The following is a 63,573-nucleotide window of genomic DNA, read 5'->3' on the forward strand; positions in this document are numbered from 1 at the left end:
CATTAGCTACGTACTATTGCCATTGGTTTAGATAAAGTTGATAGAATTTCGTCGGGTATCTAGTAATAAAAATGAATCGGTTGTAAACGTTGTACGTTTGAAAAGAGCCTCTTTAAACTCGTCATTTTATATCCAAAGATAATTGAATCCCTCAGACATTATATACGCAATCTAATTGAGAGCAAACACAAGTATCCGAGTAACTTGCGAAAGAAAATTCGAAGCGCAAATATTTATTTCAATTAGTTCCCGCCCTCGCTGCGATTGACACGAGAGACTTGACATCTGAGAAAAAGGGTTTTCTTAAAGGGAATTCCAGCGAGAGGACACTTAAGCACCTTACAGCCTTTGAACCTTCTAATTAACGTAAGCGGCGTAATTGAGTATTTATTTTGTGTCAACGGATTTTATTGTAATCACGGCTTTTGCTTTAACGTTAATATTTTAAAATTAAAAGCGGTAAGTTATCATCTTAAAAGAGTAGGTACCTACTTATTTAAAAGTTTTAACATCATACTTAGATCTTAAAAATCTGAAATTTATTTAAGTATTATCATAAAATAATATAATATTTCAAGTGCACTTGAACCAACCTTAATAAGTAATTACTTACAATGTGAAATCTTAAGTAGTGACTGTATTAATTATGCTAACATCAGAACCAAAAAAGTAGCGATTAAAATATTTTTAATAATAATAATAATTTCTCAGAAGAAACATTTCCATCGTTTTATCTAAAGTTGCTTCAACTAAACCTAACCTAGCTTCGCTCGCATATATTTAATCAATTAATATTTCTTTTTTTATTAACGTCGAAGAAAACGGCACTCACGTCGCAAACTGGCCATAAACATACCGAAATAATTTCAATGGAGAGAGCAATAATATAACTCTCATTTATTTATGCTCCGTACGTGATGAATTTATGTTATTGATAAAAAGGACGTAAAACCTCACTATCTGCGACCGCCCCAACCCGACCAATAAAAGATAGGTAATACATTTACTTTGTAGATTTTATGCTTGACCGCACATGGAATATTTAAAAATAGCTCTGTCCAGTCCTTCGGAATGGAATGGTCATCCATTGGAAAACGGTTCGTTGCCAACAAACTTATAAAACTGCCAGGTAATGCTGAGCGAATTCTCTGCATTTTCTGTTTTTATTGCGTAGGTACTGTTTTTATTATTTATCTATATGTTAAATATTTATTGAAGTTTATAAGTAGGGTAAACCCTCCAGTGAATGAACACCCCCCAGTGAATGAACAAAGTCACGTTTTTTGTCTAAAATAAGAAATATAGCAATTTCTTCCACTTGTCTTATTTTTTTTCTTATTAACAACTCTATTTCCTATGCAATGACAACCCGTAATAAATTTATTTTCGACCAGTTAGGATGTGACTGGCGTTTGAAGTTTACGTATTTCTGGATTTGAAGTTTTGTATGGAAATATTAGATCCCAGATAAGAACAGTGTACGTTTGGAGCAACATATGAAGTGCTTATTTAATCTTTACCAGTACAAAGTTTAGTTATTTGGTTAGATTAAGAGTTGAACTTTCTATTTATGTACACTTTGTCGGCGTATTATGCGATTAAGTCTTTATTTTTTATAGTTCCATTACTGGCTCATCAAATGTTCTGAAACCAGTAAATGAACAGTGTGTTCATTTACTGGTGTCGCGTAGATTTCATTTTTATCCCAAATGTATATGTAAACGCAATCGTATTGAGCTTGTTTTTTGTGATTCTGCATAGATAACGATTCTGATTCATTTAGCCAGTATTGGAACAAACCAAATTTCTATAGTCCATTTACTAGATTTATCATGCCTATGTATGAACAATACAAAATTTGGCTTGTTCATTTATTGGATTTCTACTAATTCTATGTATGAACAGTGTAACCACGAACAATGCAGTGACAAGTTTATTATTTTAAGCATTATTTGGTGAGCATGACCCCTTTTCATCAAAATATGCACGTTGGTTCTTGTTTTAATGGTTGATTTTATTTTTTCATTTTAATATGTAACGGGTTTCTATGTTATTGGTGAATAACCATCATTTTATTACATTCTGATCGATTCGAAGTCAATATAGAGGGATAAAAGATATAAACGCTATCGCTATACCTATTAAAATAGAGCAGGAAACTGTGTTTGTGATAAAAATGATTTTATTATGCTAATTAAAAAGAGTTAAATAATGTTCATTCACTGGGTTTTTCGGTGTTCATTCACTAGTTTTTATGTTCATTCATTAGGTTTTTAGGTAGTTTTTGGTAAATTCTGGTATAACTCAAAAAGTATGAAAGTAATTTAAAATCGCAGAAATTACTTTCTTATTTATTAAATGAGGATTGATTAAATTGCAGTTAATTATTCCAATTATTAATGAATGCTGAGCAATGATTTTTCAAACTTGGATAAATGCTTAAGTGTTCATTCACTGGTGGTCTTACCCTACATGTTTATAATACCTACATAAACAAGGTATGACGAATGTTGTCAATGTTGACATCTTTGAGTTCATAATAATTTTCAAATATTAATCTTTGTGTAAATGTAGTAAAAAAATGCTCTGCGTTTATAAGAAAATAACGCAGCTATCAGTTTAATAAAAGGTATAAACTCTACTCTGATACCAACTAAGAGAAATTACCAATTAGAGACAAAAATATTAACGCGGAATTAAATAAATTATTCAAAGTCTTAAAATCCTTTCATCGAAGTAGCGACACTCACAAAATTGCCCGTCTATTGACGGCCTCAAGCACGCGGGGGCTCGTGAACAACTAATTAGGGAAAATAAAAGATAATTCAAACGTTTTTCTCGTAATTAGAGGACGGGAGATCGACGGTGACGTCGTAGAGAGCCGCGATTAAGGATTCAAGAGGCAAAGGCTTGCAAAGTACGTGGCACAGCCACACCGTAGGCCAGAAACCTTATAATAACGGCCTGATTCTAACTTTAAGATACGTCAATTAATAGATCTAGAAACGATATGAATTAGATATGTCAGTGTCAAATGTGACGTTTCTTCAAACAAATACGTCCCTTTTGACACTGACACATCTAATCCATATCGGTTCTAGATCTATTAATTGACGTATCTTAACTATCTTAAAGTTCGAATCCGGCAGTAAGAATGAGAACATCTTAAGTTTAACCTCCACCTGTGGGATGGCTCAGCTAAATACCAACTCGCCGCTTTGGACTCAGTGGAGCGCAGAGCCAGGAGGATGATTGGCGACAAGAAGCTAACGGCTAAGCTTCAGTCTTTGGCCCATCGGCGGAAAGTCGCCAGCCTGTCGGTATTCTACAGGTTGCACTTCGGGGAGTGTGCCCAAGAGCTACACGAGCTTATTCCACCGTCCCCATTTTACCATCGGACTTCTAGACGCACGGCCGGTTTCCATCCTTACATGGTAGATATTCCACCAATTCGCACGAAGCGCTTTGCTTCTACTTTCCTTATGCGCACTGCCAAGGAATGGAATTCCTTGCCGGCGTCTATATTTCCGTGTTCTTATAACCCGGCAACCTTCAAATCAAGAGTGAACAGGCACCTTCTGGGCGAGCTCGCTCCATCGTAGGCCACGTCTACGCCTCGGCTAGTCTGTGGCCATGAGTAAGCCCATTCATAATTAAAAAAAAAAAAACCTCATCTCAATATTTTCAGTCTGCATGAGTTCATTGTAGGGAAATAGATTTGCTGTGGTAGAGTTCTATTAAAAGTTCTTTTTATTTAATCAAGCTCGACTTCAATCATAGATAGGTAATAACTTTGTGTTGTTTTCTTTCCTATCTAAAGAAGCTTTTAACTATACCGAATAGTACCTAATAATTTGTTAATGCATTGGTATCCTATTACAGAGAAAAAATACTTAACCCTGTAAAAGACCAGATTTTTAAAAATCATTTACAAGTTCATTATCACCTAAAAATTGTCCATAAGAGAAAATCATACAAATATAATTTTACAGGGAATTTATGCCTAATGGATTTCTGACCGCAGCTGCACTACTAGTACTGAACGCGTCGCTGTTATTGTCAATTTCCATAGTAAAATGAACAGTAATGCAGCTGTCGTTGGAAATGGACTGTCACCTTTATACTCGTATAGGGAAAAGATATATTATACACCCAGCAGGATTAGCAGGAAGAAGGTTTGGACCTGAACTTCAAAGCCTAATCTTGACAAAAATAGCCATAAAGAACTGCCTATTGTCTTCCTGTGTTAAGTATAATGTGGCAGTGACGAAATAAAAAAATATAATAAAGGTTTGGACCTGAACTTCAAAGCCTAATCTTGACAAAAACGCCATAGAGAAATGCCTACTGTCTCCCTGTGTTAAGTGTAATGTAACGTGGCAGTCGCGGGTGTTTACGTCGTCCCGTAATTAACAAAGGGCTCTCGTTCCCGCTTGCCCCTACTCGCCTCGAGGACTGCGAGAATTACCCGCACCCGTCTTACCCGACTACTCACTTCATTTTCCGGATTTCTTACTAGTGGCAATACCAGCTTTTATAAATAAATAACCTCTGTCGCGACTTCGTCCGCGTTGAAGTCTGTTAACGTACAATATTTATTATGCGTGTAATATCAGTTTCATGCATATATCTAGGAAAAAATAATCTCAAAAAAGAAAAATGTGTAGGTTACACCAGCTAATAATTAATTAGTAACTTTCTAATATTCAATATTACGAATTAAATAGCCCTCTGGAATGACTCATATATACCTCTACACACCAAGTTTATACATATATACGTATAAAAAAATAACCTACATACAATTTTTAATACGAGTATTTACATACAAACGTCTAATCCAAATTTTCACCCCATCACTTTTCTTTTTAATATCTAAATATCATGCCTTTGATTTTTTTCCAATTAGGGAATCTAAAAGTTCGGCTTTAACCAACAAGTTTTTTTTTTTAAGATTAATAAGGGTAAATCGGTCTAATTACGGCAAACTCATGATTTAAAACTAAAATTGTGTCTTTCATTTTCTCTAGATCCTATTAATAGATCCAAGATAGATTTAGCGAGTTTTTTTATTCACTATATCCAACTTCGGACCGATGTAATGAGAACTTTTATTAGCAGTAGATCCAGTCTTACAAACGACGTTTAATTTCTTCCAAGCTGCCGAGCCGTCAACACACAAGCAGAGCCGCAGTTATCCTTCCCGTCTATAAAAGGTAACAGGATTGCTAATTTATTCAAAAACAATTCCGTCCAGATTACTCTGTGCCATTCGTTTTACGGGTATGTCATATTAAAACGCGAGTTTAGGGGTCGAGGATTACGTAGTTACTGCGCCGGGGCCGGATTTGATGTTTAAAAATCTCAACTTGGTATTTTATTTTTTTAATTTGACATTACTCGCATTATCCTACGTGAATTTTATTAATGTACGAATTGTACTCGTACGAGCGTGTCCTATCTACTGTGCAATAAACAAAACAAAATGAAAATTATTTAAGCGGATAGTGGACAACCGCTTCTCCTACAAACGTAGCCCCGTCGTCCTCTGGATATTAACATTACAGAAAATACGTTAGTTACACAATTATTGGTCTGAGCGAAAAAAAAGACATATTTGAAAGCTCCTCTCTCTCTCTGTGGTCGCTCCTTGACTGAGCTGCACCGATGACTGAGGATCGTGGTCATCGGTGGATGAAAGTGGTGGTGGGTGGTTAGAAGCTCCTAATCTGTATAAAATGGAAACAAAATGTATTTTTTTAATATCCAGAGCGTTGGTAACTTAGCGGTAAGGGCGTGCGACTTTCAATCCGGAAGTTGCCGGTTCAATCAAACCCCGGCTCGTACCAATGTGTTTTACAGAATTCATGTACGAAATGTCATTCGATAATTACCAGTCGCTTTTCGGTGAAGGAAAACGTCGTGAGAAAAGCGAACTAATCCCAATAAAGCAGCTATCCTGTGTTGAAAGATCAGATGTCAGACGCTTTCGTAAAAACTAGTGCTTACTACAATTCTTGGGACTAGTTGCAAAAGCGGACCCCAGGCTCCCATGAAGCTAAAAGCCGGGACAACGCTAGGAAGATGATGGTAATGTCCAGAAAGGAAAATGGGGACGTTTGTAAGGAGAAGGGGTCCCGCGTGATGGTCCGGTTTCCTCTTAAGTTGAGATTTTGAAAGTTCGAAAGTAGCTCCTGGCTGCATGCCATGGCTCTTTGGCGAGCGCTGGAATTGGTCGCGGCTGCTAGGCCCGTAAAGGTTGCAACTATGAGCCGTGACCTATGAAATGTAAACGGATGGATCTGATGGGGTTAATAACGAAGCATTTGTACTGCTTCTATCATTTCCTAATTCTTTTTTTAATTATTATTTTAAATTATACTTTACTATTCTTATTCTTATTACTTAACTAAATTTTATCGTTTTAATTGCCATCCATATCAATGACTCGTCAAGACGTTTTTAATAAGGTGAGACCTGAAACTCGATCCAAATTTGTAACTACATTACCCGCCATATAAAAGTAAACCGTCATAGGAATTTGGTTTAAAAAAGGCCTCAAAATTTAAAATAAAACAAGAATGGGACACTATTTATTGGTTTGATTGACAAGGGAAACCTAACACCATAAATAGGAAAAAAAGAAATATTAGTAGTGAAGCTTAGTCAAAGCGTATCAAAAGCTAGTCGTATCGTACATAGGTTAACTCCTGTTCTTATATACCTAGTTATCATCATCGTCATCATTTCAGCCATAAGACGTCCACTGCTGAATATAGGCCTCCCCCTTGGACCTCCATCCGTACGAAGCGAACTGCATCCAGCGTTTTCCAGCGACCTTAATAAAGTCGTCTGTCCATCTTGTGGGTGGACGTCCTACGCTGCGCTTGCTAGTCCGTGGTCTCCCACTCGTGGTCGTGGTGATGCCACTCGAGCACTACCATCCTACCTATCTACCTAGTTATACATGTCGGATATTCAGACTTCCATTCACTTCCATTTTACCGCTGAAAGAATTAAACCTCCACATACATTTATTTCAATTTACGATTTAAATTTACTAGCACTTTACCCACTGACAGTATTCATCGCGCCCGTATAAACATAACACTAACATCAAAAAGGTTTCAAATTCAATATAAAAGCAAATCCTCGACGAATCAGAAGTGTTTTTATTTACTTTTTTATCGACTGGGATTGGTTGGCTGCAGTCTGATGGCGTCGTCAACCTATCGGTGCAATTTTGTTGCACATTGGGAGTCGATTGTATTAGATCAATGCATAAAGGGTCGTTTGTGATATCCTTTATGAGCTCGCTCGGACACTTTAAGCGGTAAGTTGTGCTGTCTTCGTAGTTTTGTATCAAGTTGTGTATATTTTCGCGTCACATCTAGGAAAACTTGTTAACTAAAACAGGACACTTTGTTTTGCACTTCAGGTTACTGAAACAAATATACATACTTGTTATTAATAGATCTCACGTCACGTAAAACTGTAGAAAACGCGTCTAAGGTTCATAGAAAGCTACATACTCGTATTTTCAGATAAAATAAGGAAAGCTTTTACCTATTTTTAATTACGTGGATACCAACAAAGTTCAATTCATCTAGTCTGTAGGAAAGGGTAAGTATAGAGTGTAACAAGTAAGTAATCGACGTATAATATTTAGGCAATATGCCGTATATTATATAGTTACCAATTACGTTTGAAACTTACTAACACAAAACATTACTTCTGAACCCGCCCACGTAACTTTCATAGTTAATTAATAAGTGGTTTCCAAGGAAGCACCTTTCCATTCTAATTAGTAACTGCCCGCGCTCGCCGCAGACATCGCTCCGAGATCATCCAATTATTCTTTACATAAGACCGACACAGATAAGATTGCCCTTCAGTGGGTTCATTTTAAATTGCGTAAATTCTATAATGGGATAAGTGGGAATAAATGTGAAATATATTGTTTTAATATTTATTCAATAAACATATGTGACGTCCCACGGCTAAAGGTACCTTATGGCGGTTGGCGCTTACGCTATTATTAACGCCGCTCCAATATTATTGCGGCGCTATGTGACGTAAGTGCCAGCCGCCATAAGGTACCTTTTACCGTGGAACGTCACATATTATAAAGTAAACCTAAATACTTATATCTAAACTAAATCTACTACATATGTGTAATAGTACCTACATTACACTTATTTGCCTGGATCACCCAAAAAATATTTTAGGATTTTTACTCTTTCTAATGAAAGTGCAATAATATTTAAAAAATCTGTGTTTCTGAAGATATATTTTGAATACAGAGGTAAGTTCAAACGTATTGCAAACAGTTACCTCTTAAGTACTTGCCACCTGAAAAGTCAAAGAAATATAAATCTAAAGGCCGAGCTCCGCGTAGGCCGAAGGTCCGAAGCGTCCTGGTGTATATTTGGACTATCTGTTATTAGTTGGCCTTACAAGACGAACGACAATCGGTCTGTACATCCTTGACCGCTACTCCAGACGAGGGTTCCACATTTATACGTAACATACCCCTTGTTTCCACCTAATAAATGAAAACTACATCTAATAATGTAGGTGTCTTTAAATGTTTGAAGTTTTATTATACAAATCAAACTAGTTTTGACTACGGAAAACGCATGTTTACACTGATGTTTGCTAGTTAAACGACAGGTGACAATTTGTCAAAATTAGTTTTTGCCAAAGCACTTTCAGAAAACTAGTTTTGACTGAAAAATTCCAGTTAAGGTAAACTACTTTTCACCGAGGAAAACTTGTTTTATCTAATAATAAGTTTTTGGCAAAAATTTCATTTTTGGTACAAGCTTTTATCGCTGACTGTACTTTTATTACGATAGACAACTAATACTCATCGAGACAATTCTAAAAACCCCTTAGACAATTAGGTTACATTGTTTCATCACAGAGTTCCTATGGCCACCTCCTGTCTCCATCATCAGATCAGCTCGATGGTACCATAATATTGCATTGTCATCCAATTTATACATGTACACAAAATTTTAGCTCAATCGGAAACCGGGAAGTGGATCAAATAATTTATCTTGCAAGATTTGATTACAGACAGACAGACAGACAGACAGATAACGGTCAGGTGAAACTAAATAAAAGCTTGTAATAATAATAAAAAACGCGTTTTCACTGAGGCGATTCGGAAAACCAGTTTTAACTAGGGGCAAGGCGTTTTTACTAAAAACGGGTATTTACGGTAACATATAGTTACCTACATTAAAATCTAGTATAGCGTGGAAAAATTACTGTCTTGGGTGAGACTTGAACTCACGACCCCTGGATCGATACTCCAGTGCTCTGCCATCTGAGCCACCAAGACCTCATCTAAGACCTATAATATGGTGGAAAGATTTGCTGGCTATGGATGAGGTCTTGGTGGCTCAGATGGCAGAGCACTGGAGTATCGATCCAGGGGTCGTGAGTTCAAGTCTCACCCAAGACAGTAATTTTTCCACTTTTAAATTTATTCTAAGCTTAATAGCATCGTTCGCAGACGTTTCTGCTTGTTAAAAATTTAAACTAGTATAGCGTATTATTAAGTAGGTACACGAATAGTTACTTTGATTAGTATACCTTAATATCAACCTCAGTCGCAAACGGTCTATTAGCGCCGTAGCGAGTTGCGAATTAAAGCATTTTCCCTAAATTACAAATAGAACGTAGTTCACCAGTCAGCGCTAATCCTAATTTGAATGAGGTAAATCCGTCGATTCGAGTACATTTGCATAATCACCCGGGGCTGATTAATTTTGTAGGCAGCGGTTATTCGCGAAACTAAACACTAATTTTGCATATTAGCCGCTTGATAATGTATGAAATTAAATTAACAAAGCGATTAAAAGGCTGCTTAGCTCGATATGTTTAATTTAAAAACATGTAAAAAAAATCTACTAGTAAGTAGAAGCGCTAGGCTTGGTTGACCCGACCTTAAAGTTAGAACTTAGGTACTTACGTAGTTAGTTAGAACTTACCTACAAGACTTACCACAGTTATTCTGAAACCCGAAGAATTATAAAAAAATACTTATTTTTAACCAAACTGAACTAAAAAATTGAGAGATATCGTTACATTACTTAATCAACTTATGCTAAACCTGCAGTGATATACAGTGTGGAAAGATAAGTCGGGCCCTGAAGGGAAACTACCTTAAATCCTTAGGCTGGCTTATTTTACTTAAAGGAGACATTCCTTTATTTTTCAAAAGAAACAGAACTGCATTCAAAGATTTTCTAAAACTCGCTTGCCTCGCCCGGGACTCGAACCGACTAAAAATTCCAAAAAATAAAATCTCTCAATTTTATTCTACTAGTCGATACAGTTAACGTTAATGATAACATTTTTCCAAGAAACATTAGGTCTTACACTCGTCTGTCGTACAAAATATCCATAAAATCTAATATTTAGTACTCTAGATTTTTTAGACAAGCCAAATTGAAGAAAAAAAGGAAAATTCTTTGAATGCAGTTATGCTTCTTTTTAAAAATAAAGGAATGTCTCCTTTAAGTAAAATGAGCCAGCTTAAGGATTTAAGGTAGTTTCCCTCCAGGGCCCGACTTATCTTTCCACACTGTATATAGGTATATAGCATACCTATAGTACAAACCCTCTTATCTTGAGATAAATGTCATTTCTATGAACAAAGCCGGGTCTTCGTGTTTGCAAAAAGGGGCATAAGCCAAGTTTAATTACTAGCTTCATAGTCCAGTTTCACACATAGTTTTGAACCAAGCTTCACACTTTCCCTTTGAGATTTCTCAACTTAATGATTTAAGTCTAATGCTGCAAGCGAGTTAAGAGGTTTTATTGGCATAATAAAATATTAACACCCGTCAGAATGTATATTTATTAGGATTCAAATATTAAATAAAAATAAAAACATCTAAAAACATATTTACTTACATATCTTTTTGAATTTTTAAACTAAATATCTGATGTTATTTTGTACCTATTAGCATAGAAAAAAAGTACATAGAGTGCTCACTCCATACATCAGTTTTGGTACCTACCAAAACGACTATTCTTTTCGTAGTCGACATCTAGCATCAAGTAGCGGAATTATAGGTACTGCTACTGGGACTTGTTCATATTCCTATCGCAATATAATTTTCTATAACTACCTTCCTACTGGTCGTATTACCATAATTAGCCGCTGTTGGGATGTTGGTCACACCTGTTATGTGACAGTTGACGTTTTAAATCAAAAAGTAAAAAAAATACATCTTTATCAGAAAGCGCGGTGTCATCCTTCGTCTCCCAACGGGCCCAAGCTAATAGGGACACAATAACATTGTCACCTGATACCGCGCTTCCCTAATGACTTAGCCCAAAGGCGAGGTGTCAAGACCTCGCACTTCCCCAGTGGTCATTGAGGAAATGTTCGCTCCAGGCGCGAGGGCGGTCAGTCCTGGCGTCAATTTGAGCGACAGCCGTACTAAACGCCCGCAGGTCCCCGAGGGCTTAAGACGAAAGTGGAGGACCCGCGTGAAATCGCCTTTTTATTATACAAACGTAGTCCTCATTTTCCTCTCTGGATATAACATTGTTAAAAATATTTTTACACAATTTTTTGTATATACTTATACTACCGCTATGCCCTTACGTTTGATTATTTTTTTCAATTTTTAATTATTATAAGAGTTAGGAGCATTAAAAAAATTTATGAAGTCTGTTTTCCGCTTCAAAAGAATAATCAAAAAATCAAAAAAATGCCAACATAGGGGAATAGCTATGGTTAATACATCAAATTATGTAAAAATATGTATTATCCATATTGTCAATATCCAGAGATGAAAATGGGGACTACGTTTGTATGGAGAAGCGGCCGTCCCCTTTCCTTTTAACCTTCGGTACAACTAAGCTTTTGCGAGTGACGTGTGTTTGCAAGTTTGTGGCTTGGGCCGCTATACAATGGGTAAGGGTTCAGATATCGCCTAGCTATTTATGATACTTTTCAAGCAATTGTCAAAAATACAAAACCGAGGGGAGCTCCAAGAGTTTACTTCCAATTCCATATAGCAGCGGATTGTGTCTGAAATACTAGTATCTGCTTAACTTATTATTCTTATAAATGGAAACTTGGCGTTACCTCCTGACGTCTGACACGGCTGATATTTCTGACAACCGCTTGTTTCGAAATAAGTACGTGAAGGCTGGCGTTGACCATTTCACTAGGTACTTGACAAGTTATTATGATGATAAGCTAACTCTGCACCGACTGGGAAAGTAGTGTGGAAGTGTTAGAACAAAATAACAAATACCTAACGACGATTGAAATACACTTTTAACCATTATTAGGGATGGGATGATATCAATGTTCCATTAAATGACACGGATTTAGAGCTTAATTCTCTATTGTATCAAGACAATACACTTAAACAAAAAAACTTTTTCATTATATTGCAAAACAGATGGGACAAAAGAAATATTGCAGGTAGAACTAATTTGGAAGGTCTTAAAACGTCTCAAGCGAAATTTTGTTATGAACTTGGAAATTATTAAGTAGATTGTTCGTTTAGTTTATTAAAGCGTACCAGTAAATTTCCTTGTGGTTGTACCTACCTATATCAGCCAGTTTGGCTTCAGGAAGATTATTCTAAACGTAATTATCATAAGTTGGCCCGCGCACTGCACTCGCTTCACTCGCTTCCCGCTCCGCGGCGCGCCCCCTGGGACTAAACATTTGCTTTCATGAATACCTTACCATAGCAGACGCTATGAACCTACGTTATAAAAGCAACAATGTAAATTTAATCTTAATTTTCATTGTAAATAACGCTTTTCCACGGAACAAGACCAACCTTTTTTATTTTAAGGTAAAGTACCTATAACCATTTTTATCGTCAGACATTTTGTACCTACAGAGCTACCTATAGAATGACAGCGAAGTAATAAATTTGGTGCCTTTGTATCTCTATTACTTCGCAAATTGAATAATTTCGTTTTTGATTACAGCTGGGGAAGGAGGCAAAAAGTTCATATTGTGTCAATATAAGTTCTAATCGCTTTTTAAACGCGTTAACGCGCGGCGATAGCGAATAAATTTAAATTTATTAACGAACAGATTTGACTCCGCCCACTTTGACAATTTTAGGGGCAACAAAATGGAGTTTGATTGAAATTCTATTTAGCGTTTTGGCCCAAATAAAAACACAAATTATCATCGTTCCCTCGATTATAAACTTACTTCTTCCTTTCTTTTTTTGGGTTTTGCATTTAGCTGCCTTACGAATATTTTTTATACTTATTTTATAGCATTGACAAAATATTGTAAAAGTATGTTTATAACTAACTACCTACATAAGTACTTATTAATTACGTTTTTGAAAGTTACTAGAAACCAACAGTTCACTTGTTCATATAAAAATATAATCGTACATTTAGCGAAACAAAGATATTGAATTATTTAACAGTCATTCCTATGTAAATTCGGAAGAACCCGGCAATTTATACTCTCAGATTTGGTATAACGACTTCGAGCAATGGACCAATAAGCGTAAATATGACACTTAGTTTTTGAATTCATATTTACTAAGAGAAAGATTTAGGTACTTAAGTATATATTTTACCTATATTGAATATTCTTTATCAGATCCACCAACAAAGTTTAATAAACTTATTAGTAATGGCGCTGAATTGTCGCATATTTATTTATTTACTTAATGTTGTGATTTTGTGAACCCGCTGATCTAAATTTAACCTAAGATTATAAACTATCAATTCTTACCTGTGGTTGCAGCGTTAAGAAAAAACAATTTCGAATTATAAATTGTAAGTAAAAATTTACTTCAGGATTGTTCCGCTCGATTATCGCCGCGTTCAGCTAAAGCATTACCCCCTCAAATAAGTATTTCATAACGGAAGGTATTTTCTTTGAAGCGTTTATAGAAATCCAATATTATTATTATTTAAACTGGATGCTGCAAAACGGCGGGTTTAATGCACGCATTCCTCTGTTATTAAACGACTTGCTGCTGCGGGCAGGGTCGGCAAGCACTTTCACATCACACTTAGTAATACCATAAGATAAGTATTTAATTGATTTTTTTACTAACCCTAACATTTTCTTTTAACACAACCTACGACTACGACGAGGTAGCCGGTTGCCCGATGATGATTTTACAATTTAGTGTCTTATTTAAAGATACTGCGTTATGTTTCCCATTTTTTCAACTCATTTTAGAATATGCTTCGTAACTGGTTTTGATTTTTTTAATACAATTTTCCTGTGCGCAGATCCCTTCAACCATATAAAGAACGGTTTTAAGATATTTTTACATAAGTAGTTAAATAAATTACTCTGTCTTCTTAAGTAAGGTCATAGAGAAATGATAAAGCTACTTACTTATTTCTCTATGGTAAAGTGTCCGAGTATTCGTCTCTGTCCCAGTGTAATTGTCCCACATGTAAGTTTCTGACAATAGAGGTGACAGCTGGATATCATCTTTTGTTTACCTAGCTCACCTATTTTATAGGGTGATTTCGTAGAGTCTACTTGTTTCGATATTGTTTTTATTTATTTTGCTCGATATTATTTAGTTAAGTATAGGTATTGTATCGGTTTTATTGGTACTTATTTGTAATTTTATTGTTAATAGTAGGAATTTAACTTAAACTAACATATAGGGTTTATAGGTTTCCTAGGTTAAGTAATACCTACTAAAATATGGATTCTTAAAGTCTGAATGTCAAATTCATTATTAATAAATAGTTGACTTTACAAAATCGGTAACCCTAGGCTACACAGACTGAGCGGAACAAAGGATCCACTGGAGCGTCGTCTGATAATTAATATTGTTTTATTATAAGCCGCGTATCTCCGGGGCCCGCTTGCCCGTGGCGCAACCATGCGTGCCTCATCCAATAACGCTGCTGCTGCTGTTTAGATAACTCCTTATTCGGGGAAATACCGTTGCACGTTGTTCAACCCTTAGGTCTCATCTACTAATATCAGTTAAAAATGACGGACACGTGACGTCACGTCTTACGAATCTTACCTGTCGCGAATTTAACATTTTTTCCCCATCTCTAAAAGTGCACAGCGCCGCTAAAGCAGTTTTCAAAAAATTTGGTTGTCTGTAAAGTCAGTTTACGGGCGATAATTTTGCATGATAACGTCATAAGAGAACATTACCATTACATTACGTAACGTTACCATGGAGATCTGTCCACAACGTTACCATAGAGATCTGTCCACAACGTGACACTTTTTCATGCATGCTACCGGTGTCCATCGATTTATAAAACGTTATCACGTCAAAAGTAAAATACATGGGACGATTGGGACGTTTATTCTAATTAGTTATTTAAAGTCGATGTGTTTGCAAAAAGCAACAAAAAAAGCAATTTACCAATGAAGGGATTGTATGTTTAGGAGATGAAATAATTAAGCAATTTTAAGTACACAATGGCCCCGCTCATATTCAGCAACGTTGAATTTGATATCTCAGCGGTTAAGAGTCGTGTGAAGGCTCATACATTATGCATGTGGGCGGGTTAGCCTCCGTTTTGGGTCGCCGACGGACCTTGATTGATTGCGGCACCCTGATGGACGCTTGCTACACTAATTGGTATTTTAGTATTAATTGCTTAGATTTTCTTACGGGACGTGACATTTTTAATATTTATTGTTTCAATATACTGCGATAGCTATAACTAATTGGAACTTTGTAACTCAACGTAGAAAATTTGCTTCCTCCTCTGTTGGGATGGGATTAATGAAAGTATAAGTAGGTAGCCTGCCTTAAAAATACTCTACCTCGTTGCGGAGTCGCAAATAGACTATAAACAAAACAGCTACTTATTAAGAAAACGGAAAACATACAATATTTTTTTAAATAAAAGGCAAATCTTAAAATAAATAAATAAAATGTAAAAAAAAAACAATTTATTGAATGACCAAAACAAAACCTCACTAATACGTAATTCAAATTCAAATTGACTCAACTACACCTTTTAACAAAAGCAAACATTCACAACTTTTAAAATATAGATAGTTAAACCTTTAAGAAATAAAGTTCAGACAACGTAACCCATGGACATACTATACATATTATTAATATTATTGTGGGCACTTTACATGTCGCCAATACACAAAATAAAAGAGTACCTAGGTACTAGGTCTCGATACAATGGTAAGTCTTATTTTAGATACCAATGACACGCGTTAAGGTTCATTTTAGGATTCAGTTGTTTGTGGGATTGTACATGTAGACGGTTGTGACGCTGACATTTAACCGGCCTTGCCCTTCTGTGGAACGTTCTCAAAGGCCTGACATCCAGAACAGGTGTACCTACAATGTAGCAAGCCGTCTTATACACAGACGACAATGCTTCAGATGTTTGGAAGCGCTTTCAGTTTCGGTGAAATAAAATGTGACGACACCCTTGTGAATATAGTTAATTTCGTAGAACACGCCTTAAAATTAATACTCTTTTAAAAAATATGACAATCACATTTTTTGATCCTAGGTCATGAACTCATGAACATTACGAATTGTTATACCTACATATTATTTATTTTTATTTATAATATATCTATTAGATACTTCATTAAAACGTATAAGCCTGCAACAACAACAATACGACTGTGATTGCATTGTAAAAAAAAAGCTTTAATTAAATTTTAATGAGTAATGTGACCACAGTAAATATTATTTTGTCGGCTCTGTGTCACTTAATTTATTTAGAACGTTCTGCTAAAAACATCTGAAAATGTAGTAGATTACAATAGATTTAGAATAGGTACACAAGATTTACAATACGACAGGTAAATAAATAACTACGCCCTAACAAAACACCGCTCCAAATCTTTGGATACAATCTTCACGAACCCTTACAAGAATTTATGCCTCGAGAATATTCTCAGAGGAATTTTATTTACCGAGGCGTCACCCAAGGTGTCATAGCACCTGAATTTGCATACGAGTGTGGAATCCGCTTTAATTTACCCGTAATGGTTTTGGAACGAGCCGCGAGTGTTGCCTCTGATTGCCAGACTCCCCGGAGACTGAATTACGGATAGTATTCGAGTACAACCGTTGCTTGCGTGGATCCAATCGTAATGGAACTCGAAAATGCCGTACCGTGTGCATGGGTTACGTCGATATGAAACGTAGCGCAACGTCATTGAATTGATCTAAAAAGATAAAGTGCTTTCTTCTTTGGGGCGTAACAATGAGCTTCATGATATTATGAAAAACCTTTCACGCCATCTGCCTTTGGACTGGCTGAACTGTAGGTGCTGCATTAAGCAGAGCATCGTGAAAAAGAAAAAGATTTAATTTAAGTAACGCGTTAGAAGTTCAATGCATAAAGATGCTTATAAATCACCATGGGCCGTTTCTCCTAATATAGTTAACCGGCATAAATAGTACCTACTGATAGGGACATACGTTTAATTTACGTAAAACGTAAGCCTTCTTTCAACTCTTTCTGTTAATTAAAGTCTTTCAAGAAATGACTCCTCTTCAAGCCTTCATTCTTTAAATTATAGTCGTGCCTTCTAAAAAAAGCTTTATAATTTTTCTGTCGCCGAAACAAATGACAGCTAGTTAGAATCAAGTGCGAGGGTCCACATTGCTCACCTGTCATATTCGAATGTATCCAGCAAGGGTAGCCATCCATCTTGCACGCGCCCTCTAATGGGGAGTGCTTAATATTCAATTTTTTACCTAATTTCGCCTACTGCGACGCGTCTGCATGGATTAATGATCCTATTCCGCGTAGTGTTGCGAAACACTCGATGTTTAAAAATACATAGGTAAGGCCCACTTGCACCATATTATTCCACTAATACTTAAGCGGTTAAACTGTTAACCTAGTGTCAAATTGTATGGCTAACCATGGCAACTCCTGGTTTAACCGGTTAACCCCGGGTTAGTGGGCCAAAGAAAAATAATACATTTGCATAAATACTATGTTTTTTTTTGGTTTGACTATTTTTTTTCCAATTTATGAAAATATTTTATCTAAGTCCTGCTTCATTAAAATAATAACGAGATCATTTTTTTTATTTTGGTCCGTAGTAGGTATATTGGAATGGAGTCATGTGAAAAAAAGCAGCAGCCCTGAGACATGAAAACGGCTTAGCAATTGCTCAGCGCGATTGCGAAATGTGGCGTGTCGTGAAAATTAGGTTTAAAAAACATTGTACTCAATAAGCATTAAATCCAATACTATCGTATTGATATAATTATAATAGGTAGGTACAATACTGTAGTATTGCAGAACCCAAAAGATTCTTGACCTATTGAAGAGTCTTGATCTATCGCAATACTGTAAGAAGTTATCTACCTCGAGTCCGATTATCGATATCCTCCCGTACGACACTAATTGTTCCTTGCGATAAAAAATTGCGCTACAGGGTCGCGCCATATCATTGTGTCGTTAGTGTCGCCGTGCCATCAGTCATGCGTGTGCTAAATCTATTTTGGATATGTCCGATATGTAACTTAATTTCGATGGCGCCCGAAATAAAGGGTCTACATTGTTCGCCGGTGCTAGCAAATTTAATAGTAGCCGTTGATGTCAAAGGGGAGGGTTGCGCACAAAATTCTTTGTGTCCTCTAAACGGAAATACCCGTACTATTAATCTAAATAAATATGCTAGTAAACTTACGTATACTGTACAATAAAATTAAGGATTATACGGTAAGTTTAAACACCAAAAAATTCGTTTTTACAATCTATTCAATTCAAAACTTTCAATCAGATCAATAATTGAACTGCAGCATGCAATTGTGCTGTTGTGTGGCTGTGTATGAGCTAAGCTCTGCTTCTGTTGAGTAATGTAATTACAACAAGACCAAGAAGTAGGTCCACTTTCTCTACAAGTTGTCACCGCTACTCAGTATTTGTTATAAATATATGTATGAATAAATTCTTAGACTTGAGAAACAGGTAGAATAGGTAGGTGTTATGATGGACTTTTGTTGGACATTAAGACAGCAGCCAGTGTCTCCTTGATTTATTGACTTGTAAATTGTCTGAGTAGCGGCATCTGAGACATCTAAGTGCCACGGGGTTGTAAACGGAATCCTCTACGAGTGCTTCGAGACAAAGTAAAATGCAAATCTTCATGTATTACCAATTAGCGCCGCCAGCTGTTCGTAATAAGTTTGTTGGAAAAGACGAACCATAGACGTATCGCTGGAACATAATATTATTATATTCTACAGCATTATTTCTTATGAAGTGGTAAGCATTTTGTTATTGCTAACCCACAGATATTTATCTGAACTAATCGGGATAGGGTATAATATATTTAAACAAGGAAGTCCCTTTGAATTAAAACTTATAAATAATTTATTAGTGGCGCATATTAAGTAATATGCCTATTAATTAATGTACCTAGAGTACTATGGGTACTAAGTACGTTACTTAATTATTATAGGTAACAAGTACACAGTGAACCATAAGGTTTGAAATAATACATTGTACAAACGCCCTTAGCCGCGGGACGACAATGCCTACTCTCGGAGACGTCGTCTACTTTATAAATAATACATTTTAATCCTTCTACGGACCCTGGCTGCTTGTAAGATGCACTTTAAAACCGTGGAAGTATATTTGTCTAGTGAGTTTTTTCTTTACCTTTGAACTTAGTGTTTAGTCACTTGTTTTTATACCGTGTAAGATTTTAATCATGCGACATTTATTTTTATGGCTAGTGCATGGTGTTCTGTATTTATGTCACCGTTAGTCTTGTAAATTGAACGGTACTGGGCTGAGTATCGTTCCTTTTATTAAGATTTTAATTTCAAACAAGGCGTTCAACCAAAAATACACGATTTTAGAAAATTTACCACTATCTTTTCGGTGAACGAAAATATCGTGAGGAAACCTTCATAACATCGACGAGGTTTAAAGCCTTCACGTGAATGACAGGCCTGTGCCCAGCGGTGGGACGCATATATATATATTAGGCTAAATTGTTATTATTATTATATTAGAAAACTACTACGTAAATTGTATCCAATTCCAATATCATTTTTCTCTAAAAAAAACTTTTAAGCTAGAGCTAATTTTATTATACCTATAGTAGGTGCGTTGACACTTTTAATTAGCCCAAAACGTCTGCAGTCTTACGTTTTCATGAATTATGGAATGGCAATTTTTGCTCAATCCACTGTCTCGAGGCGTCGCGTAATGACGATAAATTAAATTCAAGTGTCTCCTCTTTAATTTTAATGGCTATCACGAGATAACTTTCACAAGGCCATATAAAGGCAATCTGTTTTTAGTTGAATGTATACTTTATTGTGTAGAGTAAAAGACACTATTTCAAACACATCGTTGTGCCGAAAGCAACTGACGTAAGTTTCATCAGTTATTCAGATAATCATGCTTAAACTAAGCGATGACCGTATTCGCAACCCTACCAGGGACCCTTTGGCTTAAACATCCCGACCTGTTGCAGCGTCATTTTGCGATTCAATAGAAAAATCCGGCTTGAGACGCTGGCGTTGAATAGTTATTGACCTTATCACGAGCGAGTTAAACTGTACACTGTTTAGATCTTTTAGAGCTTCGCGAAACAAGCAGTTTGTGGCATATTTTGGAAATCCGTTCGACCTATATTATAATTTTGTAAATTCATTTCTAAACTACGCGGCGTGCGGTTATTTTAACATTATTTTATGCATTAATTTTAAGTGTAAATTTTATATATTTTATGTATCTTTCAGGTGATATAAAATATGCTTGCTTACAAAATCCAACCACATCAATTTTCATTCGAGCAAAATATTTATGTTTGCCACTCAAATAAATTTGGTGAAAAATACCTGAAATAAATGCCTTATAGCATTCTAGGAGACCAGGAATGCGTAGCGAAGATCCCGAATACCGCGACAAAAACCAACCTTGGGTAGAGGTGCCACTTGGTATTGCATCGGCATAAAGTACCTAACGCCACAAAATAAACATCTGTTTACAGCATTGACCTAACCAAAATGTATAGGTATAGGTAGTAGCTAGTACATTTTTTCTTTACAGCAACTCAAGCCTAGCTAGTGATGCTCTCTCTCTCTCTCTCTCTCTCTCTCTCTCTCTCTCTCTCTCTCTCTCTCTCTCTTAATCTATAAAAACGTCTCAACTAAACGCGTTTTATCATTAATATCTAAGAAAAGCATATAAAAACCCAAAAATGCGCGTTAACCCCCATATTTATAGTAAATTTCATCGAAATTGTTAGAGCCGTTTCCGAGATCCCCGAAATACATATATGTATAAATAAATAAATATACTTACAAGAATTGCTCTTTTAAAGTTGTTCATTATCAATGCGTTTTATCGATTTTATTATTATTATGGAATGAATTATCTAATGATTTAATCTAATTTTAGAATATTACAGAATAAATTATAATTTTTTGAAACTACCAGTTAAGATGGTTTAATCACCACGGCTAATACTTTATGTAGTAACTTGATAGGTAAACCTAGTGTCCAATCTTGTTCATGTTGTATCTGCGGCGCGCAGCACCGCGAGCCATAAACACGGCGGCAACCTTCCGAAGCCCGCTCCGCTTATGCCAGCTATTTCTCCATTTACCCCCACTTAAATATAAATCTCAAATAAAATATATTGTTTGGGTGGACATGCGATGGCCAAAACACTTAACCTGATTGACCCCCGGCTGGTATTTTTATTGCATCTCAAGTCGCCGGTGTTTCGGCCTCAGGAGGACACTTCTGCGTGCATTCGTTCCCTTCAACGTTTTCCTATAAAATAGCTTTCGCTATTTATTTGAGAGGAGTTTTATTTGGATACGTAAGTGAGTACCTAGATGTTTGAAAGTGTAATGAACTTGAGATTTGCGGCGTTTGTGACTGGTTTCAATTTCAGCGTATTTAATTTCTGTGGGTAGCTTTTAATCATGCCCAAATCGTTACTTTTACTTGAACTTGTTTCTTCCATACCTATCAAAGCAGGCTTTCTATGATAGAAAATAATATAGCTAAAGCGTGTTTTCGTGGATTTGTTATATCGACTTAATGATGCCCTTACAAAAAACACGAAACGCCTTATATTCTTTTAATTTTAATTGTACATCCTGCATCCTGCATCCTGCACAACAATATAATTGGGTCAAACAGAAAACTGTGTTACGTCTATTGCCTAATCCTTATTTGTAAATTTTTAGGGTTTAAAATATTAATTTAAAACCCTAAAAATATTAATATTAATTTAATGTAGGTAATAGTTAATAAGGGGGAAGCCTATGTTCATCAGTGGACGTCTTATGGCTGAGATGATGATGATGATGATTAGTTAATAGAGTCATTCGAAAATTTGTTTTGTTTGACTGTGATCTTAAGCTGCAAAATGACACTTTAACACTAAGATATATGCAATAGGTGCAAGCTACTTACATACCTACAGGATATTTCACTGCAGATAAAATAGAACCATCGGACGGAAACATTCGGAATGTTATCCACACGTGGTCCCTATCTTTGCACATTTCCATTCCCGTTCAATATTCATGTCTTCGGCAATGTAATTGTAACTTTAGTGAGTGCAGAGATTGAAACAATAAATTGTATGAAACAGTAACATGTGGCGACACGCAACCTAAAGCAATTGGCACTAGGGTTGACAGTTACGTAGGTATATCAAATGCGTAAGTAGGCAGTAAATGAATACCTACATATTTCGACAACCATGTCATTTTATGCAGTGCCAGTGGTTGCAGCTTAAACCCGTTTTAACATATTATGACATAGGTACGTGACTATGGTTACATTTTTTTAAATGTGGGACTGGGCTGGACATGTCTGCCGGATGCATGATGACAGATGGGCCAAAATAGCCACTAGCTGGCATTCCCAGGGTAGTCGAGGCAGAGGCAGACCGAGAAAGAGATGGCGGGACGACTTGGATGCATTCCAGCGGGATTGGCGGGATCTTACTCAGTACAGGGAGTATTGGAAAGGAAGAGGGGAGGCCTTTGCCCAGTACCTAGTGGGACACATACGTAGGTTATATTTTTAAATAGGTACGAAAAAATCAAAAGGTACTTCATTGGATTGAAAATGTTAAGCTTGTTTATTTCCAGTCATCGGAATAGTTAAATAGTACTTACCTAAACTACATGAGAAAAGCATTGATAATTGAGTTTATCAATATAGGAACTCTCTACCTTTCAATTAATTTTTCATATCTCATGCTCTGAAAGTGGGTCGTTGTTGTTCTAAAAGGTGCGCAGAAAGTGATACGTTTATGCTCTAGTGCAGAAAAGTGGTGTACTCCTCTGCGTCCCCGTCCCACGAACAACTGGGTGGAAACAAAATGGAAAAATAGTGTCTTTATTTCACCGCCTGGAACAATTGGTAATTGTTTAATTTTACTAATCCCACGTTGATCCTTTTTTTATAAAAAATTATGTAAGTGAATTGTTAAAAACAAATTATTCTTGATTTCTTTCGTTGAATTCTATTTACTCGATTTCATAAGGCGGAAACCAAAAGGAATACGCCAGAAATATTTTTTTAAACCTTACACTTGCGTAAATGAGCAAAGGCAGAATCTCATACAGCCACAGTTAAACGTATGTACGATATAAATTGATTTATAAAGTTATTTAGCACTATATTCATGAAAATAAAATAAAATACAAGATAATAATTACTTATATTATTAATTAAATTGTTATTTAATATTTAAAATACTTTTATTATGTTATTACGAGGTGCGGCGCACCAAGATCGCGGTGCGGTCCGGCAGTCTGTTGCGGCTTTTAGAACGAAAAAGTATAAAATTAAAAAAGTAAGAGGCAATCCCGCTGATTTTCATACTATAATGAACAAATCATTTTAAAATTACTGCAGTTTGTTAAAAAATGTGTGTTTCGTAAATATTGCAATCTAAATAATTTTCGCTAGGGGTTATTAATCTTCACACATGTAAAGTCTCCGATTGCAAGTAAGTCCTAAGGAAAATAAATCATGGCCGTAGATCTATTAGGTACTTCCATTACTGATTTTGCGAAATTGCCTTGTCTTGTTTGGTTTCCTCGCATTCGATATGAAAAGTAGAGTGTTTAACTCGGGTGAAAGGCACCATTTCTGTCTCGGACTATTGGCGCTCTCACTGCGTTCGAGCGCCAAACTACCTCGACAGAAATGGGTGCCTTTCAACCCTTGGTTAACAATCTACTATTGCCCCCTACCGATGTGGTTCTTAGAATATGAATAAAAATACCCATCAGTGTTAAACAAAATTAATCATTTGAATAAGTAAATATAAACAAAATTACCACTATTGAATAAGACTTCATAAACTAATGTTGCTCTATATGAAAGTTGGCAGCCCTACCCTACCAGGCCGCGCCCTACCCGACACCATTAGAGCGAAATTAAGACAGCTTGCGCTACCAATATGCAAATTCTGTGTACCTACACATGTACCCAGTGTTCCGAGCCTAAACAAATATTGTTCATAACAAAGTACCCGCGTCAAAAGCAACATTTCTGTAAATAAACGGCATTAATGAAAATATTACTTTCTGACTTGTGTCCAGAATTTCGCTCTCAGAATATGTCTGTTGAATTTTATTTCGGCTTTTACTTTTAGTTGGTAACTTTGTTTATTTTTATGAAAATGAAAACCTAATAATATTTAGCAGGAAGATATATATAGGTAGTTATCTACTAAAATTGATCTTTATTATATAATCTTGGCATTTTTTGCGGTTAGTCAAAATAAAAATATCATGGCTACTAGCAAATGGATAGCTAGGGTAAAAACGTTAGCGAAAGCCGCGTCTTGTAAGTACCTATTTAGTTGCGGACAGTTTACAAGAACGCGTTAAAAAATTTCTTAGTGTTGACAACTAATTCTCAACAATAATAAATGTACAAATGTTGGAATTTATTGAAAAGAAAACAAAGAAAAGAAATATCCATAGGATTCACAATTAAATATACTTACCTAGAGTTGTGTAAAACAAGTTTTAAAGTAAAATAACAAAAAAAAAACCTTATATCATTCTATGTACTGATATCACTATTACGTCTATTTACTGGCGCCGTGGCTGATAAATTAGGAAATAAAATAGAACCGATAATAAATAAATAAATAAACAAATATATGTTATTTATGTCCCCAAGTAAATCTGGCTGCGGCAACTATTGCTCCCTTTGTTACTTTGAACTTAGTATTCCTTTGATTCGCTTCGTTTTACAGAATAAACGCGAGTTTCCATTTCCGCAACGCACTTGTTTCTCGTTTGTCAGAGGAATCCTTAAGTTCCTTTCTATTCGCGATAAAATATCGCAAGGCAGTTGCGCATTCCTGCCTCGACTCGCCGGGCTGGAAAACATCCTTTACGTTCAAAGATACCAATAGTAAACCGCGCTTTAAAACTTTTCTTGGAGATATCTATTTAGACACGCACGCAGGCACGAGTAAGGGCGCTTTTCCTCCCGGTACGCTACAAAAAAATATTTCTTTCATGAAATAAGTTTTCTATTTCGTTATTTTACCTTATAAGTCGCAACAATCCTATGTTGCTGTGTAGCTACCTTGTGTAAAGAAATAAGAATTTTCTCAAGCTCATTTAACGAGATAAAATTCAACGGTATTTTAAATTGAAATTCATTTTCTCGCCACTAATAACTACAACGTAAACGTGCAATCGCTACGTATCGTCGAGCACCTCTTCACAAAGTTTAAATAAAAATCAAGTCTGAATCCCCGCGGGGCGTGCCTGAGCAATTTTCCAATACAGCCATCAGAGCTGGTACATCCGAGAACTAGTCATCTTACAAGCTGAATTGATACTTCAGACATCCCTTGAAGTGCTATTCTCTTGAAAGCTTTTATATTATATTATCTAAGACCTTTCAACACGTGGCGACCGTCTGCTGAAGCGATCTATCGATTTCGATTCTCGCCTCATGGGTAAAGAGCAAAGTGCTTGCTACAGCAAAGCAGGTGATATCGAGACGGCTTAAATAAATTTGCGAGGCACTCACAGACCGTATTTATGCTCAGAATCTATATCACACTTTCAGGCGCTACTCAGTAAAATGTAAAAGCTTGTTTATTGACTATATAATTACAGTAATTTTTGACGAAGTCTGTATTTAAAGCTATATAGGCGCGTTTTGTACCTGCTTCACATAAACAGATTTCAACCTATAGAAGGCAAATTGCTAAACATTACTTATTATGTAAACTTAATAGTATCTGAGTTACTGGGAACTGGGAGTGCATGCTTAAGGAAAGGTTTAGGCATCACATTCGCGAAAATTGCTCAGGGCTCAGACGAGAGGTTCCGCTCAACGATCTCGCGCTTCGTATAAATCCACATTATGCAGTAACAACGTTTTGGTTCCCTGCCAGCAGACGAACATGTGCATATACATTCTATTCCCGCAGCCTGCGGTTTAAATGCCAGGCGTTAAGATACCTTGGTTACCCGTAGTACTAAAATCAATCAACGTCGATATACATAGTAGTGGACCCTATAATGGACGTGGAACCGGTAATGGGACAAAAAACCACAAATTCTCTAAAATAAGTATCTAAAAGTAGTTTATAAACACTGGCTGTATATTATCATAAATAAGAGTCCTAGAGCTGTTTCAGTTTGCATTTTTATTAAATTTGGTGGTTTTTTAAGAAACTGGTGTCAACCCAAAAATTGTCGTGTCACTGAAAAAAAATACCACTACGAATTCTTAACAACTTCGCTAAAAGAGGTGAGTTAATTTATTAAATTTTAATTAATTAATACTTCATGAAAACTAGAATGTGTTTTGTTAATTGCATTTACCACGAGATAAGGTATAAAACATACTATATTGTGACTCCACAGATGTAAAAAATAGTGGTATTTGGCCCAATCCCATTATAGGAGCTGTAAAACTGCATACCTCCTATGATGGGACAATTTACATAATGATGCTTGTCATGCCATAATTCCATGTTTAAACAATACAGAAGTAAAATGTAGTTACGAAATATGTCAACCAGGAGGTGTGCTCGGACTTCGGATAAATTAATAGCGTTTTTCCAAACTTTCATTTAACTTGCCCTGTTAGTTAGTGTGGGTCAAATCTTGGTAGCTGAATTAGAGCCACTTTCCGATTTCCGATTGAGTTGAAATTTTGTATTCGTAATTAAATATGCAAATCTGATGATAATGCAATATTATGATAACATGGACCTGATCTGATGACCTATTTCAATATTTTATACTGATAGAGCACTGTCCATTATAGGGGGGCCCATTACTGGAGCTTTGGTGTCCATGACTGGAGAAAAAAAGCATAGTTTTAATTTGTTAAGTATGTGGAAACTCATTGCAGTATCTTTGATACAACATGCCTGAAACATGAAAGATGGATAAGGACTGTATCGTTTATTATAAATACAGATAAAACCTGGTCTAACTGTTGACGTGTGTATTATTTTGTATTACTATGTTCTTAAGGTATAATCTGGGGGTATTTTTAAGACATATCTGATATAAGAATGTTTTACATTTATTTTATTTTAGGGACTTTATGATGATTTTAATACCTTCTAGCAAATGTAATTCGGACAAGCCTATCGAGCTTAATTTGAGACTATTTCACCGATTCCTTAGTACGATTTAAAGAAACAAAAGGTTAATATGCTGCCAAAATATGCCATCTAAGTGTCCTTTTCATGATTGCTCAATTGAACATCCACAGAATAAATGTGGTGTATTTTATCTTTACATGAAAACGACTTTTTATGCAACATTTTGGATTCCCGTCAATTTCTGTCGCCAGGGAAATGACGGAAACAGCTAAAAGAATCTACCGAAATCCAAAGCCTAACGGACATTCATGGCGTTGAACCATGGCTAGAACAGGTCGATAGAAACGCTCCATGATGGTTATATTGTATACCAAAGTCGGGGTTGTCGTAAGTAACATGCCATATTTTCAAAAAGGCCACCAAGCACAGATCCAAAACTTTTTTTCCAACTAAAAGAAATGATTAGACTATGCCCAGATGTTTCGCTTTACGAATCATATGTAATTGCTGTTTACATAGTACGATTTTTTTTGTGTAATACTTATCTTGTTCGCAAACCGTAAATTTTCTTGTAGTATTTGTCCGAAATCGTTGTAGTTACTCGGGAGGATTGGGTAAATATTGTCCAAACCATATGCTTTACGTGATCTCCCAGGACGAAATGTTACTTATTATTAAAGCACTAATTAAACTATATGTGTAATTTTTTAATAAAAACATAATACCAGAAAAAACGGCTAAGTAAAGTTGTATTTATAATAAACGATACAGTCCTTAGGACATTCATCTTTTAACACGCTAAGCGGTAGACCGTATTTATATGTATTAGGGAAATATCACAAATACTCCAAATACATAATATTTGTCGTAGATACCTAGCTTGTGAAAAAATACTAGATTTTCAATATTTTTATTCATTTTGACCCTCATTTTTGGGTGAACATATTAAATATAAAAGTTAGTACGCATAAATACTAACTGCTTTTACATAGGTAACCTACTTTAAGGTCAGATAACGAGCTACCGAACATACATTGTGACTAAAAAAATTTCCATCTTGCGCTGTTTTATTAATAGTAATTAGCTAAGTATTATTTTTGTACTATTAGCTTTTAACTACCCCACTATGCGCTATAGCCTCGCTAAACGTGATTGCTTGTAACAAATTCTATTGAAGAAATATGGAACTTCAGCCACTGTTCGTGAGAGTTGTTGTTTTATCAGAGAAAGTTTCACAAAGTTTTTTATACTCAGATGGTTCTTTTCTGTTTATTCTTGGCAAGTATGTAGGTAGGTATGTGAATTCGATTAAACATTCGATATCACTGAAATAGTAATACGATTATAATTACTGCCAGCGTGCCAGCTATCTAACATTCATTCAATTAGGGTTTTTTTTAAACAGAACTCCTCAACTTATAAACAATAAAATCTCGTAGTAATGAACTGCACTAATCAGATTAAGGCTCGATTTACATTAAAGAGCCTTCAGGCGGTTCTAATATAATTAACGATTCTTTTCGCCTGTCTCAGAGTTTCGTGGGAGGGGAAGCGATTGAAATTCAAATCCCAAGTCTTGAGCATATCTAATGTAATTTTGTCGCCCTAGTAGGTAATTGAGAAGACATCCGTATCTACTGTTACATTTAAACAGAAAAGTTACAAAGTTTAAATAAAACATCGTTCTCTGGGTCGAATGGCATTAAATGCATTAAACAACGTACCTATTCAGTTTCACCGTCAAATTAATGGTCAAATATAAGATAGCACTTTGATACCTTGAAATGCCTACCTAATGTACCTACTTAACCCTTTACCAGGCTGACATTTCAAAAATGACAATAAAATGTCAGTCTTACTCGTCTACTCGTAAAATAGAACACATGTTTGAAGTGCCGTATGTGGGAAATATATATCCCTTAGCCTGGTAAAGGGTTAAAGTATTAGGTACTATGCGAACCTTTGTCATAAATGAATTAGGTCATAGGACGTAGGTATCTTAAGTACAGGCCTTAAAGTCGAATATAACTGCAACATTGTTACAAGAAATTGCGAATTTCACAGAATAATAAAAAATTTCTTTTCATTATAATCTCACCCTTAAGTTTAAACCTAACTTAAAATACGTATTTATGCAGCCATCCCTATTAATAAGTAATTACATTAATGGTAAAGTAAACTGCACAAACACTTGAGATAACCCGTCACGTAAGCCCCTGCGGCTTCGTTTCCAATTTTAAATAGCAAATTATAATGAGTGCGTATGGATATGTTGTTACAATTTAAGTTGTTCACCCCCGGGACTGCATGAGACGTTGGTAAGACATTAATTCACCCTGTATTTGCGGGCTAACGTCTGCTCTCATTTGCATATTATACGGTGCCGTCTTCGCACAGTATATAAATCGAAACAAACAGTTAACTATGCTTGAAACTTAACAGCTTACAAATCATTCATGTTTAAAAATAGAATTTTTTTTATATGTATGTAGGCGATGATAACGAGAAACTTAGACAACGAAATGTGAGTTTTAGAACGTCGATTTAACACTTAACAGTACCTAAATGTATTTTGACCCTAAAAATTGTGAAATATTTTTTCTATTCTTACTTTTTCATACTTACGTAACTTCTCGTATTTTGCAATAGTAGGCGACGACTTTTGACGATGCATGTTTATCTCACGTAAGTACTTGGACGAAGTTTCGCTACAAAACGTGCTACACCTACGGCGTAGCATTTGCGTTGCCAAGCAATAAAAGTAAATGACTGTAGGCCCGATTCGAGAAATGAATTAGAGATACGATATGGTAAAGATATAACTTACTGTTTATTTCATATCTAGTGAATCTCTAATTCATTTCCCGAATCGCGGCGCCAGCCGCCATAAGGTACCTTTTGCCGCGGAACATCACATATCTTTACTATTTCATATCTAGTGAAATTCATTTCCCGAATTGAGCCGAATGCTTATAAGAGAAGGCACAGCGGTACGAATTACGATAACGATCTGTCAGTGTCAAAAGTGTTCTTTTTTTGGTGGAATACCATCCTAAATATTGTTCGAATCGGGCCGTATGAATCGAATCGGGCGGGTAATGTCCGATAACAAAATGGAACATCAAAGTGACAGTCTAAACTGACGAATTTATGTTTGACATGGTTCCATTGGTATCACAAAGTTTCACTGTACAGTCGTCATCAGATATATCGGAGCGGCCAAGGTGTTCACAATATCTGAACACGCACTCTAACGCCTTGACAATAGGGGCGTGTTCAGATATTTGTGAGCACCTTAGCAGCTCCGATATATCTGATGGCGACAGTACCTACTTATACTCATACCACAAGGTAAACCCTAGTTAGACCATTAGTAACATAATTACCTGTTTATGAGGTTGCAATTGTAAAACTCTACATTTTATTTGATGTTCATACTGTTCCCATACTGTCTAACGCGCACAACTTACGTACTCTAATGGCATTCCTATTAGGTTGTTTGTTAGTATGCGTTGACGTTGTGACGTGCGGGATACGTATTAAATCTCAGACTAATGTTTACTGACAAAGCCATTTTGGCTAAAGTAGATTTCGTAGTGTAATGTTATTAGTGGGTACGTTACCGAGGTCGCGCTCCTCGGGTAGGTACCTACACCTATAATAGGTAGGTGTCTAGGTGTAACTATAAGTAAGGCATAGGCTACACTTAAATACTGGTACTTTATACGTATGAACGTGGTAGATAATTATGTCTGAAGGATTCCTGCATATATTATCTTAATCGAATTCGAATATTTAAAATAATCGGAAAATTCTACGTCGTGTCTTATATTATACGTCGCAGCCATTTGGTTAATTTAGCCAGTCGATTAGACGCCTAGGCCGTTAATTAAACACCAGCATCAAGGAGTGTGGTACCTATTAGCTTTATTGCTTTGTAGTTCCCGCTGCAAAAGCGCGTAATGAGGAAAAATATTTATAGGCAGGTAAGTGGAAGGTATTGAATAATAACAAAAAGTAGTAAATCAATTAATATTTATTAGCTACGCAAAAATATCTTAGCGGTTGAATTGTTCACAATAATTGGATAAACTAATAACGTGGCTTGAAGCCAAACACATGGGCATGAATGAATAGATGTCATCATTTAAAACACTGGGGAAAACCTGAATAAACTAAGTAGATATTTAGATGATTAGAGTTTTTCTAACATTCACAAATATTAAGTCTTACCCAAGTTGAGTATTTTTTTTACTTTTTTCCTATGCTAATCATAGGTGTGTTTTACATCAAATTTACTAACGTATTAACAATATAGCTCAAAGATAGATAAATTATTCACATTTTTTCTTGAATCGGCACAAATGGGCTTCATTCACCATATTGTATACATATATACATAAGGCATCCATTAATTACTCACCAACAATATGCATGGTAAGCGGGTTTTTAATAAAAAAAAAGAAACTTGCATACAGTTTTAAGGCTGATTAAGACGGCGCGCGAACTCGCATGCGATTTTAGTTACATCGCGGACTGGTGGTTACGTCCAATTCAACCGACCGATCAAAACCCGGAATGTAATGAAACTCGCATGCGAGGTCTCGCATCGTCTCAATGGGCCCTAATGTACAATATATTAGAACTATACTTAGAAGTTCCTCAAACATAAATAAAAAAAAAGTTTCGCCATTCTAACTTTATAAATTGTTCTCATTGTACACCACTCGCATCTCTCAGTACATCTCGATTATTACATATAATATGCCATAACATAACCATAATATGCCATAACATAACCATAAGTCATAATGAGCTCTATTTCTAAAGTTGGATTGCTGCTTTGTATATGAATAATGAAAATGAAAAAGATACAATCTTTGACATATATTATTTGTAAGTTATAGGTAGGCCAATCAAATTAGATTTTTTCGAAGAATTCCCAGCAAGCTGGAAATAGTTTTAATACCTTAATTTGGTTTAGTTACTTACTTAAGTTTGCGTAATCCAAGAAGGTGCGCATAAATTTTGGGAGCCTTAGGAGATATTTTTTCCCTAATATAGTTATGACAAGTTTTTCGTTAACGTTACTGCTTTTGAACTTCTAAAAACAACAAAAAGACATTAGTTAAATGCCAGTGACAACTACTAACATAGATAACAATATTTATAATACTGGTATTACTGGTATCATTTTATGATAATTTTCAAAAAACATATCCGCCGTCCCATTCGTGCGTATAATTAATTTTTTGATGCACTTTAGTTGCCTTAACAAAACTCTGTAAGAATGCTGTATAGCTCTCGTTTTACGAGTTGTTATATGACTTTCTATTATTGCTTAAAAATCTATCTAGGTATAATCGTCATTAACATACTTATGGCACAATTAAATAAAATTACGTATTACTCATCATAATTCTGAAATCTGCATACCTGGCAAATCTTTAGGAAAAGCTATGATAATAAAAGTATTGATTTTTCAGGCAGGTTTATATTGCCTCTCAGGCCTCTTCGGATTTCGAGATAACCACAAGATCTAGAGACGATATAGAGATCATCTAGATCTACATTAGATATCGACTAGATGTGACTTGGATATATAAGTCATAACTTGTCTAAATCGTTAAAGAGGACGTTCAGAAACGCGGAGACGTCAAATTTGACATATCTATCTTACAAATATCTTTAAATTATCCATATCGTAACTTGTTGAAGTCTAGTAGAAATCTAATTCATTTTCCGAATCGAGCCGTCTCGTGATCAAACATTACAGACGTCACTTTGCAAATTGTAGCCAAAAACATTGCAGTGCCCAGGGCCTAACAGAACCTTGACATGTAGTTGTTGTTTTGTATTTGTTAATATAGTTTATGTAATAAGTAGGTACGTAGTTAATTTGAATATTTCTTCATTTTGTAAACCAACACCAGCTAGTAATAATTAACATCACCTATTATTATTACACTGTTTAACAATGATTACTAATTTCGAACTTTTTAACGTATACGTTTAGCAACTAGACACCTACGTTAATTTAATTGTTTTGTAGCAATAACAAGCATTTAATTTACAAGGCACTCTGTTACTTATATTTAATAAATCACTAATGAGCACCGTTGATTTGTGTTTGATAGAAAATATCACGTAGTATCAATTTAGAGAATAGGAATCAAAGGCAAAAGCCCACAGTAACGCAAAACTTATTTCACGCAAATTTTTAAAATTCGGTTCGCTTCACGATCAGTACGGATATGATGGTCGTTCTTGTCTACGTGACAGCGTGATAAAACGGTGTCAGTCACTTTCCGTCCCACGGTGTTAAAAAGTGACAGTTATTTTATCACGTGGATAAAGCCATCCATAGTACGCCTGCAGGACGCGATGTGTGCTACGGTAGGGTTTTGCCTTCAATCTTCTATACAGGATATCATGCACTGGGTATCGTTATGGTTTTATAGACTTGTCATTTTACTTTTTTCTAGAGAAAACTCCATCTGTAAATAGCCATAGCCAATATAGCTATTTTATGTAGAGAAAATGTCACAATGCTGTCCTTAGCAGCCGATTTAGACGCTATGTATTAACAACAGTTTCCGCAACAGTGTATGAACATATAATTATTTGAATCCCAGTTTTTACCTGATAAAATTGTTTTCAGATTCAGATCTGATTATAACATTGAAAATATATATTCAAAAAACTTAACTTATAATAATCTTATAATATTTTGAACTTTTTATGCGGCCGATGGCCTCATACAAATGATAGTTTCACATTATTATTTTTATATATTTAAATATTCCTTAAATTAAATAAAGGTGTAAATATATATTATTTACAATAGATCTATTATAATATTATACCTATCTCGGCGATATCTAGTTACATAAAAATATATTTACATAGCATTAATTTGCGGGTGATACACTCAAGGCTTCATTAAAGCATGCTTATTATTTTCAAACTGATGAACAAGCAGATTAAAAGACGCAACAATACAACGCAACTCGCACAAAATGACTGTCAGCCAAAGGACGAATCATCGCCCTCGTATCCCAGTCGAATACATTAACATGTATACATTTCTTCACCTTAATCCATTGCAATACGGTGAAAAAATGCATACATATTTATGAACTCGACTGTACGGTACTAATTCGGCACTTATTTTTTTTATTCCCGTGTGAATTAAGTCATAGTACTCAAACATGTCGGTACTATTACAAGGTACAAGATATGAACGGCAAATGATGCGTCCATGGCAAATGAAATAATTAGTAGGCTTAAACTAGATAAAGTTATTTGTCAGTACTCAGTAGTATTTGAATTTACAAGCTATTCGGATTGCATCGCTGACTTTCTAAATTATACTAAAAAAAAAGTAGTAATACTACACTCAAATCGACACTGATATGATTCTCATGTGCACCAAGCTACAGCTGGGTGTACCACAAACCCATGATGTACCTCTCTCAAGTAATATAATTTAGAAGTCAGTGTAAAAAATAATCTGCTACAAAATTACCATCAAGTTGCTTGCACGCGTGAAATGTAATGTATACATACATACTTTGAAAATACGCAAGTTCAGTAGCATGTGGTATGGCACACTGAACGTGCACAAACTATTTACATGTGCTGATCTGCTTACTGCATTTAGTAACTGGAGACGTCATCGCTGTCATTTTGTACACAAAACAGTCTGCCGTTTTTTGCGGAGGGGACGTCAAATGTATTGCTATTTCTACATGATTTCTACGTAAAACGTACAAATAGCCATGTCAATCCATAGAAGAGTTTGCACAATTGTGCAAGGTTTTCGGCAGAGGATTAAGCTCTTAAAGGCGACTCCAGTTATTAAATGCTCTAAGGCTGATCTGCCATCAGAAAGTTTCCGAAATTACGAAATTCCACATTAAATATTTTCGGAAACTTCTCATGTTTTTCCTTAAGAAATGTTTCCGTTATTACAAAATGGACTTTTATATATATCCTTAACGCATTCACTGCCAACGTCGTAGCGCTACACTTGTAGCTATTCGCTTTGTAGAAGAATGCGACTACGAACTGAGCGTTTCCAGCACTCAATGAGTTATAAAAATCCAACTTCTTGGAAACATTCGGCAACTAGCACATGTAAACACCGAAGCAACTGATTATCGACGCTGCATGGAAGCCCGCTACTGGAGCATTCCACGGGTTGTCCCGTACAAACGCATTTTATTTCCTGCGATGCGACTTTTTTTTCGGCATTTAAAGCGGGCGATTATTTCTCTGTGCATATTTTTGACCATTTCTCATAGAAAAGGAAACTGCAAATGTTCAAAAAATTCGCGTTTGTACGGGACAAACTGTAGACAATTTCATGGAAGCCCGCTACTGCAGAGTGCACCACCCTCGTAATTGTCAAAGGTTGACGACGCCGCTGTCGGGGTAGTACTCGGCGACCGTCTCGTCGCCGTTGGCCTGCTGCCGGATCACCACCGTCGGGTTGTTCGAGCAGTTCGAGTTGCTGGACATGTTGGACATGGTGCGCCGCGTTGACTTACATCTGGATGGTATTTATCAGTTAGGGCCACTTGCACTATTCCACTAACCCGGAGTTAACCGGTTAAATCTGGAGTTGCCATTGTTACCTATACAATTAGATACTAGGTTAATGGTTTAACCCCGGGTTAGAGGGATGGTGCAAGTGGGCCTTAATTTCTAATAAGCAACCTTGAGGTCACGTTGTTATATAAAGTAAGAGACCGTGTTCTTTGAATTGAACATGTTTTATAATGTTTTTGAAACTCGAAGGGTAGGGTACCTGTCATTACAATACAATTTTACGGGATTTTGTGTTTTTAGGTTATGAATTATATGGAGATGACAGGTGTCATCCTACCCTTCGAAGTTGAAAAACATTATAAATATTATACGGTTTCAAGAAATCTATTTTGATCTCTGAATTACTTACATTAAGTATACCTACTTGCCATAGCGTCATAATGTCAATCAAGGTGACAAATGTGTTCGTAAAATACTTCTTCTTTTTGACAATATTAACCCATTACCATAAAAAAAAGAGAAGCACTCTTTATACCATCGCTATTGTTAAAGTACTTAATAATAAAATCTTCTAAAATAAACAATTATGTTTCCACATATATCGTTTTATAGCCTGCAGTTAGATTAGAAGAGCTTGGTAATGTTGGCATGCGTAATAAAGTGTACATATTGAACATACTTAGGAAGTTAACTGTAGCAAGGCGGTGACTAGCGGCCGCTTCAGCCGGCCCCGTCGTGCGGACCCAACCGCCGCTTACGGTTAGTATTGTTAGTACATCTGCGTTAATCAAGCACCGGTTTTATATACATATATATAATTATATAAGTAAAAGTAATAGTACATTATTGTCGAGGCTCGGAAGTAGCTACTTGCCGGCTGAGGATTCGTTTTAAACGGACGACCTTGGGAGTCCGTTTAATTGAATCCGAAGCCAGCAAGTAGCCTTCCAGCCGAGTCATATATAGTGCTTTTCTCAAAAATGGTGCAAGAAATATAAATATCATAGAAATATTTTACAAAAGCAACGTTCTTCCGTATATATTTTCACAGAGAAAAGCCGTTGCCGCCTTTTTATTTTTTTAATAAAAAAATAGAAGTGTATTTTTCTGCCAAAAATACGCCAACCTATTTGAGACACCTAAATAGTCGCGGTACTAATCATCTGTTTGGCTGTTTATTGGGCCTGTGCCTTCATTTGATATGGCCATTTCAACTTTTAAAAAGTTTGGAACTCGACAAATAATGGAATTTGTATGCAACATTGCAGTCCCAAAATCGAGACTGCAATGTTTTTAACTTTTTAATTTTTGACTAACCATAAACTACGCGCTTCGCGACCGATTTTTTAGACGGCAAAGTCGACTTTGCCGTCCATTTTTGAGAAAAAGTATTTACACATACACTAAACTTAGACAAATATTTGCAAATTATAGAATGCTGACGCAATAAAGAAAATGTAAAACGATGTAAACTTTAACGTTACATCAGACCTGCTAGCTTGAGTTGCGTTCTTCTAGCGCGACTTCAAGTATGAAGTCGCTCGCGAGGACCCAACTCATGCTGGCCGGTCTGAAATCGCTTTAAATTTTGTTGGCTTGGCATTGATCTAACTTCGGTTAATACACCACATAAACGACACTGGTACAAAATTACCTCTGACATTCAACTACGACGATGGAGTTGTTGTCAATGTCGGTCTCGGTGCTGCTAGTTCGCCGCAGCCTCTCCGAGCCGTTCCTGTGCTGGCGGTGATCTACTATAGCTCGCCATAGTCGCAGCTCCACGCCACCTCTGTCAAGAAAAGTATAACTTTAGTCTGTCAAGCCATTTCCGTCGGTAGAAAACAGCGTTAGCGACGGAAGAATAGGGTTGGCAAAGGCTTGCATAGATAGTGCCAGCATATACCTTTCTCTAGTTTTGTTATATGAGATTTAAAACAAGAATTTGACACAATTTTAGGGATTTACAGGTAAAATCTATGCTGGCGCCATCTGTAAAATATTTCGACCAGCCAACCCCACTCAGTGACCACATAACCTATGGCGCAGTACCTACAGCGCCATCTGTTTGCAGTGTCAAACTAGAAACTTTTTTTCTTAGACTCTTTCTTTTATAACATATAAGATTAGATTATAACAAATTAACTCTTTGCTACAGATAAAGCTATGCGTTCTTGACAAAAGTCATAGAAAACCAACAAAGGAACGTGAAACATAGATACCATACAGTAAATATGAATAATATTAAATCGGAACTCACTTGAGATTCAACCTCGCCAAATCCTCTCTCTGAACATGTTGCAACAAGTCTTCCAACGTAAACTCCTGATCAATCAAAACCTGCGCAGCGCTCACGGGCACCCCTCGATCCGTCAGCCAATCGCGAAGCGGCGACGGCGTGACGTCACTTTCCGAAATGACAGACATTGGTTGAGATAAGTCAGGGCTGTTTGAAGGTAACGGTGTAGGGCATTTGGTTTCGTCTAAATTTTCTTCACGACTGCTATTTCTGGAATCAAGTTATGTTGTTGTAAAAGATACATAATTACATATCGAAATGTGTATTTTACTGAACTGACATGAAAATTCGTTGTTTACCTGTTCCTGCTATTGACGAAGTCTCGAAGTATTTGTGTTTGTAGTTTTTGCTCTTCCAACATTTCCCTGAGTAAAGATTGGTATTGTTGGTAACTCTCCAGTAGTTCTTGGTGCAATCTAAACAGTAGAAAAGGTGAGTTATCGTACGAGTATAACCTATATATATTGTATAGGTAACTGATATATTTCGTCATATTCTTCTAGCGTTGTTCGGGCTTTTTGCCACGACTCATGGGAGCCTGGGATCCGCTTTGCAACCAATTCAAAGAATTGGCGTAGGCATTAGGTTTGTACAGACGCGACTGTCTTGCCTTCCCACCCAGAGGGGAAACTAGACCTTATAGAGAATAGTCCGGTTTCTTCATGATGTTTGCACTCCTCGCTCCAGCGTCCTCTCAGTTTATACACATAAATGTTGAGAGTGCAGGTTAAATATGTACACATTCAACATGAATAGTTCTACAATTAGAAACATGTCAATGGTATCTGCGACCTAATCGTTTAACATTTTGAGAATTGATACTAATCCCTTTTTCTCAAGTTATTAGAATTAGAGATTAATGCTAGAAGCTATTGATGCTACCACAGAATAAATAATAGTACTACCGTACAGAAAGGACACTTCCTATAAAACCAAAGTTTGACAGCGATTCAGGGACGAATCATGCTATCCCTTTCGGCTAATTTGGATTGTCAAAGTTCACGTCATTATCTTATCTGTGGTCGTGCACGCAAAAGGACGTCAAGTGGTGCCAACCCTAATAATTGCTCGGAGCAATGCTGAGCCGAACGGAGCCGAGTTTGCCCGAAGTCAGGAGTGTCTCCCCGCTGATGCTACCAGGAAATAAGGAATGTAAAGTAGTTACTTTTGGTTCTCTTGTCGCAGCTGCAGCATGCTGTGGTCCCTCGTGGAGGTGGCGGTGGACATGGCGGAGGGCGTGGCGGCGTCGGCCGCGCCGCTGGGCGAGCGCCCGCCGCCGCGCCGGTGGTCCTGCCCGGCGAGGTTCGCTCCCAACTCTGAAAACTATACAGTGCTGGCAACTGTCTCCTAAAACTCTCTGTCTCCCTTCTCTGTTTTGAAAATAATTTAGGTATGATCGAATTTTTGCTGAGACTTGAATATTTATTTTTATGCGGAACAACTCAGTTTGGTGAGAACTATAAAAGTTAGTTCATGTTAGTTGGTCAACATCATGAAAGCCGATTTCAAGAGAGGGAATTTAATAAAAGCAATGTTACTAACATGATTAAAGTCGCCCTGTATTTTTCGCGTTTTTATTTTAAGTTTTTTATTGCTTGTTTAAACTTTGGTTCCCCAGGTGCAGTACCGTCTTTACCATAAGGGCACACGGAGCCCGTGCCCAGGGCCCCCATCCTCGGGGGCCCCGAAGGACAGACGGTAACAGAATATTAGATTAGCCACAATAAATAGATCATAGTAGAAAAATGTTACTGCAATTTGCTTTCTTTACTTTCCAAAAGGGCCCCAGCATAGTTTAAGACGGCCCTGCCCAGGTTGCAGCTATTTTTCTTAAGTTATCGTGGAATATTTACTCACCAGGCGTCAACACAGTAATAGCAGCCTGCACAGCATTCCTCACTAGGTTGTCGAGCGCGAACATCCAATGAGGCTTGATGCTATGACTCCTCAACACCCCGTTCACTGCCTCTTGGAACATGTACGTAGCTGCATTCAGCTCGTTAATGGCGTTCGAGTCAAAATCCAAATCTTCTTTGAGGCTCGTTATGGCTTGCTCGATGACGCTTCTGTTCTGGTCCATTATGTAGTTTTTTAACGCGCAGCGAAGGGTTTCCAAATGATTCTGTCATTACAACAAATGCGTATGTTAGAAAATTCAATCTAACCTTATCTATTCTCAATCTGTAACCATTATAAATCTTACCCTATATGATAAAATTAGGTAAAAGGAAACAAGTTCATTAGTTCTCAAGCATTTTTTTAACTTATTTATATATTTTTGTAAATTGTACAGATCTTTATGATACCAAATTATTAAGAACCAGTCAGTGCTACAAAGCTTCAACTTCATGTTTCCCGACGTTAGCACCATACGTTCCTGTTTTAGTACTTATACAGTCTCAATAGCGAGCAACCAGCAGAGCTTTTTGCAACAATTGCAACCAAAATCGAGGGTCCAAGGGATTTGAACAGTGTGCACTGAGGCCACGAGCTGGTCACCGCCGCTCCACACACTTAATTATGCTCAAGATGTATATTGTGTGCGAATTAAAATACCCAGATATCTTACCATTGTAAGCACTGTGTTGCCAAAATCTTGCTGAATACTGTGCATCCATTTGGAGCAGATTTGTTCACTGTCCTGCTCTAGCACCCGCGACAGTGTGAGACGGCGCTGCGAATCCTTCTTCAGTAGATAGAAACCGTCGTGTTCCACGTCTATGGAGGAGCGCTGAACGGTGGTCATGTCCACCTGTCAGAAATACATGTGTTCTGTATTAAACGTTTTGTGTTTTAAATTGGTATTCCACCTGTCCAATGTCACTGCGTCTCACTCTTTCACTAAGCAAAATGTGGAATACAAAACACATTGAATAAAGAAACATATCCAATTATGTATTTCGGTGAAAATTTTAACAAACGTTTGCGTTTGTGTATCAAAGCGAAAGGAGGCTATTTTGAAGACAATTAATTTTTGTAACTTATTTTGTACATATGTAAAATAATTAGAAAAAACGTTATCAACGTATTTTTGGGCCACCCTGTAGCATTAAAAGAGAGAATGTTTACCTCGGGTGAGAGCAAGCCGCCTGAAGAACTCCGCCGGTTGAGCAGACTGTCGCTCGTGTCCATCTCATCCGTGGACGGTGTATTCGGCATCGTACTGAAAAATAAACGGCCAACTAAAATCAGATTCATTCGCACATAGCATTAACTTATAATGGCACAATTGTGGCGATTCACAAACAATATATGTGACGTTATCTTTGAAAAGGGACCTTATTGTCTATGGCGCTTACGCCATTATTAACGATGCTCCGATATAAATACGATGCCCCGCGACGCTGTTCGACGTAAGCGCCATCGACAATAAGATCCCTTTCCATAGATAATGCCCCATATTTACGTCACTACGCTTTCATTATTCGAACATTTTTTAATTATATTTATTACAAACTAATAATCCAAGAATAATAGTTCAAAATCAATTATAAATGTAATTTCGTTTAAGTATTAGTCGGAAGATATGTAAAAAAGCGTTACTCTAAGACAGATTTTCAGCGTAAGGAAGGAATATATAGAATAGAAAAATTATAGTTAAGCATATTACATATATATAATCTAAAGTGATATAATTTATGTGCAGTGAAAGGAAGGTAAAGAAAGAGTGACCTTGGCGATGTGTCAATAATTAGTGCAAGGAAATGCAACCGTGAGGTGTGAGTAAATAAAATATTGATTAAAATTTCATAGAAGCTTTCTGCCATGTACAGGAAAGTTCGTCGTCATTTTAACTTCGAAAATACGTTACATTCGAATGGTGTGTCTGTGTCTCAAAGTCATAACCGCATGCAGTTTTTCAAACATGTTTTAAATTAATTTGATTTGAGTTGGACTGAAGTTCTATGAAAAAAAATATCAAAATTAAACCGGAAACTTCGAACAGTGGTCTGAGTGTGTGATTTATGTAATTCATACAGAAATAACAATTTTTTACATTTTTATTCGCGAGATCACTTGAGAATGTTGAGAAATTATTGACCGCTAGAAACGTCCTAATATATATTAATTTTATTTTTATTTACGCGTAATCATAATCGTGAAATATGTGTTCTTTTTGACCGTTACTCGACTACTAAAGCAAAGATCAATTCATTAATACATATTTAAATGTTTTGTGGTTTTTACTGTTCATAATATAAATAAAGTTAAGGTCTGTGTTACTTCAAACCACGCGTTCAAACCACTGTTTCAAGTAAACAACGTATGGTTACCTGCTATTGGACAAGTCCGGCGGGTATATCAGTATCGGTGAGAGCATCGACGATGCCGTCCTAGTGATGGTCGGGTTAGACCGGATCGTTTTCACCCTTGACGCCAAACAAACACAGGCTTAGGTGCAAAGCAATCGACAAATGTTAAATACGAGTGGTCTACTTATACGTGAACATGGTTAAATTCAGAAGTTTTGTTTCCATTGTGTTTGGAGGGTTTTTATATGTTTAAATACAAATTAACGTCAATTACAAATGTAACTGTTAAATCATAATCATTATTCCACTTTTTGATTATTATTAGGAACAGGTGTTAATAAAACCCATTTAACATTATGTTAAAAATCTTCTCTACATGTTTAGTTCTTATCTAAACGGAAATAATTATTTGAAGCCATTCTGCACTTATGTATAGTACTTACAGTGAATCGAGTAGAACAAGATAAGTGGACAAAAACCCCAATATAAACCGACATTTAGAAAATGTCACTTGTGACCCGAACTTAAATTTTCATATATTCTAGCCACATTTGGCAGTTCGACCCATACTGTGTCGTATTATCCTATATATACAGGGTGATTCATGAGACGTGAGCAGGACTAATCCTGCACACTCAGTAACTGATAATTAATCGATCACCGTCGTATTTAGGTCAAACAACGACACTTTTTCCTATTTTTAACTTTTTGGTGAGGGCAAATTTAACTGTCTACAATCATGGTTACCCTACAAGACCTAATTAATAAACATAAAACCTCTTTAACCGTAATGACAGCATTTTGATTACGAAGAAAATAAACTGTCAAACTTGAGTGAGATACGAGTTTTCAAAAGTAACCAGACCGTGATGACAGTGATGACATTCAATTTGACACAGAATATCGGTAGTTTAGTATTCTAATTTTAGGGTGACCATGCATGTCGTAAATAAATTTATTAATTTTTTTTTCAACACGAGTAGAAAATTAACGTTAATCTCACTAATACTGATACGAAACAGTTGCTTATAATTTACAAAATGCGCAGTCTTAGTCCTGCTCACGTCTCCTGAATCAACCTGTATATGTATTAATCTATTAATCTTTATTAATTTCTCGTATGCATAAAAGAGTGTCTGTGAATTAGGTATTGTATTTTAACTTATGGTTCGAAAAATACAAACGTGAATTCATGTCCCAGCGTATTATTTATAATATCAAAAGAAACATACTATATGCTGAGATGCGTTAAAAAAATGTGTGGATACTTCATGTTTCAAAAAATTGTTTTTGCACAAATGATATATAAAGTACAAAAGACACATGCTGCGCCTTGTAGTTGCGACTTTAGCATACGGTTTCTAAAATACATTTTGAGACTATTCCTTGATATGCCATGTTAAAAACAAAAAAAAACAATGTTTAATTTTCATATCCTACTCGATTCACTATCTTAAAATTTAGCTGTAAATTCACTAGGGGACCAATATCCTACGATTCATGTCTGTACAATCGACGTTAGTAGAAATCGCGCACCTTCGTTTGACATTGGTAGCAATATCGCGCAACTCGCTACTTACCGACATGTTTCATGGGACGTTAGTGCTACTGTTCTAAGGCCATAATCACTATGTCAATAATTAGCAACACTAAACTTCTCAATTTCCCATCAAATCGTTTGCACCTGTATTTATATAACGGGTGATCAATATTGGTGGAAAGGATACACGACGATGCCAATAAACGATAAAACTGAACATTGGCGACCCACGATAAGCCCTTTCACCAAACAGCATGATTGTGAAGGAAACGTCACACATGCAGAACGCAACATACGAAAATAAAATAAATTTTGAAAAATAGTTACTTATTAAGTCATGCAGAAATCCCTGCATTAATTTAAATTAATTAATTAATTTTATAAATCCATGCATCTATGAATTTGGTGTAACTAATGTACTAGGCTCGCATGAATATTAGCTTACTCGATCTCTGGTGAACTGGGCAGGTTGCCGGGCAGACAGGGTTCGGATATCTTTTTCTGTGGTGGCCGGATTTTGTCGGCAGGAACGGAGACGCTTCTGCTATAGTCTACATTACTGCCTAGGCGACTAGATGTTTTCTTTTTCCTGTAAACAAAAACAGTTGTTGCAGTAGTATCTTCACTGTGATATTTAGATACACGTAGTACCTGGCCCGTTGATGGAAGATATACTTACTCGCATAAGAATGGATCTTCCAGTAGTTCAGCTGCCGTGGCGCGATCGTCGGGGTCCGGTATGAAACACCGCTTTATGAAGCTCTTGGCTCTAGGAGACAACTCGCTGGGGATTTCTGGGTGCACTTTGTAATATCCCACCTGAAACAGAAAAGATTATTAGTTTAAATTAGGTAAAATTGTATAACAAAATATTATTGTAGATATACATTATGCTGACTGTTGATTGAATAAAGGTGACGTTCCACGGGTAAAGGTACCTTATGGCGGTTGGCGCTTACGCTATTATTAACGCCGCTCCAAAATTATTGGGGCGCTATGCGACGTAAGCGCCAGCCGCCATAAGGTACCTTTTGCCGTGGAACGTCACAAAGAATGTGAGCAAACAGATAAGTGAAAATGAAAATAAATTTCCATAAGATCACTAATAGAAATGCTGATTTCTGAGTAAATGTTTACAAGGTAAGGTACCTTAAAAACCGCTGCTTGTGGTGATCCCAGTTCAATGAAAGGTGGATTTCCTGTAGCCATCTCTACAACCGTACATCCAAGGGACCAGATGTCCGCCTATAAATCAAACAACATTAATAAACTTGTGGTTTTTTTTTACATTTGTGGCATTTCTAGTACCCTAACCCACGTTGGTCTCTAAGAAGCTTTTGAAACTACTGATAGCAAAAAACGACAAAATTTACAATTTTATCGCTGACTGTATTTTGTTTTAATACCTACAGTGAAAATGCCAAAAATGTGTGAATCTCAATTGTCTTAAGTTTAAAAGTTAGGGAAGGTCTCATAAGACCGTTTTAGCATGGCAGCACGGGATCGTAGCTGCCCTCAGTGCCCTATTTAAAAAAGTATCCTGTATATAAGTGTGAGTACTCACCGGCGCTCCATACCCCCTCTGCCCCTTGTCTATGACCTCTGGCGCCATGTACTGCAGGGTGCCCGCGAAGGTCTCGGTGGACGGGCACAGGCCAGCCAGACGCTTGGACGTCCCGAAGTCCGATATCTTTACGACCCCGCTGTACGTGTTTACGAGGACATTGTCGCCTTTTATGTCGCGGTGAACTATTTTTTGATCGTGGAGGTATTTTAGACCTGAAAAATTTGTATTTCAGTAGTCGGTAATACGTATTTGGGTAAGGTTTTCTAGTTTTACAATGGGTCGATATTAAACTTTCGTGAGACATATTTTAAACTGTTTAGACGAGAACGGTTTCACTCACTTGTCAGCGCGCGCGCAACGAGCGACGAGGAGTGCGGCGCGATCAGTGCACGAGTTGCAGTCGCCGCGAGCACTCGAGCCTGAGGAAGGACCCCCGAAGAGCCCGAAATATGTCACCAATAGCGACTAAAAATTCAAGTGAAACCGTAGTCGTCTAAACAACATACAATGGGTTTTGACTAGCAGATCAGCTAAGTGGTTTGGTTACTGCTAGGTTGAATGCAGTGTGATGGCATGTAAATAGATAGGCTTAGATCTAGTAGAGCCATCTATATCAGGACCATCTGGTTATATTTCATATTTATTCATTTCGTAAATGCACGGATACATTACACGTCAAAACATTTTAAAGATAATATTAGCACTTATTATTAGTTAGCAGTGTTAGCAGTGGGTAGTACTAGTGGACTGGTTTTACTTGCTTAATTATAATGTTTCAGGTATAAATGGTTTAATTTACTTACCTTCTAAAATCTGCTTAGTGTAGTAGGCGATTGTGGCTTCGTTTTCCTTTAGAGGTCCCCATTTGGAACGGAGTAGGGCGGATAATGAGCCTCCTGGGACTTGCTCCATAAATATCTTAAAATAGTTGTCTTCTGATATCGATCCTAGGTACTGAAACAAAAAAAACATAAAATTAACGGAGATTAACAGGGATGTTGCGAATATTCGCATCCGCAACCGCGGAACTTCCGCATTATTTTCAAAATCGGCATCTGCATAGAATCTATGGAACGTCTTAGCGACGGCGTAAGTGGTTCTTCTCGGGGATCTCCTTGATGGCGATGCGCACCTGCGTGTTGAGGCCGTGCACCCCCTCGCCCCCTTGTTACCTGCACTATGTTCCGGTGGCGCAGCTGCGAGTGCAGCAGGATCTCCTCGTGCAGCGGCTGCACGTCGCCGAGGTTCTTCTCGGGGATCTCCTTGATGGCGATGCGCACCTGCGTGTTGAGGCCGTGCACCCCCTCGCCCCCTTGTTACCTGCACTATGTTCCGGTGGCGCAGCTGCGAGTGCAGCAGGATCTCCTCGTGCAGCGGCTGCACGTCGCCGAGGTTCTTCTCGGGGATCTCCTTGATGGCGATGCGCACCTGCGTGTTGAGGCCGTGCACCCCCTCGCCCCCTTGTTACCTGCACTATGTTCCGGTGGCGCAGCTGCGAGTGCAGCAGGACCTCCTCGTGCAGCGGCTGCACGTCGCCGAGGTTCTTCTCGGGGATCTCCTTGATGGCGATGCGCACCTGCATGTTGAGGCCGTGCACCCCCTCGCCCCCTTGTTACCTGCACTATGTTCCGGTGGCGCAGCTGCGAGTGCAGCAGGATCTCCTCGTGCAGCGGCTGCACGTCGCCGAGGTTCTTCTCGGGGATCTCCTTGATGGCGATGCGCACTTGCGTGTTGAGGTCGCGCGCCGCGTACACTACTCCGTACGTGCCTTTGCCGAGCACTACGCGCTTGTTGCAGTCGTCTAGTTCGTATTCAAACTGGAAGTAGGGTTTTAAGTCGTTAGAATATTAGCTGTATATAAACCTATTTAGAACATATAATTGGCAATAATAACTTAGTTCAAAGCCTAATTTGATCCGTGATCCGACACATTGATCCGTGCACACATCAGAAATAGTCGTCGTATTTGTTTGCTACCACTGCCATCAATAAGGGTTTCGCTTATGCCATTTTGGCTACGGAACCTTAAAAATGGCTAGCGGCTACCTTTAAAAAAGTTTGTTCTACTGATTTGATAAAGACATTATATATGTTATAGTGCTCGACCATATACATACAGTGCACCGACCGGAGGTAAGAAGATATGTGAAGCGAAGTAAGGATATTCTTCAATGGTTGACATAGAAATAACAAATCGAAACTAATAGATCATGACAAAAAATGGCTCTTCTAATAAAAAAACGGCGCCAAATGATAGACAAACTATGTCCGGGCACTTACTTTCAACTGATCTTGCATCACAGTGGTGTCCAAATCCGTGACCTTCTCGTGATCAGCCGTCAGGTCCCCCAACAGATCGTGCAGCCGTTGTCTGCAGGCTTCTGAAGGTAGGAATATTTGGAAGTCGTCAGAGTTCTCGCTCACGTACAGAAAGAGGCAGCGCTCGTCGCGTTTGTACAAACTGAAAAGAGATAGATAAATTACTATGAATACCGGGCGAGCCACGGGCGAGTAAGTCGCCGAAAAAGAGGCGGATTGTCAATCTAAATGGGCTGGATGAACTACACTGGCAATGCCATCATTAAAAAAAAGTTAGGTTCATTAAAATACCGTAAAACGCCGCCACTTACAAAATAAGGAGCATACGTGGCTGGATTGGGTAGGCACTCTTATCGAGTGTCGAAAATTAAACTTTGTGTCAGTAGGTTTCAAGAACGGCGTACCATCGCCCACATTGTTAACTGTCCATCGCTGGACCTTATGCCTTTGGTAATAAGGTCCACCGATGCCCAGTTAAGAGTGTTGATGTTTGTACATGTTCGTTCTACACAATGTGCATTGGGCATTACACTCTGCTACTTGACGGGAAAAACCTTCTTCGTTGATTTCAAAGAGAAATCTCTTCGCTACGATTGACCAGTTACCAGGGAACCATAACTCACCTGTAGCTTCTAATCATGTCAGAAGTGAAGAGCCACCGGTGGACTTGCCTACACTGCCCACGTATAGAGCTCAGACAGAGGTTGAGTATTTCTACGGACTTCTGCTCCGCTCCCATGTTCACGTTCAAGTAAGAAGGCATGAACTCTTTTGTGGTCTCCAAAATAAGAACCTAAAATATGAAGTAAAGTAATGCAGTCAATTTTTTTATAAAAACTAAGTATATGTTGTATGAATATATGTAACATTGTGACTAATAATTGGTCAAGTCAGATAAACTCACAGGAAACCTGATGGTATTATCACAGCTGCCGGTATTAGTTGCTTCAAAAAAATACTCCATCCAAAATGAAAATACTTGCTGTTCAGGTGAAGATTCTTCACTCTTTTTCCTGAACCTGGAATCCAAAAAGTAAATTCAACATTTATTTGCTTCTATGACAATACTATGGTGTATGTATTAACAGTAATATGTGTCACCTTACATTGTAAATTTGATAGAACCCCTTTTCAAGACCTGATTACATACAAATACATAAATAACATCCCTCGTTTAATAGGTACAGACTCTTACCTTAGTTACATCTTATTTACATTGCGGACCATTGAGGAAATCTACTCAGCAGACCGATCAAATAACGCAATGTAATGAACGCAATGTGATGAAACTCGCACGCAGGTTCTCGCACCATCTAAATGAGCCCTTACTTTAGTTTTAGACGGATAGATTGTGAAATATACCTGTCAATAAGTTCGATATTCCCTATCGTGCTCTTCAGATACCAGTTAGGCGGCTTGAGTTTGAACATGCACTCGGCCGCTTGTATAGCCTTCACGTAGTCCTGCGCTAGCACTGAGATCTCGAAGAACGTGGCCACGTCCCAGTAGTCTTTGAGCGATGAGAGGCTGCCTTTCTTGCCTATTAGATGGTTTAGCATCATACCTAAAAATTAGAGAGAAAAACATAGTATGTATGTATGTATGTAAACACTTTATTGTACATAAGACAGGTTAAGATACAATTAAAAGAAAGTATACAATGTACAAAGGCGAACTAAAAGGGATCTCTTCCAGTCAACCTTTGAGAAATTTAGATTAGACGAATGAAAATGACAGACAAACGAACACATGTACCTACAGAAAAGTAAAATATGGTTCAATTATTACCCAAGTAAATAATTAAAACCTTTAGCCTACATAACAAGAACGTCACGGAATGAGCCGTATGACGCATTCTGCGACGCTGATTTTGCAGATATATTGGTTCTGCTAGGCTTAATTTAATATAGAAAAAAAAACAGAAATGTAAAAGGCAAGTAAGGCCAGCAAAGCTCATAAATGAATTTTGGTTTCTTGACAAATTTCATTTGATTCTATTGATACTCCTGAATTAAAAGCAAAATAAATAAAAATGTATACGTTCTTACCAATATGTTGTAACTCCTGTGAATTCTTAAAGTCATTGCCAGCAATGACGAGCAATGTTGCAAGATTTATGCCTGCATATTCGTTTGGTTGAACTTCAAATCCTTGTCTGTACCTAAAGGAAAAAAAATAAATATACAAAACTGTTTTTTAACAGATCCTTAAGCGGAAATTGAGGGTCTCCACTGTCCTCTTACATTGCATAAAGAGGAACCATATAAAAGATCTGCCACACCGCTGCTCAAAAGACGCACCGTTTACGTAGTAAAATTAATGATAACTCGTAACGCAGAGGGCCTACCGCGAACCACGTTCGAGATGTTGCCTCCCTGTCACACTTACGGACGAATTTACAAGTGCAACAGAGAGGCAACACGTTGAATGTGGTTCGCGGTAGACCCTCAGACGATATTTCAGTGCGTATATACTGCGTCAAGTTCCGGTGTGGTCGAGTTTTGGCGCTACTTACCAATGTATAGCATTATTCAAGCTCTCCATATCCGTGTGTTGAGATTCTACAAACTTGTCCTTATAAATACGGCCACACAAACACAGCATGTCGGGGAAACGGTTCTCTTTCTTCTCCAAAGCTTTCACGCACACCTTTAGAGCGTTTTCTCTGTCACCTTCCTTATTCCTCCTGGAAAAAAAATATTGAGGCTAAGACACATTTACATTTAGGTAAGTATAACCAATTTTTTAAAGTACTTACATTACAATCTCCCTACTAACTTCTTGAGAACATTGGCTTGCACGGCAGCTGTTAGCAAGTTTGACCGGTTATCAACCAAGAAACTTAAAAACCCAAATTTGTATCTCCATCTCAATCGCTTTTTCAACGTTCAAGATATAAAGATATTTTCGGATTTGACGATAGCCCTGTCTGGCTCAGGCAGCAGATCGATTTAGTAGATTTTACTAGACGATGTAATTATGATTTGTGGCATGCTTCCAAGCATTGGCTCCTTTGTCATTCATTTTCTAGCGCATGACGACAAAAATTACATCAAACTGCCTTAGTATCGTGAATATTCATGACATTTGACACAATTGCTAAGACTAATTCAAACGTTTAAGATATCTTGGCATAGTCGTATCATGTTACTTTGAACGGAACTAGAACATGCTCATAATAACGTAAAATATGTGTTCAACTAGATCCCATTTATAGAACCACCCACGCATCAATTAAAATACTAATGCAGTTACATGTTATTATGGTAATAGGTGTGGCGAGCCCATTCCGCGAATAAACAGATCAATTAGAAATATAAAAATAAAAGATAATGGTTTAAAAAGCCGCACATGTTAAATGGTACCTATTTGGTAGCAATGTACAAAATGACGCAATGTTTTTAAATTACGCTCAATACGGTGTGACTATTAGATATTTATTTTTAAACATAGGTTAGCAGTAGGATAGGATTACTAGGCACGCTTGCGCGTTCCTATATATCCCTAGAAACGGATCTAGGGATATTATTGTCGCTGTATTGTTATAGTACCATCGAAAACAATAACTTGAACTTACTACCAATAACTCACCTATTCATAGCAAACGCATACAAGAACCGTATAACCGGCATGTTAATATAGTTCTTCCTATTCATGACGGTCTTGAGATCGTCCACGACCTGCACTATAGCGTCATAGTCCTGCGTCTCCCTGTAGGATATGAGCATGTTGAGCACGGTGTCACCGGAGAGCACGGCCGGGTCGTCCAGCCGCCGCCGCATGGCGTGAAGCACGTTTGCCAGCTCGGCGCCGCTGTATAGCTCGCGGGCTTTGCGCAGGTCTGAGAGGAATTTCTCTTGGAGGTGAGCTCTGAAAAAAATTGATTATTGGATCTTCAGAACACACAAGTGTGTGTGGCGTTAAAATTACCGGTACATATCTTTTATGAGGTATCATTCTATAGCGTGAATGAACTATGGGGGGCAGCATAGTAGCCGTCAGTTTATGCTTCTGATGTAGCCCACAAGATGGCAGAACCTTACTGCGCACAAGAAAACGTACGAGAACGGTAGACGGTTTGGCAATGAATATATTTATGTTTCTGATTCAGGCCACAAGATGGCAGACCCTCGAACGCGCACGGTCCGTATAGGGTGACAGCAGTTAAGGCCATATGTTAACGGCAACCAGTTAAATCTATATTAAATCCTCAAAAAGAACTAAGGCCAAGAGAACGTGTAGTCTATGACAAGTCTTGGCGTCAAGTCTCCAATATCCCCTTTACAAACTTTGTCAGGACCGGTTTTGTCGCCATACACGTAAATGCGTTAGTTAGCTTGCCAGTTGACAAGCCTCCTAAGCCCCAGGGTAATACTTCTTCATTTCGATTACTTAAATTAAAATGTTTCCTTAATTTTCAAACAAATAAAAATTAACTCTATTCCCCGCACTATAGGTTCAAATTTCAGTGGCAAATTTTGAGTTTTTCTTTTTTCCTGGGCCTTAGGAGGTTATAATATTGCTCGATATACCTAATAAATTATTATGAAACCTACTTGGTCTGTACTTCGACATCCTGCAGTATATTCCTAAGCCGCAGCGTCAGATGCTGTTTGGGATCGGCAGCCTCCTCCCCCTTGAACTTGGTGGCGGCGGGATTGGTCGTCACGCAGGTGCCAGCGTCGGTCAGCTTGTATGACACAAACAGGAAGTTAGGCAACGATGCCTGGAAGGAAAAACCAAATTTTTTTTTATAATGACAATCGTCTTTAGACATTTCTGCCAGCGCACGTCAATATCAACTGGAAAAAATACGAAGAAGTATGATTCAATGACCATAAGCGAACTCAGATCTGGGCTGAAAAAACAATGATTAATGTTATTGATTAAAACCACATTATTGTGCTGTGTATTGACGCTTTAAGTTGCGGTGGATAGAAGAACTTTGTACGTCAATATCATTGTTACATTGTATGCAGATTTAGTGCATAATTGTTTTCCATCGTATATTCACGGAAACGTACTAAAACTTGTACTTACGAACGGTCTTGCTATTTCAGTCAGGTTCGGTACAAAAAGTACTGAGGTTGACTGAAGTAGCATGACAAATACGAATGTTTCCATCGTATGAAAACAATTACGCACTACATTTGTAGGTACAGTCAAAGAATTTATTTCTACCCATTTTGTACTTTGTCACAGTGACATTAGTATGAGGCATCTAGCGCTTTTCATTTTGATTGTCCCTGTGACAAGATACGAAATGGGTCGGAAATTAATTTTTGTGTGTGTACATATATTCTAGTAGTAGTAGTAAAATACTTTATTGTACAAAAAGAAACATAAAACATGAAAGAACACACATCATTAGTACAAATAAATAAATATTCTTTTTAGAGTTAGAGTTAATTTTCTGCGAGCATTTTATCTCGTCACGTAAACCACGGCCTTACAACTGACTAATAGTTAGACCCTTATCAAATTAGGTTACATGGCAGAGCGAGCGCGAAGCGTCTCCGTTTCAACTTGGACAAAAATACTTTCATGTCTGTGCGGCTATTGTTCTCTTCTACAGGTCGCATTTCTTAACCGATCCATATAATTAAATTAAAATTATAACGAAGCCATAGTTGAGCGCAAGCTCTACAGCTCACATTTATGTTAAAAGTTATTATTCTTGCACATACATATTCTAATTAAGTATTGTAATTAGAGTAATTTTGCCTTGCATGGTGTGTTCTTCGAAACGACTATCAACTATTTTATATTTTGCATATTGTTTCTTAATCATACTTATCTTATTCTGATAGAGTGATAAGTGTGATAAACAACGCACCAGCAGACTACGGAGTGTTTACGTTTAGTCTAAATAAGGCCGTGAGGAAAAATCAGACTATTTATAAAATATTATCAGAGATGGGACAAATTGGCGTCATTGCTCGCAAATGTGGACATGACTCCAAAATTGATTAAATAATTAATCATTTAATTAATTTTTTACCTGAGGTTTAATTTTGATTCCTAATCAATAAATGACACAAAGATTTCATATAATGTAAATTTATTTAAAGAAAATAATTTGTATGTTTTCCAAGTTTTTTCTAGGTACTTACTTTTTTATATCAAAAATTTATTTAAGCGCTATTTATTGACTAGGCAACAAAATTAAATCTCAGGTAAAAAAATAATTAAATGATTAATTATTTAATCAAATTTGGAGTCATGTCCACATTATTGCGAGCAATGACGCCAATCTGTCCGATCTCTGAATATTATAGACAAATTTTAGAGATAAGAAAAAACTACACAAATTATGATCACAGTTAAGATTATGCAGAAGACCTTACATTCGGCCGGAAATCGAACTCGATAAAAAACCGAAGATGATCTTATCACGGAAACAGATAATCTAAACTAACCAATGAAAACTGACAATGTCATATTTATATTTTTAAGGTTCCGTAACTGAAAAGGTAAAATCGGAACCCTTATAGGATAATTTTATTTAAAAAACTACATATTAATATTTATCGTTACTTAGTTGTTTCTAGTTTCTTAATTTTCCTTAACAGAAACATGGTCCCTAAGGAACCAATTTTGCTATCTCCTAAGATTTCAAGTTCTCATAGCCCTATTTGGAATTTGGATAAAATAGAAACAACCTGTATGTGTATTTATCATGCAGCATATATAGGTTTCCATTTGGTGTAAATGAAAAGACAAATACCGAGATTAAGAAGTTTGGCTACCTACAGATTGGCGAGCTATTAATTCTACATTCTAATCTTACATTATTTAGCCTGCCAATTTTCTACACGACAATGTTATTAATGTGCCATGTAGTTCATACTTCTATAGTTCATAGTTCGGTTACAAACGAGTTTTTGCAGCATATAATCCTTCTCTTCAAATAGGTATCGAAACTAAAACGCACAATAGCCGTTTATATACCTACACTAATGGAGCACATATGCATGCATTGTAGCTATAATTCAATAAGCAAGGTAATAAAGGTGTCGTCGCATGATTGCGCTCATAGGGCAATTGATAAATTGAGAGTAATAGCTATTGAGATATCTCCAAGGACGGATCTTGTATGGCATGTGCTAGCATAGATCTACAGGTCTATTCTTGAACGAGCTCTTTGAAGTATTGAGATTGTACCGAAATGCTTTACGCTCTAGGTCTAAAGCACATAGCTAAATGCGTAACAGTACATCGTATTTACGGCGAGATTAGTTTTAAAACAACTTGCTGCTGCTAATTTGAAGCAAATTTAAGTATTGCATACCATTTTGCATGTATGCCTTTTGGAGGCCTTTGCCTACAAAAGGCATACAGATATAAATTTAGATTAGATCTAGACACGCGGCAGCGTGTCAAGCCAAGTTCAAGCAAAGGAACTGGCTAGCCAGCGCCGAGTGTAATATTACACGAACCACTTGGTGCCACTTTTGACCCTTCTATAACTCAAAACATCTTTGACGTAAACACATAAAACTACGTGTGTTTAATTATATCCATAAGGATATCTAGAAGCCCAAATTTCATGAAGCTAGCTCAAACGGTTATAAAGGTATGAAGGTCAAAAAGTCGTAAATTTTAAGACTGACTTATGACTTATAGTACCTAAACCTAACCTACTTCCAGATGACCTAGAAGGATGAAATTTGGAATCCAGCTTGGTTATTGTGTGTAACCGTAGGAAAAAATCTAAAAATAAAATAAAGTTAAAAAATAGGGGGGGTCCCCATACAAAAAAAACATTTTTTATTGGGACTGACATATAAGTACCTAAACCTAACCTACTTCCAGATTACCTAGAAGGATGAAATTTGGAATCCAGCTCGGTTATTGTGTGTAACCGTAGGAAAAAATCTAAAAATAAAATAAAGTTTAAAAATAGGGGGGGTCCCCATACAAAAAAAACATTTTTTATTGGGACTGACATATAAGTACCTAAACCTAACCTACTTCCAGATGACCTAGAAGGATGAAATTTGGAATCCAGCTCGGTTATTGTGTGTAAGCGTAGGAAAAAATCTAAAAATAAAAAAAAATTAAAAAATAGGGGGGGTCCCCATACAAAAAAATATTTTTTTATTGTAGCGTTGGAACCGTTACAAGCAGATATTTGAAACTACCTCAATATATGTATTATTATATTTGCTATATTAAAATAAAGTTTAGTCAAAAAATAAGTGGTGTCCCCATACAAAAAACTTGTAATACGCTCTAAACAATCGGCCAACGGTGTGTCGTCGGCGGCGCGCGGCACCACATAATTATACAAAGAACAGAAGTAAAAACCATACAGCGGAAACACAAGAAAAAACATTAAATCTCAATACCTGCCTAGTTTTCTTTACAAAAAGTATTGATATCCCACCAAAAACATAAATGTAAAAAAGGAGAGCCAAGTTCAATACAAAAATTATGCTTGGCTGTGGGGCTCGCCGCAAAAAGAATGGAGATCTAAATGAGTGCCACTGCCAAGTTCTATGCAAAATCCAAATATGTATTTATAGGAACATAATAACATTATAAACAAGTATTAAACTCTATTTCTTTGCTTTATTGGATACCTATAACAATTGCTGTTATTTAAAAAAATGTGAGATCTTAAAGTAGGTTAGATTTGGCTTGGCCAGATTTTATCAGAATTACAATATATATAAAATGATTGATGTAATGAAAACTGGCCAAGTCAAATCTAACCTACTTTAAGATCTCACATTTTTTTAAATAACAGCAATTGTTATAGGTATCCAATAAAGCAAAGAAATAGAGTTTAATACTTGTTTATAATATTATTATGTTCCTATAAATACATATTTGGATTTTGCATAGAACTTGGCAGTGGCACTCATTTAGATCTCCATTCTTTTTGCGGCGAGCCCCACAGCCAAGCATAATTTTTGTATTGAACTTGGCTCTCCTTTTTTACATTTATGTTTTTGGTGGGATATATATATATGTTAACAACAAAATGAAATGTACTACAAAATACTTATCTGAAATAAAGGCTATTTCATTCATTCATTCATACCATTTTGCATAGTATGTTTGTATCATTTTACTTATACCGTTAGAAATTTATATCGATTAATAATTGCAAAAAGTAGGTACGCCAAGCTGAACTATGAATTTTAAAACACCTTAATTTTTTTTCAATTTTAAGTCATGACGAGATATATATGTATAATATAGGTAGGTACAATTGGTATTCTTTTTCTCCGGTAGTGTATGGTAGTGCCATTTGCTACCGTTCCACAACCCACCAGTAGAGCAGCAACAGATGTTGAAGAGGCTTTGCAATACATCTCCCCTTAAAGAGTTATCGCCCGGTAAGAAATAATATGATAGAGACCGTCTGAGCTAACTTTGCACCAATTTGCACAGAACATTAGTTCAGTGTAAACATTATATTTTCATATAAAATTTGACATTAATGATGACATTTCCTCACTTTGTCATTGCAAATGCCTTACAGTATGTTTTATAAATAAAATTATGTTATATTATAAAAAAAACCCATTATTAATTAAAACATATGAGTCATTCATTAATGCTTGTCTCTTCGTTCTTGGAATCTGCTTCATACATTTTAATTTATTCAGGAAAATAATAGTGAGTAATATTTACATGCCTGTTGATTTTTTAATTTATGACTTATTTATAATATACTTAGCAATATAGTAAGCAACACAATTTAAAAACAAAAGTTGCTATACCTAATTACTTAGTTATGTTTAGTTTTCATTATAAATAATAATAATAAAATAAAAATAAAAATAAAAAGCCTTTTATTTCCTTTTGTTATACATAAGTTTGTTAATATATTTTTGTTGATTTAATTTGTAGGAACCCGTTAGGTGAAGGCCTCTTCCAAAGATATCCATTTTTCACGGTCTTGTGCTATTCTTTTCCAATTTGGACCAGCAATTCTTTTCATGTCTTCCTCCCAGTGCATGTTTGGTTTGCCTTTTTGGCGCTTACCGTCTGGGCCTTTCCAGTTCGTGACTATGGCTGTCCATCTGTGGTCTTTAAGGCGAGCCACATGTCCAGCCCATCTCCATTTTAGCTTTCTAGCGTGTTCTAGAGCATCTATTGCTTTTATTGTTGCTTTTATTTTACTATGTCTTATCTTTTGTATCTTTTTTATGTTCAACATGCTTCGTTCCATTCCCCTCTGGCAAGTAATAATTTTATTTTTTATTTTTTCTGTGAACTTCCATGTCTGGCAAGCATATGTTAAGCTGGGGATGAGGCAGGTGTCCATAGCCTTCTTTTTAAGAGTTATTGGCATGCTACTTTTAAATATTTCTTTATAAGACCAATATTTGTTCCATGTATTTTTGATTCTTCTGTGAACTTCTAGTTCATTGTTCTTGTTGTTGAAACCAATCTGCTTTCCTAAGTATATATAGCTTTCAACATAGTCTAATGGTTTGTTGTCTACAATGATATCTATTTGTTTTGAGTTGGTCATGGTTTTTGTTTTATTTATATTCATCTCCAGTCCTACTTGTTTGCTTGCATTTTGGAGACCATCTATCATTAGTTTTCATTGGCACATTAATAACCAGAGTTCGGAAAATTTATCACAAAAATAAATATTGTATGGACATGACACAATTTTTTTAATAATTTTGAACTGCAATTTTTGAATTGAGTTGATTTTTTTATAAAGATACTGTGTACATAATATGAGTTTAATAAATTTTGTCCTATTTTGAGATATAAATGATTTTTTATGGTTTTGCGATGATTTGTCCGATCACTGTTAATAACATACCTTAAGCCGCAACGTGGAGTCGGGATCTACATCATTATACAGCAGCACATTCTCCTTCATGTCGAAGCTCTCCCGAACCCCCAGGTGGTAGAGCAGGGAGCTCTGCTGCACCTGCATACTGAGGTCCACCAGCGCCACATCAGCATTGTAGAATGTATCCAGGACACTTGTTTCTCCGAAATCAAGTTTTTCAAACTGGAAACAATGAAACTGGTATTGTCGACAAGCATACAGAAAAAGTTAAGGGCCACTTGAACCACTAAACCGGGGTTAACCGGCTAAACCTGGAGTTAATATGGCTACCATTACAATTTGACAATCGTCAACGGTGTAATCGGTTAATCCCAGGTTAGTGGGATGGTGCTAGTGGTCCTAAATGTTTATATTGTAATGAGTAAGTACTTGGCAAAGGCTTTGCTTTGAGCTAAAATTGAACAAAATAAAACAAAAGCAACTCTGTTTTATTTAACGATTCGAATTTCTTTGGTAGTATTTTATACAGTCAATGTCAAAGATATCTTTATACTTTTGCACCTTATTTTGGTGCAATAAGATGCAAAAGTGTAAACATATCTTTGACATCGACTGACCTAGTATTAAGACTGAACTCCAAGAGAAATTGGTTGAAAATTAACTTGAATATCTTCGTTCAGGGGCCTATTGCATAATAAAATACAAGCCAATACTATCAGTGATTTTTTATGTAAAATCTTGTACTTAATTATGCAATCCGGCCCAGGTGTATATATTTGAAAGTTGTAGCTCGACATCAAAATATTTTTATAACCAGAGGAAAACACCAAACAGAACATTGGAATTCTACTAATAGTATTGAACTTAAGAATGATGGTAGTACTGGACTAATATTCAAATGGTTATACAATATCATTAGTTTGAGCTTTATAAAACCTTAAGGGTAAAATTGTTTACAAACATGTAAAAAAAACTGAACTTTTGAGTACCAGCAGAAGCTACTTACGTGGATATGATGTAGGTTTCCATTTACGAGATCAGCAGCCAACCTGACTTCTTCCAAAGCTCGCTTTCTATGACCTAGGTTGGTGCTTTGTGTAATATCCAAAACACACGCGATATCCATCCGGGGCCTCGCGTTAGCGCCCCCAGCCTGCACCGTAGCGTTAGATCCATCACTGCACACACTCTCGCATATACTTCGTACTTCACCTAAAACAATAACACAATAAAAACACCAACATAAAACTTCACGGAAACATTTGAACAAAGTTCACGACGTCGCACCAGTGTCCTCCTGAGCCGTGGAACTGCTTGCAGCGCCAAATGTTATCATTTTCTCATGTTTCCATCAACATTTGGACAGCTTTAATCATTCATTTCAGTCTTAATTTTCAACTCGAAATATTCTCAGCGTAAATTCCCAGCAAGTGGCTTTGGCTTGTTATTTAACACTAGTGATGTGCCACACGCAACGCTACACAACATTAGTTTACAATGCAACATAGCAATATTAGCCACATTTTGCCAACAATTAGGTTCATGTATATTAGTTTAATTAGGCTGGCCACAGACGTTCAGAATCCTGATCAGGAATCCGAATTGGGAGTACAGGGCTATAACCGCGAAAATCGAATTTCGCAAATTGCGGGGGTTTTTCTCTGTCACTCTAATTACTTACGCCTTCGTTGGAGTAAAAGAGCAAGATCCCCGCAATTTGCGAATTTCGGGTTTTGCGGTAGCCGCTCAGATTCGGAAACCTGAATGCTCTTTTTTCATACTAAATGTTCTGTATTTTTCCGAACGAGAAAAATAGCTGACGATCGTTCCAAACTTCCAAAGCACAGCCGCGCATTCGGCTGGCCGCAGACGTTTGGAATCTTGATCAGGAATCCGAACCGTTCGGATTCCGTACGGAATGACAGGTGCAAGTAAGACAATACTATGCATGTGTATAGCGACGTCCCGTTCACATCTGTCATTCAGTACGGAAACCGAATAGAGATTTGGTCCGTGTGCGGCGACTCAAACAAAATATACGTGGGCACTGCATTCCGGATGATGTCATTCGGTTTTTTTTTCGTTCTTATTTCGATTTTCAGGGCTTCGGTTATGTCATTAACAGTAGATTAGAAAAACTTTACTATACTCATTCTACTACTATAATAAGAAAAAGCAAATAACTATTTAATCGTGCTTATGGGCTATGGCTTATTGTATAGCAAAATAACTTCAAATAATGTGTGATTTTGAGGTCATTAAGGCTTGATACTATGTCAGGTGTAACGATATCAAAGTCTTTATCTGGTCGAGGATACGAATGTAATGAAAAGGGCAGCGCCGAAAGATATGTTCGGTGGTTTGCTCTTCCACAATACCGCATTCGCAAAATGGGGTATCTCCTAAAACTAAAGGTCTATGTACACAATGGGCCATCGCCGGCCATTCTGGCGGACGCACTTATGCGTTAGAGGGAGCAAGTGATATTGCTATCTCATTCTACCGCGTGGCTGCGTCCCTTGGACTGGCCAGCGATGGTCCATTGTGTACAGGGGCCTTTAGTTTTAGGAGATTAAACTAAAAAACTTTTTTTGGTCTTGTGTTACTCTTTTTATACTTACTTGTGTTTCAAATAATTACAGCAGCCATGCCCAATTATCAGGTTCTCACCCTATCAATACCTTTTTTATTTTTAGTCGTAGAATACGCACTGACACACATCACACATCTACAGTTTCCTATGGGAGAGAGTAGGTAGTCATTGACATTTATGCTGTAATAAAACTAATAAACAAGAATTAACAGGTATGTATTTACGCCCGCGCGTTCAAGTTCCAGGTTTTGATTTTTTTAATAGATACCTAACTACTACTAATGTTTAATATAAACACGTAAAAACTCGAGCTCACGGAAATCATCCTGAATATTGTCTTGTTTATGAAACATCGTTAATTCATTACGTAAAAATTCCAACATAAAATATTCAATATCAAGCTCTTGGACATCACTAACTTGCCCTTGAAAATATTTGAAGTTAGCGCCATCTAAAATAAACTATTTGTACTAAGCGCATGTCAAATAGCTAACTAATTGTCAAACTTCATTACATCAAGTCTTTGTAGATGTCTCTACCACATAAATGAATACAATGTATTTTGATTACATTGTATTGGTCTTTTCAATGCAATTTATGAATTAAAATAATATTTTAATTATTACCTTTCATATCTCCCTATAATTTCCAGTTGAAATAATTGTGAACGAGAGAATCACATTATTCACATTTCGTGGCTCGAGGCTTCCATGTACGTGCGAATCGACTGATCAATGAATTTTGGATTTTACGATGCCTAACAGCAGAGTGCAGACTAAACAACAAAAAAGTCGATGACGTAAATTCAAATTACATTCATACATAGGAAAACATTTACGTTTTATATTCAGTATTGACAGTTATACCGTCGATGTTGGTGGTGGATTCGATAAACTGCTTTTTCCTTGATAGGCGCAGTGTCCTCCGCAGTTTCGGGCGCCTTGCATGTACATCTTACCAGGCACTCATAACAATAAAGATATTCGATACTAAAATGGCGGGGACCAGGGAAATAATAATATAATTATATTATTTTATCAACCGACACGGACGAAGCTAGTTGGAATCAGACAGCATTGTTTTTTTTTCGAAAGGGCCACTTGCACCATCCCACCAACCCGGATTACCAGGTTAAACCTGGAGTTACCATGGTTACCAGTACAATTTGACCTCGGGTTTACGGTTTAACCGGTTAACCCCGGGACGCCCCGGGTTAGTGGGATGGTGCAAGTGGCGTAGTTCTAAGTGTTCTAAGTTCTAATAGATAGGTAGATAAGATACTCTCTATCGGCAACTATCGGTTCGTCCGAGTCCGTTTTCATCAAACAGCCGAGCCGTTACGTTATGATACTTATAATGAAACTAATCCTATCATTACGTGATCGAAATGAGACCCTATGCGCCATTCATGCGGTTGATTTTTTGTTACGATCATAATTCGCTACTAAATGGTTTTCGACACATTTGCTGCCTTTTGTACTAGGCTCGCATGAAATTCGAATGGTAGTCCAAACGACGCCATCAAACGCCGACAAAGAGAACTATTACAGTAATTCTGGCACGCCTTCGTTCGACTATTCACCACGAGATGTCGCTATGTTTAGTAACTATCAAGACGTATAGTGTAATTTAGATTGCGTCGACCAAAGTTATTATATTATATGATTTGAATTTCGCTCATATACTCGTAGATACTATAGTCAGACCGTAAAAAGTCTGCAGCGATTTTGGTAGCCCGCGCAGTGTAAGTGTCATTTTAAACGTCAAACTTCTATGAAATTATGACGTATACATAACACTTACACTACGTGGGCTATCAAATCCGCTGCTTTTATTGGTGCGACTATGATTTCAATTTCGTTCAATCTTCATAGTTTATTACTTTTACCACCGTTTAATTACCGCAGCTTATACTTCAAAAACACTCTAACTAGGGTTTATAACAAAATAGGTATTTTAAATACTACACCAACGCGAGGAAAATATTAGTTAACTGTAAAATATTACAAATTAACTTTATTCGATATTTAGCATTTAAAATCATCAATCAAAAGAAAACAAATAATAGTTTGAATAAAATTACTTTGCCACTCTTGTGGGTAAAATGCAACTTTCTCATGAGTTTTTAAAG

At 36.8% G+C, this 63,573-nt stretch overlaps 1 protein-coding gene across 1 annotated transcript; it reads right to left on the bottom strand.

Moving 5' to 3' along the window:
- Positions 1-31,565: 31,565 nt before the first annotated feature.
- LOC134664440 (mitogen-activated protein kinase kinase kinase 15) lies at positions 31,566-60,312 on the bottom strand. The gene is made up of 26 exons (XM_063521096.1): positions 60,137-60,312; positions 59,856-60,061; positions 58,877-59,071; positions 52,635-52,804; positions 51,670-51,948; positions 50,594-50,764; positions 50,127-50,239; positions 49,441-49,642; positions 48,983-49,097; positions 48,702-48,871; positions 48,040-48,220; positions 47,376-47,576; positions 46,563-46,713; positions 45,757-45,971; positions 45,342-45,437; positions 44,872-45,011; positions 44,638-44,781; positions 42,674-42,769; positions 41,469-41,562; positions 40,969-41,151; positions 40,257-40,521; positions 39,565-39,715; positions 38,699-38,815; positions 38,361-38,609; positions 37,755-37,892; positions 31,566-36,101 (listed from the first exon to the last, which is right to left on the bottom strand). Exons 1-26 carry the CDS (start codon positions 60,183-60,185, stop codon positions 35,957-35,959), a joined length of 4,236 nt encoding a protein of 1,411 aa, XP_063377166.1. The 5' UTR covers positions 60,186-60,312; the 3' UTR covers positions 31,566-35,956.
- Between the last annotated feature and the right edge of the window lie 3,261 nt (positions 60,313-63,573).

The sequence above is a fragment of the Cydia fagiglandana genome, chromosome 1, assembly GCF_963556715.1.
Source record: "Cydia fagiglandana chromosome 1, ilCydFagi1.1, whole genome shotgun sequence".
Lineage (NCBI taxonomy): Eukaryota > Metazoa > Arthropoda > Insecta > Lepidoptera > Tortricidae > Cydia > Cydia fagiglandana.

What these genes read in the sequence shown, in the direction of transcription:
- LOC134664440 (XM_063521096.1), bottom strand. Translation starts at nt 60,185, where the DNA reads ATGATAACATTTGGCGCTGCAAGCAGTTCCACGGCTCAGGAGGACACT. An exon ending in GAAACCTACATCATATCCAC is followed by an intron (nt 59,072 to 59,855) that starts GTAAGTAGCTTC and finishes CATTGTTTCCAG; the next exon opens with TTTGAAAAACTTGATTTCGG. An exon ending in CACAAGCAGCGGTTTTTAAG is followed by an intron (nt 45,012 to 45,341) that starts GTACCTTACCTT and finishes TTTCTGTTTCAG; the next exon opens with GTGGGATATTACAAAGTGCA.